The sequence below is a fragment of the Xyrauchen texanus genome, chromosome 12 (assembly GCF_025860055.1).
Source record: "Xyrauchen texanus isolate HMW12.3.18 chromosome 12, RBS_HiC_50CHRs, whole genome shotgun sequence".
Classification (NCBI taxonomy): domain Eukaryota; kingdom Metazoa; phylum Chordata; class Actinopteri; order Cypriniformes; family Catostomidae; genus Xyrauchen; species Xyrauchen texanus.
The window spans coordinates 16,172,929-16,245,017 of NC_068287.1; the positions used below are offsets into that span (position 1 = coordinate 16,172,929).

The 72,089-nt window shown below is 41.1% G+C and overlaps 1 protein-coding gene and 1 long non-coding RNA gene across 2 annotated transcripts; one reads left to right on the plus strand and one right to left on the minus strand.

Moving 5' to 3' along the window:
* Nucleotides 1-545: 545 nt before the first annotated feature.
* Nucleotides 546-41,782, plus strand: LOC127652517 (ubiquitin carboxyl-terminal hydrolase 31-like). The gene is made up of 16 exons (XM_052138684.1): nt 546-1,084; nt 12,940-13,077; nt 14,711-14,805; nt 14,888-14,980; nt 17,411-17,546; nt 18,145-18,292; nt 18,554-18,728; nt 19,349-19,460; nt 19,586-19,680; nt 22,096-22,173; nt 25,901-26,030; nt 26,612-26,731; nt 34,789-35,014; nt 35,128-35,286; nt 36,060-36,212; nt 36,525-41,782. Exons 1-16 carry the CDS (start codon nt 557-559, stop codon nt 38,012-38,014), a joined length of 3,876 nt encoding a protein of 1,291 aa, XP_051994644.1. The 5' UTR covers nt 546-556; the 3' UTR covers nt 38,015-41,782.
* Nucleotides 41,783-52,853: 11,071 nt separating this feature from the next.
* Nucleotides 52,854-54,494, minus strand: LOC127652540 (uncharacterized). Its single transcript, XR_007971739.1, has 3 exons — nt 54,133-54,494; nt 53,163-53,262; nt 52,854-53,049 (listed from the first exon to the last, which is right to left on the minus strand). It is a non-coding gene; the product is annotated as an uncharacterized LOC127652540 (long non-coding RNA).
* Nucleotides 54,495-72,089: the final 17,595 nt, after the last annotated feature.

Consider the following 72,089-nt stretch of genomic DNA (forward strand, 5'->3'; position numbering starts at 1 on the left):
TTCATTGACATGGCAAACGGTTAGCTTGGGCAGGCCTAGCTAGACAGAGCGTTCGCTAGTATGGAATCGCTTCACTGGATTAGACAGCATGCAAACCTGCAAGCATAAAAGCGGCTTGTTTTTAACATGTATAGTGAGTAATAACGGGGCCAGCATGCTTATAATAAAGAATGCTTTATATGCGGAGAGAGTGGTTGGCTGACATTAGTCGCAACTTAATAAAGGATTGTTTGGTTACTACCAACTTGACATAACATGTCTTTAATGTCTTTAAATGTGGCAGGCGCGCGCACGTTTCACAATGCACTTTTTCAAGGAAGAATCCGATTGTGTTACTGAAGTGAACACTTGGATGATAATAGAGGCTCTGACTCCGGCTAGCTTGCTCTATAACGGTTGTTTGACATTGAAAAGTACCATTGCCAGATCTTGAGCCGATTTTACGCTCCAAATAAGTAGCCAGCTATAACAAACAGTCCGCTTTTATCTTAGACGGTGTTGTAGCTACAGCCTCGATATCACCATTGATAGAGGGGATGCCCTGAACACTTCAACCATGTCGAGCAAAGCTTCGAGTAAAGAGAAGAAGTCTGGCTTCAGCAAGAAGCTCTTCCGCCGGGGCTCGGTGCGCTCTGTAGGGAGTTTTATGAGCAGAGTCCTGAAGACTCTTTCCACACTCTCTCATTTCGGCTCGGAGTTACACGCCGCGGAGGGCGACAAGGACGACGGAGGATTCACAGCCTTCAAGAACGAAGGCAAAGGATCCGTCGCCTCGGATGAAAGCTACTGTGGTGGGTTTCTCCCCAGGGACAAAGTTCCCGGAGTGGCTGGTTTGAAAAACCACGGCAACACATGTTTCATGAACGCTATTCTGCAGTGCTTAAGCAACACGGAACTCTTCGCGGAGTACTTGGCGCTGGAGCAGTATCGAGGAGACGAGACGGACGATGAGAAACCCAAGACCAACGGTGTCGTGCAGAGCAAGAGCGGCCAGGACAAGGGAGAAGTTACCGAGCAGCTGTCTGGATTGGTTCGAGCCCTGTGGACGTTTGAATATACGCCACAGCACAGCCGTGAGTTCAAGGTAAGTTCGCCCGGATATTTTTGGAACAGGTGAGGTTCTTCAACTGGAATATTTCGTATGAAAGCTTAATCGATGGTTAAGCATTGTGTGTGTGTGTAAAATATACCTACTACCTGAAAGATATCAATGAAATGGGTGTCCCGAGAAATTGCACTTGTCTCTGTGACATAACGAAAAAAACCTGTCAGCAGCAAACATTGATGGGGGTCTCTGCCTCATGCCGGTTTCACACATCCTCCGTGGGCGGGGTGTGATTATAGAAAATTGGAATGCCTGCCTTACTGGTAAAAGAGCCAATCACCTTTTAGATAAATCCTGTCAATCAACAAAAGAACACACAGATCCAGCCTGTAAAAATAGTTTTTTAGCATAACCTGAGGTAAAGCAGCACAATTTATGATACTATTGTCCAATTTTACTGCTGACTTTAAATATGTTCTTTGATCGTAATCATGACCAACTGTTTTGGAAATTTCAGTCTTTCCCCATTCAAGTAGATAGGAGCTGCACTTTTATGCCACTTGTTTACAAAGAAAAAGCTGCCCAGCCTGCCCGAGAACTTTCCAAAGATGACCGCGGAGTGCTGACTTGCCTTGAAAGGCACTTTGATATATTAACCAATCAAGACCAAGTATGCTCGTAAACAAGTGCAAGTGACTGCCTGCCATTACCGTAGGAAACTAGATAAGAGAGGCGGCCAATGTGAAAGCACAAAAGCAAGCGTTGTTCATGTCTAGCTCACGCCCCGCACATGGAGTATGTGTGATATCCGCCATCAGCTGTGATGTCAGTATGCAGGCAAACCCAGAAGTAATGGACCCTTTTTACACGTCGGTGTGCGTGAAGCTGAATTCGTCATAGTTAGTTAACACTCTGGGGTCGGCGTGCCGGCGCGTCCGGCTGGATATTTTTGTCATTACAGGGGAAACAACTTAAAATTCTCCCATCATTTTGGGGCATACAGATATGTGTAAGACATCATTAGAGACTATAAAGGGTCTACTTTTATTTGTGTACGACTCACAATAACAACAAAACCTTGTGCTTTTGTAAAATAAAGAAAATAAAAAGGGTGAACTGTCTCCGTGTTCACGAGCATATTTCAGAAACGCATCACTAAAATTAACTTAAACTCAGTGAATACTTATCACACAAACATGAAACATATGTCTAAAGAAAGCTTAAGATTTCTACTTTTAAATAAAACTATTCAAATTTAAAACAAATATTCTGCTTCAATGTAATCTGTATGAAACAAAGCACTGTACATTTTTGTTTTTACTGACTCAGCTCATTACAGCTAATGTGATCACACCCACCAGCAGAGTTCATACTCTCATACTATTCATACTCTAATGTAACGAGACCATCAATGCAAATGTTAAACGCCCCCGACAGTGAGGTTTGATGTAAACACAATTCATTCACTTTACTGCACGTTTGTAACGATACACAGGCAAGGAAACTCCTGGATATTAAGGAAGAGTTAACATTTTCCTCAGAAGAAGAGCGGGACTTTGATGAACGTTTGTATTTTGAAGAGAGACTTGATCCAGCCGAGGATACAATTTCGGACGAGTAATTCATTTAGTTTTCATTAGTTGACATGCTATCTTATATAAACATGTACATATTTTACTAGTGGGACTGTTTCCAGACTTGCCAGCCAGGATTCAGAGTATTGAAATATGCCCTAATAAGCAAAAAATGTGTTCAGGTTAAATAGTCCATGGGGCCAGGCCACAATTTTCACTAATTGGTACCACCCAAGGTGGCAAATTCTAGTTTGATTTTTTTTTTTTGTCCATATCTCTAGATGATATTTCAACATGATAACCTTTTGTAAGTGGTAGCTTTGTCACAGAAATTAGCCTTCAATGAGCAATGACACTAACCGTTGAGCCGAAGAATGAAAAAATCTTGTAACTTTATTTGAACAGAACATGTCATACAAAGAAAAACAAAATAATTATACCTTATAAATATACATATATAGGGGCGGCTGTGGATCAGGTGGTAGAGTGGGTCGGCTGCTAATCACAGGGTTGGTGGTTCAAATCCCAGCCCACATGACTCCACATGCTGAAGTGTCCTTGGGCAAGACACTGAACCCCAAGTTGCTCCCAATGGTAGGCTAGCGCCTTGCATGGCAGCTCTGCCGCCATTGGTGTATGAGTGTGTGTGTGAATGGGTGATTGGGACACAGTGTAAAGCGCTTGGGAACCTCTGAGGTTAGAAAAAAGCGCTATATAAGTGCAGACCATTTACCATTTATTCATGAACTTATTTGGCCATTGCAAAATGTTTCTGTTTATTCATCATCATCATCATCATCATCATCGTCATCATCATCATATTCAACCAGTTTCATGACATCAGTATTCTCCTCCTCCTCTTCCCTCTGATTGCTGCAGGTTTGTAGCTTGCACATTTCTGTGCACTTTAATTTATTGGTACAGGTGGTATGGAAGACTCCCATTCTAAGGATGATGTCCTTGAATACCTCCTGGTGTTTCCATGTAATTTCTGCAGCTTTGGCATATAATGCCTGGTCAAAAACAACAACAATGTTGTTGAGCTGCAGAGACTTCATGATGCTTATCGACTGGTTAAGTACCTCATGTACTGTTGATAACTGTGTAGCAGGAGCATTGATTGTGGGCAAATAGCCTATACTATCTTCTTGTACACTTGTATCATTGTGGGTGAGGATGTTGAACCCAGTCCAGCTGCAAACATCTTCGTTGGAAAGACAAGCCATTAGCCACACGTGGTTTCTGTCTGCTGCATCCTGTAGAAAGGAGGCATGATTAGTGTCAACTGTCTGTATAACAGGAGGATTGGCACGTTCTCCTGCATTGTAAATGGGAAGTACCATCTCTACTGCTTCAGTGCTTCTCTTCTTGGTTTTGGGGATGCAAGGCAAAGCTCTGGTATCAGCAGGATGATCAGCAATAGGCTTTGTTTGCACAGCAATTCCATTCACTCTATGTAATGTCCCTTCACCACTGATTGTCTCCTCTAGTCTGTCTATATTGTTCCATGCCAATGTTGTGAAGAGACCAGGCTTGATGTTTTGTGGTAGTGGGATGGCACCTCCACTTGCTGCTTGCTTCTGAAGGCAAAGGGCTGTGTCAATTTCTTCTACCTGAGAATATGAAACACCATGGCCGAGTCTATTCAGTATCTTTATCAGTTCCACATTTCCAGTGAGTGACTTGACAGCAAAGGGCAACACAATTTGTTTTGTAGGCTTGACTTTGCCGCAAGTAACAGCATAAACTAGGTCTTGGCTGAATGAAGCTGTGAGCCTTTTCACCCTCTGGGATGGGTTATTACCTACTTTGGATGAACCTGTTAGGAGTGTCTGGAGAAACTCCACTAGAGATGTAGGAGTGCTATTCATCATCTCAAGATCTGACGCATGTGGTGGCCATGCTTGAGTAATATCTTGGTTCCGAATATAGGTCTGTAAATGGTACCACTGTAGGATGTTCAATCAGTCCTTCCCTAATGTATGCAAAAACTTTGTAGAGCGCCATTCTCTCTGCTGCCTCATTATGACATTCTGCTTGGCCCAAGTTAATTTCACCTTTGTCTATGTCTGTATTTGGATCCTTTGTGTACACCCTGTAGCAGGATCTGTGATAATGACCTTCAGCTGCTACTAGTTCACGACTGACTATGGCTAGCATTCTGTTGTCACCTTTCCTGACAGCCGCTCTCCTGATTGTATCATCAGCTCTCAACTCTGCATTTTGTCAAGCTCTCTTTTGTCCTTTGACCTTTCAAATACTTGCTACATTTGTCACAAAATATACATTTGGCCTCATACACTCTTGATGCCTGTGAACCTTGTCTAGTGGATTTTCTTATGTCTTCTGCAGATATTTCTGCAGAACTTTCTTTTGCAAGGATGCTGTCAAGCAGTTTCTTCATAGTGAAGATTCTACGACATTTCCTGTGATACAATACTGATGGTATGCTATCTTTAGGTAGGTCTTTAGCAAGATCAAGTATGGGGCTGTAGCCTCTTATTTTAGCTGCTCTTAGTAGTGTGTTCCATGAATCTATATTAGTAGGTCCACAAGGTTCGAGTCATCATCCGAACAGTGTATTAAACACTCTGGCTGTGTACCACTTGCACTTTGTTCTGCCATACTTCTCTATTTTGTGATGTACCTTGCTCTGAAAATAACAGAAATACCGGTATATCAAGAACAATGAACATTTAAATTTGTGGTGCTAAAAATAGCATCAGGACTAGCCGTTTCCAATTATGCTATGTGCTAGTCTGTGCAACAAAGTATTGTGAAGTAATCTGGTTTTGAACTCACATGAAATTTCAGCCGTCTTAAACTACTTCACATCTCTGCATCTCCACACACTCATCAATCTTTTTTTAATTACTCACAAAGTTGTTATTGTATAAAATAGGTATCAAATGAAAATGTGGACCTTCTGCTTCACAGTGATGCTAGTAGATTGTATTGTAGAACAAAGATGGTCTGAGTAATCTTGATTTGAAAAATCTAATTAAAATAAAACAAAGTTGCAATCATCGGTCATTTCTTCACTCATTTTCACACAAAGAAGTGCCTGTAGCCTCCAAGGGTAACACATATCAAAATAAACAGCAGGACTCACCTTTTCAGATGAAAATAGTGGCTAATCTGTACAACGAGGTATGGAGTAATCTGAAACTTTTGAAACTAGCACTAGTCGTTGTTGTTGCATAATATTATTTCATATACAGTACATACATATTTTTTCAAATTGCTAGGTCATGGATTGTCCCACCATCATGGTTCTGATATCACCAGATTACAGACAGTCTTGTCTATCCATATCTGAAAAGATACCCCCCTTAACATCAATATCTTTTGAGATAGATTTACAAATATAACAATTTAGTAGATGCAAAAGATTGTTTTCTTTAATATGAAGGCTAATATAAAACGCATACCGCATATATCATGTCAAATTATTGCAGATCTGGATAGCCCTGACTGTCCTGAAAAAATTAATTTTGTATGGCATGTATGGCTACCTCTTATAATAGATTTCATACAAACCTGCGGGGCAGATACTGTAGGACGATAATGGCAATAATAATGATTGTCCCAAAATATTAGTAAAGCTACTCATTTGAAAAGGTTATCATGTTTCAAAGTACCTATATGGACTCTACATACAAACTGGTACCAAAGAGATTTTGCCACCTTAGGTGGTAACAAATTCTGGCTTGGCCCATGGACTAAAATGAGTAAAATGCACTTTAAATATGCCCATATTAGAAAATCATATTATAATGATTTCTGAAGGATCATGTGACACTGAAGACTGCAGTAATGATACTGAAAATTCAGCTTTGATCACAAATTGTATTTTACAATATATTCAAATAGAAAACTGTTCTTTTAAATTTTAAAAAGAGTTCACACAATGTTTTTACTGTATTTTGGATCAAAAAATGCAGTCTTGGTTAGCAGAAGAGACCTCTAAAACATTTATACTTAGTGTAGGTCTAAAATTATGTAAAGTCTTTAAGTAAAGAAAATGTATAGTCAGATTACTACTTTTAACTTAAAACTTGATTTTGATCATTTAGTCTCCTCACATTCATTCTGTTTCTGTAACATTCCTCAGTGATAGGCCCAGGGGTTGGTCTTTTGTCTCTCAGGTGTGAATTACCTCAATATTCATGATCATTCATGCCTCCTCGCATATGACCTTTCAACACCAAAATTGTCTTACAAAAGTTAAATTACTATATTGTTTTGTATGAATGAGTGATCAGGATGGTTTTCACATCATTTTGTAGCAAAAACTCTAGGCTACAAGATCCAGTTCTCAAAAGTCTTGTGGACAAATGTTTAGTATGTGTTATATGACCTTATTTCAGTGACTTCATTTTTTTTTAGTTTTTTTCAAAAACCATGCATAAATGTTATTTTCTCAAAAATACAAACCTGTAAAATATGATTGTAGCCCAGTCTGTGCTGAATACAGCGTTATCAGACTTTAGCCATTAATATGTTTTTAAGCAACTGAAAAAAGCACAAATGTCAAGGCATGTCAAAACTTCAGGGCCCAAAACACCCTCAGACCCCAGAGGGTTAAACCTGAATGGGAGAACACAGCAAATTACATTTTAGCTTTCCGGATTTGCTTCAACAACAAAAGAAAAAAATAATCTATTACGCTTTCAAAACTTAAAAAAAAAAGATAAAATTTAGCAGCAACCAACGATGATAGGCCCAAGCACAACTGGTCCATTTCCACCTGGTGGCTTTGGGAAAACAATGCAAGGTGGACACATTTGGCATTTGACATTATTCTAAACAATTTTGAAGCAATTTGGGTAAATTTAAGAGGACTATTTTAAAGTCTGTTGTAAGTGCCACACTTCCTGCTGCCAGGTGGTGGCACTATGACCATGACCCAAAATAGTCAAATCCACGTGATTAGCCCCCAAGACTAAACATAGATCTCAATTTTGGTCTAAATCACACATTGCACACAGAAGATCTGAGACACCTCTTGTTTCCCACTTTTCCCATATGTACCAATTTTGGTGACTGTACGTGAAAATGGGGGTGCTACAGAGGTCGTCTTACACACCCATTTTAAAGGGGGCACTACAGAGCACCCCCCCCCCCCCACATGCCCATGCGTGAACCTTTGCCCAGAACTAATGGCCAACGACTCTTGATGTGTGTGTAACATTTCATGAAATTTTATGTCTGCAAAGTGCCTCAAAAACACCCAAGTATAGGAAGAAAGGAATAATAACAAGCATTTAAGATATCAAGATTCCCTTTACAATTTTACATCAGCAGTGACTTGACATTATGCGAAAGAATTTTGAAGCAATTCATGTAAACACAGAGGGCTACGACGACTCACACATGTTAAGTACTCCAAAAGTACAGAAAACCTTGAAATAATAATAATAATACTTAGAAGAACAATAGGGTCTCTGCACTTTCAGCACTTAGGCCCTAAATAATCAAGAACTGGATAACAGCATTAAGGAGAGAAACCAGACACATCTTTTTGTCACTCTCTCAGCTCTGTATTAGAAGCCTTATTGCAGCTGTAGTAACTGATTTTTTTAAAAGTATTCCAGGGTAATATAATACAAAGTACAATGTTATAAATGTACACAAAAAACATGAAATATAAAAAGTCTGTTACATTTAATGGTTTAAAAGAAGAACATGTTGTAAAACAGTAAAAGGATGGGCAAGGAGGCGGCGAGAACTGGCTTGTCAACATAAATCATATTTAATTAAACTCAAAACTCAAAGCACAAACAAACACACATGACGGACATGCCCGTAATTCTCTCTCTCGAACAATCGTCACCGGCCGCCTTTGTCCCTTGCGTGCCTCATCAGGCCGATTGGGGACCGGGCGCGCGATATTCCGCCCCGGCCCCGCCCCCCTCCGCTCCACACATGTCCTGGGTAGGGTTGCACTAGCTGTGCGTAAGTTCTCACGTAAGTTAGGACGTAAAGTTCACACTAAGGGCTTCGTAACTTCTAGTTAGTTTGTAACAAAGTCGGTGCTTAATTTGGTTGCACCACCTGTTCTTAGGGCAAGACTTAACCAGTAGGTTGTAAGCTCTCCGTAAAGTGATGCATAGTCACATAATATGATGTGTACCTGTATTAATCTGATAAACAGCCTTGAAATTTGTACACAGAAGTCTTAAAAATCTGTGATCTTCAATTTGATCTTGTTACGGTTGATGTTCAAACCTTGTTTTCTCACTTAAATGTCAGCTATAATAAATTATATCCCCATCAAAATACGATACGTAATACAAGTAGATTTGATAAATAGTATATTTGCCCTATGTAAATAACTATATATAGGATCTCTATCTAAAATATATAAGGGGAGATAAATAAATACTAATACAATAGGCAGGAAAAATAGACATTTATTCTTTTTTATATTCTATATACATTTTGTGTGTGTTGAAACTTGACCCCAGACGATGCACCCTGAAAACTGCGCTGTTAGAACAGTTTCATGCTGAAGAGCTGCTTAAAAGTGAGTTGTTTTTTTTTTCTCTCTCGTAAATGTAAACGAGTGTAAATGTCAACATCATAATGTATGTCGAAAGGATTGGAGCCTGTCATGCAAAACATGAGCTCACTGATGTCATTAAGTGAGTCTGCTTTATTATTCCATCCGTTATTCTTGGTCAGAGTCTTCCGTAAATATTTAGATTGTACGTTCTACCTAAGTTTTATGGTGCAATGCTCAAATATTTAGTTGGGAGTAAATTGTGACTTGGTGCCCATTTATGCCACAAATAGGCAAAGTTTAAAATTATTGCTGGTGCAACCTGCCCCTGATGTGCAGCAAAAGGTTATTGAGCTTCACAAAATGGGAAATGGTTATAAGAAAATAGCAAAAGCAATGAAAATACCCATTTCCACCATCAGGGCAATAATTAAGAAGTACCAATCAACTGGTGATATTACGAATCGGCCTGAAAGAGGATGTGTGTCTATATTGTCTCCATGCATGGTGAGGAGGATGGTTCGAGTGGCCAAAAAATCTCCAAGGATCACAGCTGGAGAATTGCAGGAATTAGTTGGGTCTTGGGGTCAGAAAGGTTCCAAAACTACAATCAGACCTCATCTACATCACCACAAGGTGATGTAGATGAGGTCTGGGAGGGTTTCAAGCTGGACAATGATCCAAAACACACATCAAAATCAACACAAAAATGGTTCACTGACCACAAAATCAAGTTCCTGCCATGGCCATCACAGTACCCTGACCTGAACCCCATAGAAAACCTGTGGGGTGAACTGAAGAGGAGAGTCCACCAATGTGGACCTCTGAATTTGAGGGATCTGGAGAGATTCTGTATGGAGGAATGGTCTCAGATCCCTTGCCATGTGTTCTCCAAACTCACTAGACATTGTAGGAGAAAACTCATAGCTGTTATCTTGGCAAAGAGAGGTTGCACAAAGTATTGAATAAAAGGGTGCCATTTATTGTGTCACACATACAGTATATTTGACAAAAATATAGTTTTTGGAATTGTTTATCTATTTGAAGATAGACTTTTGTGAATATTTTGAATGAAAGACCAAAAGGATAAACAATAAGGATATATTTTTCCACTGCCGTCTTTTCTCATATTTACCAAGGTGTCAATATTTTTGGCCATAAATGGTAAAATAAATAATATTAATATTTTTATCAAATGGCTTGACTTTGAGTTTGCAGGTTGAATTAAACTTATGAAATAAAAACGTGAGACAAATAAAAGATTGAAATGTCACATACTGACCTTTTAACCCAATACAAAGTATACATTTATCCCAGCGCTTCAAGTCCACACAAGTTGTATGTTTTTATTGTTGCTGCTGAGGGAGTGGACCATATATTTTAACATTTGGAACATAATATTATTTGTGATTATAATTTAGTAAAAACCAAAGCCCTTGAGCATGACACCATATTTTGTCCATTGCTGTATCTGAAATAATATTGCATGCTCAAAGCCTATCACTGTAAAATATAATTTTAAGTAAAAATACATATTACAAGTAAACTGAACTCCTCTATGATTAAAGTACTATTGTTTTCTTTTTTCGTTTTTTTTTTCTTCAATTTTATATCAATTTAGTTAAACCACATCTTATCCAGTATAAGGGAAATTATGACTGGAAACTCGGTTAGCCATATGACCCATTGGAGAATAAAAATAGAAAATAAGAACAGGGAGCCCTGCAACAGATGGCATGCCCCCCACAGAGCCCCCCACTGAACATCAAGTCAGTCTGGGATTACATGAAGAGACAGAAGCAATTAAGACAGCCTGAATAGAAAGAACAACAGTGGCAAATTCTCCAAGAAGCTTGGAACATCCTATCTGCCAACAACCAAGAAAAACTGTGTCCAAGTGTACCTACAAGAATTGGTGCTGTTTTGAAGGCAAAAGTGTTCACACCAAATATTGAATTAGCAATTTTTGTATGTTTACTGTTCACTGTATGATGTTCATTGATAAATGAAAACTACACTCACTGAGCACTTTATTAGGTACACCTATACACCTACTTATTCATACAATTACCTAATCAGGCAATCATGTGGCAGCAGTGCAATGCATAAAATCATGCAGATAAGGGTCAGGAGCTTCAGTTAATGTTCTCATCAAGAATGGGGAAAAATGTGGGCTGGGGAAAGAATGGGGAAAAACCAGATGGGCTAGTTTGAGAATTTCTGTAACTTCTGATCTTCTGGGATTTTCACAAACAACAGTCTCTAGACTCTATGATTTCTGTGTGTAGTAGCAGGTCACCATATTCATATCCATCTCCTCCAATAACACTTTGAAAATCCTGTGGCTCTCCACATTGTGCTGCTTTGCCGTTGCCACAGTCGCTCCGCATATAAGACACACGCAGGTTTCGTAAAAAAGAACTCTTGACTCCCATTTGTTGTGAAGGTGATAAGTTCTTTCTTTTTTCTGCCATGTTTTTGGGGTAAGAAACTGTGTTCAGCACCAATCTTTGCTGCGCCCGCTAGCTTACTCTCCACGAGCACTGTATTGTCACACGCACAATACTGACCTTCGAACTGGAGTACGTCAGAGTTCACCTAAACTTATCTAAACTTCATGTATAAGAAACATATTTTTAAGATATTGTCATTTTTTAAATCTTTATAAATGCAGGTATGATTAAAAAAAAGAATAGCAATAGAATAAAATACAATTTTATACGCAGCTGAGTTGTGCTATTTTTAGAACAGGCCTCATGTGGTCTTTGGGGGCAACCTGCTCTAGGGTTTACTCAGAATGGTGCCAAAAACAAAAAACATCCAGTGAGCGACAGTTCTGCGGATGGAAATACCTTGTTGATGAGAGAGTTCAACAGAGAATAGCCAGACTGGTTCGAGCTGACAGAAAGGCTGTGGTAACTCTGATAACTGCTCTGTACATTTGTAGTGAGCAGAAAAGCATCTCAGAATGCACAACACGTTTAACCTTGAGGCGGATGGGCTACAATAGCAGAAGACAACATCTAGCACTTTATTAGGACCATAGTGTTTCTAATAAATTGCTCAGAGAAATGTATTTATGCCATTAGTTCTGAAGGCATCCTCACTATGCAAATGTTTTCACAAGTGCCTAAAACGTTTGCACAGTACTGTACATTTTTTAATAACAATTATTGTTTTTCTATACAAGTTCCATTGTTTTGACCAAACATGCATAATTTATTCAAGCGCAAGGGCATATGGTTATTCCACACAGCCGTAATGTGTACTTGACAATTTTGAGTTATGATTCTAAAATGTGACATTTCTGTTTAATTAAAACCGCTTAAATGTTTTCATTAATGCCATATTTAGGGTTTAGAGAGTAACGTTAAATAAAATAGTAAGAATAGATCAAATTAAGCTTAAGTTGTGTCAATTTTTATTTTATTTGAGATCGCTATTAGTATTTACAGTGTAGTTTGAATTTACTCTTATGAGCCAGAACTTTAAATTAGTCGCTGATAAGTTATTGGTTTGAATCTGATCATTAAAAGAGTTAGAGACACATTGCTACTCCTCTGCAGCACAAACACATTTGGTAGGAGACACTGATGTTAGTACGCTGAGGTTATTAGGAAGATTTTATTGAGTATAATATTAAAAACACATCAAAGTAAATTCCTAAAGGCTCAGTGGTCAGTTCTGCACAGAATATTTCTATAACTTTTTCCCAGATATTATGAACATTCATGTCTTAATATTGATCGCAACTTGCATTCATCATGTGGGTTGCTGGCAGGGAATGTTGACCATTATGTATATATGTATTATAGAATGCTGTGGCAAAGAGTGCCCTGCAGTACCGGGGAAATGCCCAGCACGATGCCCAGGAGTTCCTCCTCTGGCTTCTCGACCGTGTCCATGAAGACCTCAACCATATTGTACACCCTAACAGCAGATCCTCTGTAAAGGTATGATCAATTTAAAATAAATTACATAGTGGAGCTTAGATCTGGCAAATGTATCTAGCCAAAAGGGCCCAGATTTAACTAGTATGCTCTCTGCTAAATGATCCTGTTTGGATTGATTAATGACTGATAATGATTGGTAAAATGACTGGATGTTTTGCTGATGCATGTCTGCATGGTATAACCGAAATACCATACTTTTACTTCCTAAGGTCAGCTGTATTAGGAGGCTGTTAACCACTCTGGCTGTTTACAAAGGTTGCACAGAATGGGGTTTGTATTGGCAACTCCATAAAATCTGGAGATTTCAATCGCTTAAATAGCAGAACAGGAGAAGAGCCAAACGTGGGTTGATTTATAGAGCTATTCTGCCCTGGAATAGCAGCTAAGAGCCTTATATCAGACATCAGTCTGTCAAAGATCAAGGCAAAAGAGTTTAGGAGACCAAAATCCTGCCGTATTTCAAATACATGGGATATTAAGTCACATCCTATTGCCTGTTTGGAGGATGGCTCATTTGGTTTCTTTTTACAGCCTGTGGTGTCCTGGTGGGGTCAGGCACCTGCATACTCACATGTGGTCATTCAGCCTGTCTGATTGATTCAGATAAATGTTGCGGTTTCCTGGAGTTCATGACTAGAAGCATGAAGCTGACAGTTTCCTGGCTGACTTACTGCTCTGCTCTGGAGAGCCTGAAGCTTAGCTAAAATTTTAAACTTGCAGATGAACAGTCTCTTGATGATGATTATAATTACAAAATACCAAAATTTTGGCATTTGCGTACAAACGACACTTGATCTTTTCTAACAAAATTTTTTCTCAGCCACAAAAAAGCCCTAAGTGAGTGACCACAGGTGCATTTAATTATATTTTCTATGGACCTGTTCCTCTAATTTTGGTCCAAATATCGTTTGTCTTAAATTTAAACAGTATGGCTGTTATTTCAGACAATATTTTAAAATTCTTGTTTTTTTTTTCATTTGTGAAATGTTTTCATTTCACAAATTCTTTAAAATAAATGCCACTTGGTTTGATATTTTGTTGTCTAATGCAATTGCAATGGCTTTCTTACATTTTTAAGTGTAACTTGAGTGACCAAATACTTTTTTGTGGCCAAAAACGCATGCACTTTGACATTTCATTGGTGGACTTAACAGCACTGTACAGTTTTTAAGCAATCAGACTATTATGTAGATGTAGGCTATTTACCTAACAAATTAAAATTTGTCATCATTTTCATGCCATTCCAGATGTGTATGCCTTGCTTTCTTCTGCTGAACACAAACACAGATTTGTTGGAGAATATCTCAGCTCTGTAGGTCCATACAATGTTAATGAATGTGGGCAGAAATTTGAAGGTCTAAAAAGCATATAAAGGCATTCCACAGAAGCAATATGATGAGTGTGGGAGAGAAACAGATAAATATTTTTTACTATAAATTCTCCTCCCTGCCCAGTGGGTGGCAGTATCTCCAAAAACAAAAGAAGAAGAATGTGAAAGTGGAGATTGATTCATCTTTTTGAATTCTGATTCTGAAATTTTGGGTAAACTATCCTTTTAAGTTGTAGATAGGTTCACTGCACATTTTGATTGACTTTTTGTTGATGCATAATTCTCATGTTTGTGTCACCACAGCCACCCATTGAGGAAGATGATGGCGCGTTAGAGGGACCTTCACCACCTCTTTCAGCTGGCTCATTTGTTCAAGAGCTCTTTCAAGCTCAGTACAGGTATGAATGATCCCTGTTTGTTTGCTGTATTCAGATGTTTGTCTTTGTGGTAATGACTCACTATGGCTTCTGTTGCTTCCAGATCCTCACTCACCTGTCCACACTGTCAAAAACAGAGCAATACATTTGATCCTTTTCTGTGCATCTCCCTTCCAATTCCTTTACCTCACACACGGTGAGTACACACCAGCCTCTCAAATGTTTGTTGTTGATGTCACAGAGACCGCTATTTAATTTCCATGCTGTGTTGTTTGATGCCAGCATCATTCTTTATCTTGTGGACTAAGAATCAAGGCAGATTGATTTACTTTCATTGCTATATTAGTGTTATGACTGATCATTTGGGTAGGATGAATATGAAGAAATATGTTTGTACTTTTCTGTGGAACAGAGTTTAAATTAATTGGTCGATTTCAAGCTTTGTTTGATTTTATTACCATAACGATTATGCTAATTTTGTCCTCTTTAGATATTCCATTTAAATTTAGACTAAGCTAATGGCTTAATTTAACTGTCCATTACAATCCACAACATAGTGACACCAACCATGAAACCTGTTGTTGTTGACCTCATGTATCTGAGGTCAACAACATTTTCTCAAACCGAGAGACAGGTCTCAGTTATTTTCTCTTGTAATTGACAGCATTCTACAGTTGATGTTGATGGTTCTTGCTTTGAATTTAACCTAAAATATTCGTTTTATAGTGAGTTTAATATTAAATGTTTTGAAGTAGTTATTTTGTCCTTAATTAAGGTGCCAACTTGTTACATAAATTTACAAGTTAGAGTGATGCTATTTTTAAGGAGCCAGCACATTGGTTGATCAAAGAGAGCACTAGGTTAAATATAGTGCCAGATTTAAACTGCTGAATTTGTTACTTCACATTAATGATTTAAGAAGCCGTACTGTTAGGAAAAGGACAGTCGTGATTTACAGCACACCTGCCTCTCACAGTACATCAGAATTGACAAACAATTGAATAATGGTCCCTGGGAGAGTAAAAAATGCTGGGCTGGTCTCACTTCGGCATCATTGTATAAAACCCTGCTGGTGAGTTCTTATCATCCTTAATACAAGAAGTTCTAGATCATAAAGAAGAAACAGGGGGGTTGGTGACCCATCCACCCACTGTAGCTTTCTGCACTGTCGGCATCTCTCCTCTCAGAAAAACATTAGTGCAGTGAAAGTGTAGATTTGGGGCTTCTGCTCTAGCAGCATGAGAAATTACTGAAGCGAGGGAGAGGAAGTTTTGTCTGGAAATTCAGTGATGTGTAACTAAGTGATAGACTGTGGCTAATTCTTGTCACAGTCTGTGGAAGTGGATTCATCTGCATGCTCTATCCTTAATTCTGTTTATCCATGCTTAGCAAGTGCTGTTATCTCTGTGTATATTATTTCATAGGCCATTTAATCCTTACCCCTTCCGTGACATGCCTCTTCATGTGGGCAGATATTGATGAAGAGTTGTTGTTTTAGCTAGTTATTGGCTGCCTTCTGGGGCAACCGCACACTGGTTTTCCTCTTTAGAGACAAATCTGCTTCTAAATGTGTTTCAAGAGGGGATCAAGCATCATTAAAGCAAACTAAAATGCTTTTGGTCTAGGCTGCTGGACACAATAAATGGACTTTAAGCAGTATGATGTGGAGGATTTTAAATTAATGCTTCGGTTTTTGTTTTTCCAGCATCCCCAATTTCATATAATTTGTAACTAGAATGTGGGTGCGCATAGATATACTTGCAGTTAGAAGTGCAGTAGTGTTAGAGGCCTTTCTGACAGAATGTATACTTGTACTAAAACACCGGTGTCTTGAGACACTCTTTTAAAAGTTGACATTGTTTTGATCTAGGGCTGTTGATGCATTAATTCAGTGCAATATATTATATATTATTTTTAAAAAAGAATTAACACAAGTAATCATTTCCCTGGACCGTCATATGGAATATTCCTACCATTGGTGCAATTCAAGCTGAAAGTACCACCTGTATTCAGCTGGGGGCAGTAAGTGAAACTCCAGTTGTATAGGTAATGCGCAGCTGTACAGAAAACAAGCTAAACTCAGGCTTACTTAAAACTAGCTACAGCTCAAGATGAGGATGAATTCTTGCATTCAAACACAGCTGGATTGAGTTCAATTCTAAATGCAGGGATCTCGAGACGTGGTACTTTCTGGGAGAAGAGGGACTGTGGGAGGTGCTGCAAACCTGTGACTGATCAATGTGAATGGGGCTTTAGTTTTACCAATGGTTTGAGTTTTGGGTGGGAGTATCTGCTTGTACAACCAATTGAAGACAAGGGGCGTTTTCTGAAAGCTGTTTTAAAACAGTGATTATTTTTGCAATTTCTTGTGGTTTTGCTAGTGATGCAGACTACCTCATTGGCAAATAGTTTTGTTTTTATTATTATTATTATTTTTAAGCATAAACCTCTCTAAATTTTGTTATATTTTGTTTAAAAGATGTGTACAGGTAGATATTCCTATTGGAAAACAATACAAAAATATTGATTAAGAAAATTATTATTCTGCTGTGTGAAAATTGCTTTGAATTTGCCTTGTTTAATGACTACTTACTCACTTATTGTTCTTATTTGCTGCATCCTTCAGGCCCCTCTATGTGACAGTTGTATATCAAGGCAAGTACTCTCACTGCATGAGGATTGGTGTGGCCGTACCACTCAACAGCACTGTGTCCAGACTGAGAGAGGCTGTGTCTCGCGAGACCAAGATCCCACCAGATCAGGTGCAGTGCTCTCAGATATTTTGCACAGTACTGAGATATAAATATACAGTTAATTGAATTCATATCTTGGTGTTTGAGTGGTGTAGAATATCTACCATTATCTTCATATACAGGGAAGCTCTCTTTCCTGCTACTTCAATCAAATTTGAACATGCATTAGTATAAACCAGAATAGTAGTAGAATTGTAATCAAAATCATGCACTTATTAGCATGTTGTTTCATTTTGAATGATTTCACTATTTCTGCTTTAATTTTGAGAGAACAAGCTAGAAGACTGCACTTTTGCACCTGCGAAAACTCATTTAAAAATAATCTGATTGTTTGATGTAGCCATAAAGCTTAATGACATTGTAAAGAAACAAGCAATCATTGATCCCACTTAAAAAAAAAAAAAGAAAAGATATTTGCTGTTGCCCTGAACACGCTATTAATTTACCATAAATATTGACTCCGTATTGACATTGATGGAGAGTAAACTGCTGTTTGTGTTTGTCTTTTCTCATTATGTCCCCCAAAGCTATTCGCTGTTTGTTTGCATTGTTGTACTGAGATGTTGAATGTAAGTTCTGAACATCCGTCTCTCTTATGTCTGTGCAGTTTGTCCTGACTGAAATGTATTACGATGGTTTCCACCGCTCCTTTTGTGACGATGACGATGATCTTGATATCATTCAAGAAAGTGACTCAGTCTTTGCTTTTGAAACTCCTGAGACTTTTAGATTAGAAAACATTCGCTCTAAACGAGGTACTTTTTCTTGTGTTGCACTTTGGTTTTGAAATGTTTTCCTTGTTAGGATATGTAGTTTCATTCAGCCTTAGTGCATTTAATGAGAAAGGATTCTAAAGACATAAATTAAATCAATAAAAAAACTTGGAATGTGAGGAATCTCATAAGCAGATATTGGAAAATAAATTGGATTATATTTCTATCAGTTTTATTTTTCAAAAATAACTTATATTTTGTTTTAGTGATAAAAATTAACAGCATATTTTACCCTATGTTCAGGGAGCCTCCTTGCAAACCTCAATCAGAACAATTTGAAATATGGAGCGGAGAACAGCCGAACACCATCTTTCCTGCAGGGTGCGATGAACCCAGCATCTCCCAACAAAAATGCTGGATCTGAGAAAATTATTCTGCTGATCTGTAACCGAGCCTGCACTGGACATCAAGGACGGAGGTAAAAACCACAGCTTAAAGCAGATATCCAAATTATTATAATGCTGTCATAACACGGCAGTTAAAAATTCCATTATCTCAAATTGAGAAAATATTGTTATCTCATTACAGTAATATCATTGTGTAATGGAAAAATTGCTTACGGGTAAGTAGATGACAGTAGGATTCAAAAGTCTACAATGTAAATCTGGAATTCAAAAACTAATTTAAACCTGGAAATAAAGTTTTTGGATTTAGAAAAAATAATTAAATTAAACAAAGGTAAAACGTAAAAATGTGAAATAATAAAGGAATGTGAGATTCTGCATGTCTCCGATCAATAAGCTAAGTTGTGACATTGACCGTGTTAACTCCTTTGTACAAAAGGTCTGATTTCCTTTCTTCCATTGAAGCTCTTAAGATGCTCTTCGGAGAATTCTCAGATCATCCTGGGATAACCAATCCATGCCAGCTTCAGTGCATGCTGTTAAATTAAAGCAAATGGAGGATGTACCAAATATAGAGAAATGGAAGCATTTTCACAAGTGTACTCCAACTATAGCTTGTGGAAAAAACTCAACATTGTAATACAGTAATATAGCACAAAGTAAAAATCAATGCTGTTGTTTCTCTTTGTTCTAGGTTCGGTCTTCCCTTTGTAATATATTTGGAGCGCACTGTGACCTGGGATGTGCTGCAAAAAGAAATTCTGGAGAAAATGCGTCACTTACTAAGGCCAGGGGTTTACATACAGGTTAGTGATACTATTACTTTATTAAACACAGTACCATTTACTTGTATAGAATAATGTCAACCATTACTTTGAGAAACTTATTTTGTAACTAATATGTCTGGCCTTAAATCGACTGATTATATTAGGTGGGACCTTTTAGTCTGCGTGTGGTCGGTGTGGTTGGAATCACATATCTGTTGCCACAGGAAGAGCAACCACTTTGTCACCCCACTGTGGAAAGGTTTGTCAATTTATGACTGCTGTATTCAGAGCATATTGTGAGATTGTGTATGCACATTTAAAATCTCCTCTGCGTTATTGCTTTATATAAGTTTTGAATGAGATTGAAACATAATATATTACCAAATAACCTATTTGGGTTCAAATTGAGAGTTTTTGAATTGGAAGGAAATTATCAATACCCAGCCCTTCCCAGTGTGCAGGCTCATCTTTGAATTTAAAACAACTGAATAAAACTACTCAAAACAAGGTTTGACTGGTTCTTACATTTTTGAAAGTGTTTAAAAGAGAAAGGGCTTTCTCCAAGCCCTTTAATTGGAATTACCTGCATTTATGTATAAAGTTGTCTTAAAATCTGGTTTGGTCTTCATCTGTTACACTCTGTTTTAACTATAACACACAAATTATTGTATTTTTCTTGTACAGACTGAATACATCATTCAAACATTCACAGTGTAGGTTGGAAAAAGTATATGAACCCCTAGGCTAATGACATCAACAAAAGCTAATTGAAGTCAGGAGTTTGCAAACCAAATTAATGAAACGAGATTGTGGGTGGTTGGAGCTACTTTGACTTATAAAAAGCATTCAACATTTTTGAGTTTGCTATTCACAAGAAGCATCTGCTGATGTGGACCATGCCTTGGATAAAAAAGAGATATCAGAAGATCTATAATCAAGAACTGATGCTTTGCATAAAGCTTGAAAGGGTTACAAAGTTATCGCCAAGAGCTTAAATATATATCTGTCCACAGTTAGTCAAACTGTCTATAAATAGAGCCGATTTAGTTCTGTGGTTACTTTCCCTAGAAGTGGCCGTCCAGTAAAGATGACTCAAAGAGCGCAAATGAGGTATAAAAGAACCCTAGAGTGACAGATAAAGACTTGAAGATTGGAAATGGTTAACATCTCTGATCATGAGTCAGCTAAATGGAACACATTAAATATGGATTGTGTCCCTGGCAGGACACCACGAAGGAAGCTGCTGCTTTCCAACAAAAAACTTTGCTGCAGGCCTGAAGATGGCCAAAGACCACCTTGATACTCCACAATGCTACTGACATGAAAATATCATCCCAACAGTGAAGTACGGTGGCGGGAGCATCATGATTTAAGGCTGCTTCGTGGCCTGGACTGCTTGCCGTCACCAAGGGAAAAATTAACTCCCAAGTTTATCAAAATACAGAATAATGTAAGTGTGGCTGTGCGCAGCTGAAGCTCAGTAGAAGTTGGGTGATGCAGCAGGACAATGACCATAAACATCAAAGTAAATTCACTACAGAATGGTTAAAAAAAAGAAAATCCACCTTTTGAAGTAGCCCAGTCAGAGCCCAGACCTTAAGACAATAGAGATGCTGTGGAATGACCTCAAGAGAGCCGTTCACACTAGACATCTTAAGAATATGGCTGAGCTGAAGCAGTTCTGTAAGGAAGAATGATCCAAAATTCCTTCTGAACATTGTGCTGGTCTAATCTGCAGCTACTAGAAATGCTTTGTTGAGGTTATTGCTGCCAAAGGAGGATCGATCCAAGGGTTCACTTACTTTTTCCACAACACTTTGACTGTTTAGTGGTATATGTTCAATAAAGATGTGAAAGATTATTATTGTTTGTGTGTTGTTAGCTTAAGCACATTGTGTTTGTCTATACTTGTGACCTAGATGAAGATTAGGTCAAATTTTTTGACCAATTAATGCAGAAAACCAGCTAATTCCTTTTTCTTGCCACTGTATGTTTTGTTTAATCTTTCAGAACTGACTATTTTTTTCTTCAACGCGGCATTAAATTTTGGCCGGAAGAAGTTTTTTACAGCTTTTAAACTGAGCGGCACGTTCTTTTTTTCTTTTTTTTTTCTTTTTTACAAAGAGCAACTTTTGGACATTACAGCAGGTCAGTCTGCTTCTCCTGTACTCAATCACACAGTAAGATGAAAGCTGAGAAGCTGCTTGCTTTTCACACCAGTCCATGCCGCACAGAGATCTATTAAAGCTGCGATTGTAGCAGTATTGTAGTGCACTCTCTGACCTGGAGATATTTGTCTTGGACAGATACTTGTGGCAAAGCTTGTGCTCTTTGCTTCAGCAAAAGTGGTCTGCTCTTCAAGTACTTCATCGGAAACGCTACAGAAGCAGCTGTTTTGACCTTGTTGATGCATGCTTTGTTTCATACAGCGTTTGATCTAAGCTATTCTAAATTTGTGATTATGAAGTTGTCATGAAGAACAACAAATCTTTTGTGGGTTGTAATGTAATCTGTATTGCTATTTAATTTATAAATTCTTTAATCACAATTGGTTTGCGAGCGCATGCCTAGTTAGTGCTTATTTTCACTATTGTTTGTTCTTGTTGGCATCTAATCAAATATACGTGGTTGATTGACAAGATGGTTTCTTATGCTCTCAATCTTTCTTTTGTAGAGCATATAAATCATGTGGTCCAGGAGGACCTCCTCATGTCAAGATTGTTGTGGAGTGGGACAAAGAGACCAAGGAATAGTAAGTGAAACTGAACTGCTAGTTTGCATCTATTTTATATAGTGGACTCAAAATGTATTTCGTCAATTAAGTCCCACTTAATTGTATTAATATTATTGCATTAGATCACAAAATATCACTCCAAGTGGGGTTTGATTTAAAGAAAGATATCACAAGAACACTTCAAGCAAAACATTACACAATAAGATGTTTGTTAGGTTCACTGTTCAAACTGTTCATTAGATACGTATGCTGTTCAAAAGTATTTGGACTGTTTCTGGTTGTCAAACGGTAGTGGATCTTGTCCATAGTTAATGTGATGAACTACACCAGTGGTTACACTTCTAGGAGACCTCTTTAAACTTGAGTAGAACTGAATCATACATCCAATAAAATTTACCTTGGGTCCAGCTAGTTAAAAGTAATTGCAATAAAAGTTTTTCTCCATTAGTTCATAATTTATTTGTCCACTTGATTTAAAGGGGTCATGCAATTTAAAAAATATATAATTTAGCACTAAAACAGTAATAGTTTAGTAATAGATTATATTTTTTCACCCTGTTTTTTGCCCTCACTCTGAAAAGCTCTGTTTTCACCACAGCGTCTCCTTTAAACTTAAATGTAAACACCCACTGTTCTGATTGGCTAACATTGTACAGCCCCTCGAATACACAGTCATATATGAACTCTGTCAGAAGAGAATGAACCAGCTCCACACCTTTATAATGATACATTTCATGGTTTACACAACACACATCCAACAAATTGTATCCGAATATATTACACTGTTCAGTTCACCATAATCATTAAACAGTCATGACATATGAAATATTCATGAATGAAATAGTTTACTTGTGTTTTTGCCTCAAGTCCAAGTGTTTTTAACTGCAACATCCTTCAATAACAGTTCCTTTGCAAAGCTTGAATGGTATTATGACTGGCTCAAAAGGAGTTTGTGCACATACATAGTACATAGCACGATGAATAAACAAAGAAACACATAGGTGCACTGAGGAGCCTTAACAGTAAAAGACGTCCAGCTAGTCATACATACACCAACGATTAAACGTAGCGCAGATGGTTGAAAGAACAGAACAGTTGAGCAGTTTGTGTTCAGTACAGCAAGAGGCAGAGCAGCTAAATTAAGCTGAACGGAGTCTCTTTTCTGAGTTATAACTGACACTGCGTCTTTTAAAAGTGGCGCGATTTAAACATGACAACGGTAAAAGGCGGCTGTCTAATGCATGTTAAATAAAAAAAAAGAACAAAATAACTACATTTAAAAATTGTCCAAATAGGTCCCCTTTTGTGTTCAACTGGGCCTGGGTAGTGCAGCATGTAAAACACTGACTACTGCTACTGGACTTGCAAGTTCGAATCCAGGGCATGCCAAGTTAATCTAGTCAGGCTTCCTAAGCAACCAATTGGGTAGAGTCATGTTGGATTAACCTCTTTGTGGTCGCCATAATGTGGATCTCGCTCTCGGTGGGAAGCATGGTGTGTTGTGCGACGATGTCGCAGAGAATAGCGTGAAGCCTCCACAGGTGCTAGGTCTCCGTGGTAACGTGCTCAACAAGCCACGTGATAAGATGTGTGGATTTATGGTCTCAGATGCGGAGGCAACTGAGATTCATCCTCCGCCACCTGGATTTAGGCGAGTCACTACACCACTATGAGGATTTGGAGCGCTTTGGGAATTGGGCATTCCAAACTGGTGAGAAAAGGGGAGAAAAAAAAATAGTTGGTAACACTAGGTCTGTCTCTCTCCCACTCGGTTTACAATATGAACTGAACGCCAGTGGGTGGGGGCCAAGGGTGTGTAAATACAACTGAGCAATAACTTGTGACATCACAAATACACACTTTTCAAAACAAGACGTTTCAGCAGGGTGGGAAGTGAGGGCAGGGTGAGGAAGTTTTGAGGTCTGAAATTTACAGTATTTTTTTTATAGTAGTTAACTCTTATATTAAATTTTATAAAATCATGACTCCTTTAATATTTTCTCTATTCCAATGACATGAACACATTATTAAGTGTGGCTAAAGTGTTACAACACTTTCTGTGGCGATTGTAAACTACATTTTAATATTTAATATAATGTAAATTAGTTCTTAAAGAAGTTTACTTACACCTTAAACAAATTCATTTAAACTTTAAACTCAGTCAGTAAGGATCACTATATTAAGAATGTGAAATATCAGAATAATTGTAGAGTATGATTTATTACAGCTTTTATATCTTCCATCACATTCCCAGTGGGTCAGAAGTTTACATACACTTTGTTAGTATTTGGTAGTTTTACATTTAATTTGTTTAACTTGTGTCAAACATTTTGGGTAGCCTTCCACAAGCTTCTCACAATAAGTTGCTTGAATTTTGTCCCATTCCTCCAGATAGAACTGGTGTAACAGAGTCAGGATTGTAGGTCTCCTTGCTTTCACATGCTTTTTCAGTTCTGCCCACAAATTTTAAATCAGATTGAGAAAGCCATTTTGCCACAAATTTGGAGGTTTGCTTGGGGTCATTGTCCATTTGGAAGACCCATTTGTGACCAAGTTTTAACTTCCTGGCTGATGTCTTGAGATGTTGCTTCAATATATCCATATCATTTTCCTTCCTCTTGATGCCATCTATTTTGTGTAGTGCACCAGTCCCTCCTGCAGCAAAGCACCCCCACAACATGATGCTGCCACCTCCATGCTTCACGGTTGAGATGGTCTTTTTTGGCTGGCAAGCCTCACCCCTTTTCCTCCAAATATATCATATGGTCATTATGGCCAAACAGTTCCATTTTTGTTTCATTAGACCAGAGGACATTTCTCCAGAAAGTAAGATCTTTGTCCCCATGTGCACATGCAAACTCTAGTCTAGCTTTTTATGGTGGTTTTGGAGCAGTGGCTTCTTGCTTAGTAGCCTTTCAGGTTATGTTAATATAGGACTATATATTTACTGTGGATATAGATACGTGACCACCTGTTTCCTCCAGCATCTTCACAAGGTCCTTTGCTGTTGTTCTGGGATTGATTTGCACTTTTCTCTCCAAACTATGCTCATATCTAGGAGACAGAATGTGTTAACTTCCTGAGGGGTATAATGGCTGTGTAGTCCCATGTGTTTATACTTGCGTACTATTGTTTGTACAGTAGTACCTTCAGGCATTTGGAAATTGCTTGTGGAGGTCCACAATGGTTTTTTTCTGAGGTCTTGGCTGATTTATTTTGATTTTCCAATGATGTCAAGCAAGAGGCACTGAGTTTGAATTAGACCTTAAAATACATCCACAGGTACATCTCCAATTCAGTTCACCTCATATTAGAATCTAATTGTCTAAAGACTTTTGTTTCCAAGCTGCTTATAGGCACAATTAACTTAGTGTATTTAAACTTATGACCCACTAGAATTGTGTTAGTCAATTAAAAGTGAAATAATCTGTCTGTAAACAATTGTTGGAAAACTACTCATGTCATGCACAAAGTAGATGTCCTAAACGACTTGCCAAAATTATAGTTTGCTAATATGAAATCTCTGGAGTGGTTAAAAAATGTATGCTTTCAATACAAGTATAGGTAAACTTTTGACTTCAACTCTATGTGCCTGAATGAAACATTCTCTGGCAAACTATTAGAGGGGGAAAAAAACACAGAGACTAAATAAATGTGTTGAATAAGCCACGGTAGAGGGTAAGCAGATGTGCTTGACTGGTCTGGTTAGAGATTTGTGAGCAGTATGTTTTCTGATTCCCTGCAGTCTGTTTGGACACACTGAGGAAGAGTACATCCCTGATGCTGAGAGTGTGTATCTGCACAGAGAGCAGCACCATCAGCCACAGGCCTGCACCCTCGCTCAGTGCTTCCAGCTCTACACCAAAGAGGAGCAGGTAACAATCGGGGAGTCATGATGATTAGTTGTCTAACAACCGACTAGTCGATTAATGATGTCGACAAGTCCGCATAACAATTTGAGTAAAAGGTTGAAAAAAATATGCATTTCAGAATTTCTTCTGAATGTCCCTTTTTTGTTTTAATGACATGCTCTCGAGTTGGATTATGAAAGATTGTTTTTAAAATAAAGTTATGATGTAAAATAAAGAACCTACTTAATATTCTGTACTAAAGCATTTTCACTAGTGGTCTCAGGTGACTACGTGATTTTCAATAATGTTGTTTTGCATGTCTCTAGTAACAATCTGGCCTAATGCATTTACATTTTTTTCTATAGCTGCCTTAGTGGTCACAAATGTCAAGGTTACTCATTTTCTGTTCTCAGTGCTGTTTTAAAATTGCAAGGTTAACCCTGATATGGTTCCACACAGGGTATAAATATACTCTGTGGTTAGCCAGAGCTGGCCTCCTTCAGTTTGGAACTGGCTGGGCTTTAAGGAAAATGAAGATGCAGACAGATTTGTAAACATAAAACCCTTTTCTCTTGAGACAAATTTTCTTTATGGCTGCTCTCCAGTTGGCCCCAGACGATGCCTGGCGCTGTCCCCACTGCAGGCAGCTGCAACAGGGGCGGATCAAACTCAGCCTTTGGACCCTGCCTGATGTTCTTATATTACACCTTAAGAGGTTTAGACAGGTACTGTACCAATCAAATTACTTCCAGGGTTATGTGCCATTCAGAATTTAATTGAAAATAATTTTTATTTCCTAAATTCCTAAATTTATTGCAAAATTAATTCAAATTTAAATTAAAGGTGCATTATGTGACAATATTTATGTAATAATGGCTTATAACGCAACTTAAAAAATGAGCCCTTCCCGGACTTCCTAGGTTGCCGATTTTTATGCGAAGGGAGCGGGTCGCTTTGCTGGGAAAATCCAAAGGTTGTGACGTTTATGCGTGCTTCCGAGAGCCTTGCCTCAGTGCTTCCGCTATTTGTTGTCACTGTTGAACTGCAACACTAGGTAACGTTAACTTAGAGATAGAATCTAGCAAACGTCCGGCTCCCAGCACAACACTGACACCTACACAAGCCGAGTAAACCCCCCAAAAAATAATTGATCTACTAAATCCCATCTGGATAAGTCGGAACGTGTTTGTGGTCAAGCGAAAACTAGAGTGAACATCGGCAGGGCATTTGTTTCCTGGAGGGACCTTCGTTCGGTTTTGGAGAACAAAACCGACCCTGAATTGGCATTTTTCTTATTGGTAAGGTAAACTTGCATAACAGCAAAGCATGTGAAATATAGTGCCATAAGGATTGAGCTGTTTAGTTTTAGCCACACTTGATGCCTGCACAGTAACTGTCATAATCAATGTTAATCTGTAATTTTTCAGTGAGTTAAACTACAATAATACATTAAATGAATGCTAGACAGTGTTCAAGATAATGCAGAAAGCTCCATTCATTAGTGTATCATAACTTGGTTATACAGAAAATATAAACATTCTATTATTATAAAACAATAGCGCATCGATATATCAAAATGACAGTTGTGATGGAATCACATCAATACTGAATTGTGTCAACATATTTATAATGCATATTCTATTTTATAAACAGCTACTGTCCTCATCCTCCATATTTAGCTAACTTCTATTGATAAAGCTGACTTGCTGGCTAACGCCGACATAGGCTATCGTATAAATGCAGTCAATGTATCATGAAAAGAAAAGTGATTACTTCAAACGTATCGGTTACCTAACGTAACCTCGGTTCTCTCTAGATGAGGGAACGAGTATTGCGTAAGCTAGCTTACGCTACGGGAAAGATTCATCTTTCTGAGATATTGAAGCCAAAAAATTATCCTTAATTTTGTATCCATTGTCAACGCAGTGCGGCAGCTGCAGACCTTGAGCGGGTTAGCTAGCGAGCTCATTGGTTGCTCTGCGGCAACTGCTGCAGCCTATAGACGAGCTTGGGCGAACTCGCATCCAATGAGAGGCGTCCGCGCGCTCACTGCATCAAAGCCCGCCAAAAAGGGCGTGACTAGAGTGCATATAAGCGTAGTTTGTAGGCTGGAACCCTGGTTTTCATTGACTGAAGCGTAAAAGTCGCCGCGTGGCGCGAAGCACGGCCGGCTACGCAATACTCGTTCCTCATCTAGAGAGAACCGAGGTTACGTTAGGTAACCGATACGTTCTCTTACGAGAGGTTCTCTCAGTATTGCGTAAGCTAGCTTACGCTACGGAACCCATTGTCAACGCCGCGCGCCAAGCATCCACTGTATGAGCCCCAGGGAATTAAGGGGGACCCGGGTAGCCCTTATGAGTGGGGAAATAAGATTTGGCCGGCAAGAATGCGGGTCAGTGTTTGTGTGATATATAAGCACATAGTGGGAAGGGAATCGACAGAGCGGCGGTGCCGGTCTGTGTGGAATGTGTCCCATCAGTGCAGCTCACCAGGGGAGCTGTAGCGTATTAAACCGCTAGTAGTTTTGCCTGCAGAGCGGGCACTTCCATATTGTAAAATCTGACAAATGTGGAGGGGAAGTCCATCCCGCTGCCACACATATGTCGTGAATGGGAATCCCGCTGGACCATGCCCACGAGGATGCCATGCCTCTAGTGGAGTGAGCCCTAATGCCCAACGGGCATGGCAGGTCTTTTGACGCCGTATGCAGCAGCAATAGCGCCCACTATCCATCTAGATAGTGTCTGTTTCGAGGCGGCGAGACCTTTGGTGCGCCCTCGAACTAAACGAAAAGCTGCTCAGAGCGCCTGAAAGCGGCGAGCGCGCGGTATACAATCTCAGTGCTATGACTGGGCAAAGGAGATTGGCGTCGCGCTCGCTATCGGATGCTGGTAGCGCCGATAGGGAAATGACCTGTGCTCTGAAAGGAGTACCGATCACCTTGGGAACATAGCCGTGTCTAGGTTTTAAAATGACCTTGGAGTCACTTGGTGCAAACTCAAGACACGCAGCTGACAGACAGCGCGTGAAGGTCTCCCACACGCTTGACTGATGACAGGGCAGTCAGAAAACGGTTTTGAGTGAAAGGTATTTCAAATCCACGGATTGAAGTGGTTCGAAGGGGGGCTTTCATAGTTTCGAGAACTATAGAAAGATCCCAGATAGGAACCGATGGGGGCGCTGGGGTTCATCCTTCTAGCTCCCCTAAGGAAGCCGGATGACCTGCTTGTTTTTTCCCCATGACTGGCCGTGCAGGGTTCAGCTGAACGCCGCAACGGCTGCCACATACACTTTGAGCGTGGATGGGGATCTGCCCTTATCCAGCAGCTCTTGTAGAAATACGAGCAGCTGACTGACACCCCACATGTCCGCGGGTCCAGGTCTCTGTCGGTGCACCATTTTGAGAACACAGACCATTTTGACGCATAGAGTCTTCTTGTGGAAGGGGCTCTAGTGTGTATAATGGTATTTATTACTCCTTCTGGCAGAGCGACGGGTAGTTGTTGATCACCCACGCATGCAGCCTCAGCTCTGGGTGGGGATGCCAGATTGTGCCGCGAGCTTGAGAGAGGAGATCTGCTCTCACTGGGATGGGCCACGGTGCTGTCAGTGACAGCTGCGTAAGCTCTGGGAACCATGTCTGATTCTCCCAACGCGGGGCTATGAGGAGCACCGAGTGACTAGTTTCCCTGATCCTCTGCATTACCTGTGGCAATAGCGAGACGGGGAAGGCGTAAGCGGGCCTGGGCCAGTCCTAGGCCAGCTGCCCTCGGTTTCGAGAAAAATATCGGGCAGTGAGAGTTCTCTTCTGACGCAAAGAGGTCTATCTCTGCTCTGCCGAATAGGTGCCATAACGTCTGGACTGTTTGAGCGTGCAGGGACCATTCCCCTGGGGGAATATTGTCTCTGGACAGTCTGTCCGGGCCGCCGCTCAGGTGGCTTGGCACGCGCGTCGCCCTCAGCGAGCGCAGGTGGCACTGGGACCAACTCAGTATGCGTTCCGTCAGATGGAAAAGGTTCCTGGATCTGACACCACCCTGACGGATTAGGTAGGATACCACAGATCTGTTGTCCGAACGGACCAGGACGTGGTGACCCTGAATGACCGGGAGAAAGCGCACGGCGCTGCATCGACCGCTATCATTTCCAGACAATTTATGTGAAGGAGCTTTTCCTGAACTGACCATAGGCCGAAAACCGGAGAGCCCTCGTAGACCGCGCCCCAGCCCGTGTTGGACGCGTCTGTCGAGATGACTTTTCGGCAAGATACAGCTCCCATTGTCACTCCTCGCTGATACCACTCAGCCACTGTCCAAGGCTGCAGAGCTGAAATACAGGTCTGAGTCACCTTGATGGGCTGGCGGTCTGTGGCCCAAGCCCGGCGAGACGCTGGTGCTTAGCCAATGCTGAAGCGGGCGATGTGCAGTAAACCCAGCTGAAGTACTGCTGCGGCTGAGGCCATGTAACCTAGCACTCTCTGGAATTTCTTCAGAGGCGTGAGGCTGTTCATCTGAAAAGATGCGGCTAGTCGCTGAACACGGCGCACGCGCTGTGTAGATAAGCGAGCCATCTTTGCCACGGAGTCTAGTTCTATCCCAAGGAAGGAAATTGTCTGACTGGGCTGTAGTGAGCTCTTGGTCCAATTGACTGCAAGACCCAAACTGTTCAGATGTCTGAGGAGAACTGCTCTGTGAGACAGAAGCTCCATATGTGACTGAGCCATAATCAGCCAGTCGTCCAAATAGTTCAGAATTCGCAAACCCTGACTCCACAGGGGTGCGAGCGCCGCATCCATGCACTTCGTGAAAGTACGGGGTGCTAAGGACAGGCCGAACGGAAGGATGGTGTATTGATAAACCTGGCCGTCGAGGCTAATCTCAAGAATGGCCTGTGACGGGGATTTATCTGAATCTGAAAGTATGCATCTTTCAGATTGAGAGAAATAAACCAGTCCACCTGGCGCACATGCGCAAGGAGTTTCCTGATTGTAAGCATTTTGAACGGTCTTTTTGCAAGCACCTTGTTCAAAACCCTGAGATCTAATATGGGTCTGAGGCCGCCGTCTTTCTTGGGAACAAGAAAATAACGGCTGTAAAGCCCCGACTCGCTCAGAGAGGGTGGCACTTTCTCTATGGCCCTTTTGCACAGAAGGCTTGCTATTTCTGAACGAAGCATGTGCGCTGCTTCCGTGTTCACAGTGGTTTCGAGCCGCGCTCTGAAGCGAGGAGGGCGGCGATCGAACTGTAGCAAATAGCCCTGTTGTATTGTGCTTAACACCCACTTGGATATCCCTGGAATAGCTTCCCACGCTTTGAAGCGTAACGCTAGAGGGTGAATGGCCAATTCGCTCTGATTGCCGCACACAGAGCTGAATAAAATGTGTGAGCTGCTTAGTGTGTTTATGCATGATTGCTCGCAGACAGCATGAACAGGCTGTTTTGTGAGTGACTTCCGATTGGAATGAATGGGGAAAGAGTCACATCTGTTACGTGATGCGTAAGCATAGTCATGGGCACGGGACTTACACACAGAGGAATGTTTGCTGGCCGTGTAACAGAGCGGGCAGAGAATGGGCGCCAGCACGTATTCGTGGGCGCATTTATTGACTCTAGCGCCGAGCGGTTTGTAACCGCTTTATGTGAGCGTGCTCTGGTGGGGACACGAGACATGCAGTGCTTGTGTGCAGAAGTGAACACTGGATTGTGGGCACGTTTTCTACACATAGGGCTGGTCGTGTGACAGAGCAGCTAGAGAATGGGCGCCACGACGCATTTGTGGGCGCCTTCATTGACTCTGACGCCGAGCGGTTCAGTAATCGCTTTATGAGAGCGTGCTCTGATAGGGGCACGGGATGTGTTATGCTTGTGTGTAGGGGCTGAACACAGGGTTGTGGGCACATTTTCTACACATAAGACATGTTTGCTCTTTACAAGATTTATTTGGGTCGCCGTGAAAACGGCGTTTGAGTGCAGGCAAGCGGGCAGTGTCACCGGCTTGTTGGCTGCTAAATTCACCACTGCAGTAGCCTGAGAGAAGGGGACTGACAGGGGCGTAAGCTTTGACGGTGGTCCGGCCGCGGCGGGACTGAGCCGTCGTTTGTTCAACAAAGCTAGGAGGACTTCGGTTGTTCAGGTTTCAGCGCAATCTTAGGCCGAGGCCCGCGGGGGGGCGGTGGTCTACGGCGGCTGTCTGATCGCGATCTGGGGCGGCCGCCCTGTCGGCGCTGGGAAGTCTGGCTTTGTTGAGCTGGGCGCTGTGAAGATGCTCGTGCAGGAGGCTGGTTACGTGGGCGGCCTGCAGAGGTGCTAGTGCAGCGAGGCAGGAAGAGATTCATGGCTTGGGTGGCTTTGTGGACTTCCGAAAAACGGTCAACAATGCCACTTACCGCAGAACCGAAGAGACCGGACGGAGAGAGCGGCACGTTGAGGAACGTGGAGCGCTCAGTTTCTCCCATGTCGGCTAGCGTTAGCCACAGGTGTCTCTCGGTTACAGTCAGCGAGGCCATGCACTTCCCTATAGCTTGGGCTGCAGCTTTGGTGGCGCTGAAGGGCGAGGTCCGTCAGCGCTCCTTAGATCTGTAACAGCCTCTGGGTGCCTGCCTCTCTCATCCCACTCCTGAAGAAGGTCCGCTTGGAGGATCTGCAAGACGGCCATGGAATGCAGAGCAGATGCGCTTGGCCGGGCGGCGGAATAGGCGCGCCAACACAGGCGGAAGTAGTTCTGCAGGCCTTAGACGGGAGCACTGGTTTAGGCCGCCATCTCGTGGAGGGCGGGCAAAGGTGTGCTGCTACCGAATCCTCGACCGGGGGGATGGAAGAGTAGCCCTTCTCGGCGGCGCCGTCCACTGAAGCGAGAGCGGTGGAGACGTGGGATCGAGTCCTGGCCGAGAGAGGCATGTTCCACGATTTAGAGAGCTCGGCGTGGAGTTCCGGCAGGAAGGGAGCGGCCCGGGCCGTGGGCGCCGCGGTGACGGCTTTGAAGAAAACAGCCGCCGAGTCTGTTGGGAGCCTGCTCAGGGGCGGTGACCACTCGAGCCCGAGGCGGTCGACGGCCTGTGTGAGGAGGCGTATCAGTTCCCCTTCAACTCCGGCGCGGTCCTGCTGGATTCCTGGGCCGTTGAGGAGGCTTGTGACCACTCCTTGCTGTCCGAAGCCATGATGGAACAGCAGCCTTTGTCCTCCGCCTCGCTCTCCGAGGTGGCAGCAGTCGCGCCGCCGGCGGCAACTGCGCGTCCGGGGCGGGGAGGGTGAACACGATGCTCGAGGGAGGGGCTTCGGCGAGACAGTCGCTTCTAAAACCGGTTCTGGCAGCCTTTGGGAGCGGCGCTTCTTCGGCGGCGAAACAGAAGGCGCGGCAGCTCGGTTTTGCATACTCGAGTCGAGCCCGCAGGGTCGACATCGAAGCTCCTCGCAGAGGTCGCATCCGCCAGTCAGCAGGGCGAGCTCTGCATGCCCCAGTCCCAGGCAGAGAGCGCAGATGATGTGTCGGTCTCCGGCGCTGAGAGGAGCGCGGCATGAGCCGCAGGAAGTGCGAGGCATCTTTAAAAGACGCTCGATACTCTTTTGTGAAGTTCGCTGAGGAACTTAGCTTGCTCTAAAAGGGATACGTCGCCGGATGGCGTAGCTCGCAGGATGGCTGAAGGTGGCGAAGACGGCCAGCTTCTTCGGCGCTGTCCACGCTTGCTAGATGCCCCTCGAACGGCGACGCAGCTTCCAGTTCAGTGATGCGAAGAGCTCGCTGAAGAGATGAAAATCAGGGTTCCAGCCTACGAACTACGCTTATATGCACTCTAGTCACGCCCTTTTGGCGGGCTTTGATGCAGTGAGCGCACGGACGCCTCTCATTGGATCGCGAGTTCAGCCCAAGCTCGTCTATAGGCTGCAGCAGTTGCCGCAGAGCAACCAATGAGCTCGCTAGCTAGCCCGCTCAAGGTCTGCAGCTGCCGCACTGCGTTGACAATGGATACAAAATTAAGGATAATTTTTTGGCTTCAATATCTCAGAAAAGATGAATCTTTCCCGTAGCGTAAGCTAGCTTACACAATACGAGAGAACCTCTCATAAGAGAACTAGTCTTGCATAGTCAGATCTGTATCCACACTTTGTTTTAGCCCTGTTCCAGCACTGGAGAGTCAAATATAATATACAGTCTCAAAGTTTGTTGTAAAACAATCATAACTGCATAATTTTAATTATGCTACCTCATCTTTCAGCATGATGCCGGTGAATCACATTGTCTCTTTGTATGTTACGTCATTGTTTTGGATGCTCACTCAATCACATCCCTATGGAGTGTATGCACAAGCATGAGCAACATGTAGCTGGCTGCAGTTCACTTAACGGCCACAGGTGTAATTAATAACAAGGGATTCTGAATATTTCATACTGCTCCTTTAATGAAAAATGAAAATAGAATAAAATTCAAAGAAATGTACTATCAATTAATATTTATTTTAATACAAAGTGGTGGATATTGCTGTATGGCTGTATTAATTCAAATTCCTGTTCAACATCTCGTGAGATGTGACCAGTTCAGTTCAATTCAAACTGAAAGAATCAGATTCTTAAATTCTTAATTTTGCCCAACCCTGATCACTTCACAAAATGTTTATGTAGGGTGGTTAAAGATCTAGGCTGCAACTTAAAAACTGTATGTTTGAAACCCACCAGGGGGCGATCCATTAGCTAACACCATTGTGCCCATGAGCAAGGCACTGTAAAAAAATTGACTTTGTATAAAACCCTCCAATATACTAATGTGTGAGTTATGTGTCCTCTAGGAAGGGGACAGGAGAGTTAAGATGCAGAACATGGTGAGATTTCCTTTAATTGGCATGGATATGGCACCCCATGTAGTGAAGAGAAGCCAGAGCAGTTGGAGTCTACCGTCCCACTGGTCACCATGGAGACGACCATATGGACTTGGCCGTAATCCAGACGACTACCTTTACGACCTTTATGCTGTGTGTAATCATCATGGCAACATGCATGGAGGGCATTACACAGGTTAGAAGGATCAGTTGTTGCAGTGCTAGCATTTAGTTGAAACATTTAGTCTCATAGGCCTCTTGATTGGTGCATTTGATGAACATGGCAATTTGTGTAATTTACTCCAACAGCTTACTGTAAGAACTCCATTGATGGCCAGTGGTATTGCTTTGATGACAGTGAAGTTCAGCCTGTAGCTGATGAGGATGTCTGCCAGCAGACTGCATACATTCTGTTCTATCAAAGGAGGACAACTATTCCCTCCTGGTCAGCAAACAGCTCAGTTGCAGGTGACTTTTTGTTCCTTATTGTGTTTTGGGTTTACAGTTTACTTACTCATTTGTCTTATTAATCTAGATGGTTTCTGGATGTGCTGGTATATGAAGAAAGTGGCCCTCCTTTTCCAGCCAAAAGAAAGCCCTTAATATTAGCATGACACTTTCTTATGAACTTTTGATACAGCCAGATAAAATGTTTGGAGCTATGATGGTAGAATGAACATTTATAGCCCCTTTGATCATAAGCTGTATGTAGGTTTTGACAAGTAGAGCCATTTAAAAAGGACATATAATGAAAAACAGTTTATTCTTTTTTTCTTTTGATATAAGAGTCTGCTATGCTACTTTAACATTCACAATGTAAAATCCCTCCCCAGTCCTACCAGACTTGTCAAGTATTTATGTTATAACCAAGAGTACATTAACATATGATCATCCATGTTTACATATCAACAGCTATTCAGCATTGAAAGGCAGTGTAAACTACTTTTTTCACATGCAAATTTTAGCCAATTATAAAATGGGCAATTTCTTCACAGAAATCCTAAAATGCACAGACCACGCAGCCTGCTTAATTTTAAGGATCTTAGGAAGGGTGTAAAATTGTCATTTAAAGCTAAATTACATGTATTGTTTGGTGCGATAAACCTTGACAAACATTATTATTGGACTAAAGAGAAAAATAAATTAAATGCTATAGAAGTGTAGAATATGGCCCCTTTAAATTAATTTGTATCCTTTTTTTGAAGATATTTACATTCTGTTTCACCTTATAACTGTCTCAGGCTCAACCAGCTCTTCTTTATGTGAACACTGGGTTAACCGGCTCCCGGGCAGCAGGCCGCCTAGCCTGGCCTCTGGAGCCTCCTCCAGACGCACATCCCTGATCTCTTTGGCAGAGTCAGTGGAGTTTCCTGCTGATCGCAGTGAAGATGATGGTGAGCAACATTGTTATGCCTCTCAATCCTAATGTAGATGTTTATCTTTCCAGTTTCTGTAATATGTAAATCTTTAGAAGCCTATTAGTACCATATTTTGCATTCATCTTTTTTGTGTCCTCTTATTCTGTGTATTGTCCAGTGTTTTACTCTTGCCTTTCTTTATGTCTTCTCTCTCTTTTAGCTTTAGTGCTTACTAACACAGGATCTCCTGCCTTGCTCAGTTAAGACAAAACTGCATGCCAATGCTCTTTCATTCTGTCTGGTATCATCGCATTAGTTTTAATATCTCTGTACTTTTTGTTTTATAAGGAGGATTCTCAGCGCGACCCTTCGTTAGGAGTATTCAACGTCAGAGCTTGTCCTCCAGATCGTCAGTCACCAGTCCTCTGGCTTTCAGTGAAAATGGGATGAAACCATCCTGGTCCTTGTCGGCTAAACTGCAGATGACATCCAACTCACCCTCACGATTATCTTTGGACTCTCGCTCTTCCCCTCCTCTTGAGAGGATAGGAGAAGCTTGTGACGACAAGGTGTCCACATCTTGCTTTGGCAGCTACAGCAGACATGAGCGTCAACCCAGTAGTAAGGCCCCACTGGCAATGATGGAAGGGAACTGTAGCGATGAGATCAATGGGAAACGGATCCTAGATGAGGCCTATTGTAGAGCTCCTGTACAGGCTGACAGGAAAGGCTCTAAAGGTGAAATCGTTGACAACAACAACCAGATTAATGCTGTGGATCAGAACATGCTTGGAATGCTCTCCAAAGATCAGAAGCATAAGATCTCCGCATCGGTTCAGAAAGCAGAAGGGTACACTAACAAAAAGAGCTCCGCCAAGACCAAGGGCGACCAGGAGAAACCTTCTAAGAAGCGCCAGAGCACCTCATCTGTAACTAAGTCTCCATCCTCCCAAGTGTCTTCCAGCCCTCAAGCGAAGGGCACCAAAATGACCAATATAAAAGAGAAGAGTGATTCTCCCAAAGGTACCAAGGGTACACCTTCAGGAACTCCCTCAAGAAAGAAAGCGTCTTCGCAGGTGTCTCCAGTTTCTGTAGGCACAAAGGGGAAGCCGTCTCTGATGCCTACGCCTCAATCCTCTGCTTCTCCATCACCTACAGCAAAGAAAAGCTCTGTGGCTGAGAGGAACTCTGTCTCTTGCAAGAAGTTGTTAGTGGAGAGGGGCTCCAGCCAAGACTTGGCACACTCCACCAGTCCCCTGGTAGACAAGTCCAGAGCTAGTGCCACCCCTCGGATATCCCAGCCCAAAAGTGCCGAGGGAAGTCGGCCAGAGAGGAGGCCAATACGAAGCTCCAGCAGTAGTTCCTCAGTCACTAGCTTGCGCTCCCCAAGTGTCTCCTCAAGAGATGTCCGCCGCAGCAGCAAGTCTGAGGACAAGGGACTGTCATTTTTCAAGAGCGCGCTTCGGCAGAAAGAGACTCGCTGGTCGGCCGACCTAGGCAAGACCACGATTCTTGCTAAGAAGGTTGCTGAAAGGACAGCCAAGTCCAGCAGCCAGTATAAACTCAACAGTGCTGACGAGGTCATGGGCAACTCATCCCAGGAGGTCTCTCCAGAGCCATGCTCCAGGAAGGCCACCACGGAGGAGAAAGAGTCCTTGAAAATCTCATCCCCTGTCAAACGCTCTCTCTTGCCAGTAGGCAAGTCAAAGTCTTCCATTTCCGAGACTAGTCTTAAGTCTCCCATCAATGGAAAGAAGCCACTTGAAATGATGGCATCCTCTAGAAAGCTTTCTTCCAGCATGCAATCCTCTGCACGGCCAACATATATGCCTCAATGACATTTTAATAGTGGTGTCATTATTTTCTGTAATGCAGCTATTTTTTGATGTGCCTAAGAAGAATATAAGTCTAAAGTATATAGTATATACCTGTATTTTATTTTTTTCTTAAAGAAAATATGTAAATTATCAGAAGCGCCTTTCTATCCTGCCATGGAACCAAAACGTTGTCTCCGGCAAGGTATGGTATGTGAATCTACTACTGTTCACGATTCAGAATAGGAATGTTTTAAACTAGCACTTTGTACATATTCTTTCTCCCTCTAATTATGCTTAAATGCAACGGATGATATGTTATATACTTTTTAACTTGTTACTGTTCCTTTCTTAGGACAAGTCACTTATGATGAAATTAGAATCTTACAATATATTCTTTGGAGCACTGTACCAATTTGCTCCACTTCTATACTTGGTGCTATTTAAAGTCCAGTGTTCCTCTGGCACTGATATAGTATATGATTTAGAAGAGTTAAGTCCAAAGTATACTTCAGTTTTCTGCGTGCCGGTACGTCCTGCACACAGTGTGCATGAAGCAAATTTTATCATCGGCACTGTCCACGTGCAGCCTAGTTTTTCTAGACGCAGACAGACCGATTCTTTGCACGTTGCCGTCACATCAGTCGAACGCATCTGTATGGGCTCGTGGTAAAAACAGCACTCTACCATGCTCGAGATGGAACGGCACACGGTAAAAAAAGTATACCCTTGACTTTTACGTTATGAAAACTTAAAATTTGAAACTGTAGACTGTGGGGGGTAACCGCAGTGAACAATCTCATTGGTACTGCTCAAAAACTGCTCTCCAAACCCAACTATTTCCTTTTGTACTCGAAAGTAGTTACAAGTGTTCAAGTAGCATTCCTGCCCATAGAAATGTGTGCAACAATGCCAACTATAGACCGATAGCTTAATTGTTGCTGTATGAATGTGATCTTTCAAATGGTAAGTTAGTGGAGGACAATCTTCTAATCTCGTTCCGTTTATTCCAGCAAAATGCTGTGGTATCTCTTGATCTAGATATTAATGGAGATGGTGTAAGCCCTGCATGATGTGTTGTATATTATTTTGTCTTCACAAAGAAATTTTTAAAGCCACAATGTCATACTTGAACCATTTCATGCCCGCCAAATCCATAGCTGATATGCATTTTTTTTTTTTTTTGGCTTGTTTTGAATTGGGGTTGAATACTTTGGTGATGGTTTCTATCTCTATATTTATCTGCAACCAGTGCAATAGTTTTCAAAACTTTATTGGAGTAAAGATATATTGACTTCTCTATAATTTTATTTTATTTTTTAATGATTAATACTGCACATATGCAATAGTAATAAAAACATTTATTCAAGCTAAATAATAAACAAATGGGGGATCTATTTTTAATATAATTTTTTTTTTTTGTGCCAAGATTATGTCATTAGCAGCTGGATGTAATACTCGAATGAAATTGTTTTGCTAAAAGGTCTTTATGTTGCTTGTTTGTATAGCGCCATAGAAATCACTAAAATATATATTTTTCTCAAGTAAGCGAAGATAATTTCATTCTAACAATCATTCAGACTAATTAAAAATTTGATTTATGACAGTAGAAATGTAAGGATAAATAGGTCATTAGAATATTGTTACATCTGCTTAATGGTTTCATTACAATGGCCACTGTTCCATCTTGTTGGCCAGTTATTAAAACATTAATCCAAGCTGTGCTGATGCCACTATTGAACCATTCTCATTTTCATGCTGCTGAAACGCACCCTTATCTGTCCACTCACTTGATCCTAAGACAAATAGCAATTAACCTTTTTCATGTGTAGCATGCTTTTATTTGCGACAGGCCCATATTGTGTGTGTGCACTGAAAATGTATTTCTGGAAAAAAAAAAAACAGTATTGCATGATTACATTAATGCATGCACTTAACTATGCAAGTGACTGTTGCTAAAGAAATTGAGTCTGGTTATCAATGTCTGCATATTTCTTTTAAATAACAGCTGAGAGCTTGGATCATTTCCTTTTTTATTTCTTTTTTGCACACTTGTGAAATTTTAATTTTTTTCTTAAATATTGTAATGTCAGAGTACAAATTATTAGCTCAACAGCTTTAAACTTGATTCAAGTGTTCCAAAATGTGTAATTGGAATTTGAATTTTCATGCAATTTTAAATTTTTTATTTTTATTATATTATGATTTTTTTTTTTTTATTATATTATGATTTTTTTACATCGTAATCTGTCTATGGCTTCCCTGTATCCATGTGATGAATTTTGTTTTTTATTTTTATAGTTCCAATATATTTTGGTTTTTCACATTTTGCTTTCAAATTTCACATGATGTGGCCTGGTCAGGCTTTTGCATTTAATATGTAGGGAGATTTAAATCTCTCCAACAACATCAGCATTAATTCAGTGCACACAGTTCCCTGCATTGCCTGCAATGCTGACACACTAAGCATTATGTTCACTACGTCTTTCATGTCATGCCATGTCTTAAGTTTAGAAGTTGTTTTGGACCATTACACATACACTGATCAGCCACAATATTAAAACCACTTGCCTAATACCCCTCGTGCCACCAAAACAGTGCCAACCTTATCTCAGAATAGCATTCTGAGATGCTATTGTTTTCACCACAATTGTACAGAGTGGTTATCTGAGTCAGATAAGAGATCAGCAGTTACAGAAATACTCAAACAAGCCCATCTGACACCAACAATCATCCACTCATGTGGAACAGTGCAGTGCATAGAATAATGCAGATACGGGTAAGGAACTTCAGTTAATGTTCATATCAACCATCAGAATGAGGAAAAAATGTGACCTCAGAGATTTGGAGCATGGCATGATTGTTGGTGCTAGATGGACTGGTATGAGTGTTTCTGTAACTGCTGATCTCCTGGGATTTTCACACACAACAGTCTCTAGAATTTACTCAGAATGGTGCCAAAAACAAAAAATATCCAGTGAGCGGGAGTTCTGTGGACAGAAATTACTTGCTGATAAGAGAGGTCAACAGAGAATGGCCAGACTGGTTCGAACTGACAAAGTCTACAGTAACTCAGAAAACCACTCTTTGCAATTGTGGTGAAAAGAACAACACCTCAGAATGCTATTCTGAGATGCGGGTTGGTGCCGTTTTGGTGGCATGAGGGGGGACCTACACAATATTTGGCAGGTGGTTTTAATATTGTGGCTAATTGGTGTATGAGCCATATGGTAGATTTGTACTGAGAACTCTGAGAAGTGCTATTACCCTCTCTACTTAAATCTTATGGGATGTTTTAAATGGCTCAAGTTCTAATATGACAAGGTCTTATCGAGCGTTTGTATAGGACAAATTGTTTTATCATTATAATAAAACTGTATCAGTCTTATGGAATATGCATGCTCTTGGTTTACACACTGGACTTGAATGATTGATTTATTTCGGCCCATAGCAATTTACATGTAATGTTCACAATCTGGTACCCACTTGGCGGGCTGATATCTGGGTTGTTATTTAGAATCAACAGCCTAGGTTGACCAAAAAAGGAAAATAATATTTGGTAAAAAAACAAACAAACATGTAAATGTTCGTTTGCAGGTGACTGTGTCAAATGCTTTGTTAATTTATTTGTATGTTTTGTTATGTGTATGCACTTTTTCATGTTTTTTTTTTTTTTTTAATTATTATTTAAAGTATTTCTTTGAAGAATCATTTGTATTCATAACATTGTCTCCCCAATGTAAGTTGGAGGTTGAATAACAATTAAAAGATGGACCTGCATTAGAGGTTTAAACTCACAATTCGCCTTGAAATAATTTATTTCTTTGATTTCTATCAACCTGGGTTTGAACATTACCTTGCTCTTTTCAGTGATGCCAAGCTGTATTACTCAAGGTTGACCATTAGATGGGGCTTTTCTCCTTGCTTTTAAAATATGCTGTGAAATATTAAGTTTCCTAACAGGGCAAAACCAGCAATTCTAAATGCTATTCAGGTGCTTTAGCCCCCTTTGTCTTTTTCATTTCAGCTCCCCTAAACGAAGTATAACCCCTTAAAAATGTTTTTTTTTTTTTCCCCTACTGTTTCCTTTTATTTAACTTTGATTTTCAGTCCTGGAAATATCTTGGAAATGATTACAATCATGGAAAAGTCATGGTAATTTTTTTTTTTATCATATTTTTGTTACACTCTGCTCAAAAATATTTCATCAGCTAGAAATTGCTCCAGTGTCTGCAGTGACATTGTTAATCGCCACATTGTGTCAGTGCTCTTTTGCATAAAGTTGAATTTTGCTTCAATTTGTTTCATCACCATTGGTCGCTTTCACTCTTGTTAATGTTATATAAAGGTTAGAAACAAATGCTAATAAATATGTTAATAGAACGTTGACATTATTAGAATTTAATAAAAGTTCTCACTGTGTTAGGGAGTAACTGTCCTTTAAACAAGACCTTTAAATAAAAATGAGAAAGTTGACCATTTCCACATTTCCACAACCGCAATGTAATGTTTGGAAAACGTTTTTAAGAACATACATTTGTCAGCTGGGACAGGGTTGAGTCCCCCTGACACAGGCGTCCTAAGTAGGCGCAATGTGACAAAATGACAACATATTTAATGTGTGATATGCAGTTCAGTGGAATGTGAATTTGGACCAATAGGATTTCACATTCTCATTACCAATTACTAATGTTGGTTTTCTTTCTCGTTGAATTAGTGTATTCTAAATCTAGACATAAATAGACTATATAGAGTGTCAGATCTAATGTTTATGCTTTTTTGCAGGGCAGGTGCATGTTCAAATTTGAAATCTCATGCTCTCAAAAATTGATTGCTTGAATGGCGGCCAAAATGTTCTGCACTGCAGAGAAAGGGAGGCTGTTATGTTATTTCAGGCCTCAATATACACCTCAAACTGAACAAACACTGTTGAGGGCTTATCCCACTCTCAGCGTCCCAAACCTCAAGGGATGCCTAAAATATTTATTATTTGCTTTTTGCTTAACTTCACTCACTTTTCACATTGATCAGCAGAGGTGAAAGCTGTCTCTAAGCAAACTGCATCACCAAATGTTTCAGAAGCAGACCTAATACATTACCATTAGCTGCATTTCAAACGGACCTCTTTCTATATGCCCTTTTTTTTCTTTCTTTTATAAATACAGCCTCATCAGAATAATTTTTTTCTTCTCTACATTACAGATTCTGGCAGTTTGTATTAGTGAACAGCCTGGTTCTTCTGAACTGTAGCAGCTATAGAGGAAGTGTCCTGGCATGGGTGTTCAGTGCAAATGCATTGCTGAATATTTAACATCTGCTACATGGTGTAGTGAGACGCTCACGTAAAGTGCTCTTTACAAACTTAAACCCATAAATGAGTTACAGATTGGAGAAAACTCCTTGGTATATATATATTTTTTAAATGTGTTACCTTAAAGGTGCAATATGTAAAGATTTGTTTGCCAATGTGTGAATGGCTTGTAACGCAGCTTAAAACATTAGCACATTTGTGCATGGAACTATATTACATGACCGATCAGAATCTGCCGTTGCTGGTTCAAAACAAATGGTGCGTCCCAGAGCCATATAGAGAGACAGTTTTTTTTTTTTTAATATAGAGAGAGAGTTGCAACAACGGAAGTTCTAAACGCTTGATCGTCACGTGATTCACGTAGACTTCAGATAGTTCCAGGAAGTGCTTTGGCGGCATTTCAAACTGTTAGAGTGACAGAACTGCGATTTCTGGTAATTAGTAGTCAATAAATGCATTTATTTTATATATTTATGTAACACACCGACATATGTATGTAGCATGAGTATGTTGTTACAGCGATGTTGTTTTTTTAAAGATCAAATCAGCTAATATTTGAGGATTAGTGTTCGCTTACCGTTATTTGCCTCAACTTATTTCAGGCTAGGGTTTCTGTTGCCTTTTTATGTTACCTCATGTTCATTGTTTTCACTAATCTCATGGTAACTAATGTCGTATTTATGACTTTTCAGATAGTACAGAGACAGGCTGGTGACAGGTGATTTCCAGCTCGCAATGAACTATTAACTATTAGCAGCAGTTACGTAAATGTAACAGTGAAATGAAGCTTATTGTTTACAATTCTTACAATTCTATATATAGTAATATAATTATTTATGTATTATAAATATTATATATCTAATGTATAATTCTTACAATACTTATTCATATACACAATATATTCAGCTTTAAAACAACTTAAGCATACTCGTATATAAACTGCCGTTCAAAAGTAATGAGGCTGAAAATTGTGCAAATTGTGCCAGTGTGCAAATGTCATTCACTATAGAAACAGCGATGTCCTCCGCCATTTTTAACAGATGTGGAATCTCACAGAGCGCTATTCTATGTAAACAATGACTAACGGATTCACTTTACGTCACCAACTGGCTCATATTACACACAAAAATTATCTTTTGCCACCACCTGCTGACTAACATATGTAATTTCAAAAATAAAGATGGTAACTCCTAACACTATGTATTGTACAACTACAGGTATATTATTTATAAAAAAAAAAAAAAAAAAAAGGCTTAGTAAGGGGCAGAATCATTTTTGTAAAGTATATTCAGACTCAAGGACGATGTTTGAACCAAAGCAGGTATTTATTGACACACAAACAGAGACAGTAGGTAAGTGATGATGTGACAGTACTGGGTTGAAGTGGTGAAAGTTTACATGATGAAGACTGATAGAGATGGTGACTTTCCTTGAGGTGGAAGGTTTGCAACAATGAAGCTTGCGTTGAGGAAATGGGCACTGGAGTCGCTGAAGAGGACTGGTGATGGCATTAACACTAGATATAAAGCTAAGTGTGTCTGTACATGAAGTTGAGACCAGACACAGAATGGAAGGGGAGTAAGGTTTATAATAGAGGAGTTGATTGATGCAATGATTGGAGGCAGGTGTGGGTGATCAGTACTCAGGAGAGTGAGAGGGTTGAGTGAAATTGGTAGGTGGGTCAGAAGGATCCGTGACAATTATTTTATTTTACAAAGAGATTGGTAGGTCTATTACTAAAATCATTTGATTTTGGCACCCCATGTTGCATTAGATGCCAATGTTGTGAGTCCAAAAATAGAACATAACAAACACCCTTTTTGTGTTGTTTTTCATAAGCAGTAGTGCCTACAATTCTATAAGTATTAAATATATCTTAATATCCTTTAGATTCTGGTTCTGAACAAACTTTCCTTTTGTATTTTAGTTTGTAAGGCCCTATTTGGTTAAATCTTAGAAATATGGGGCTGTCAATGTGGCTCCACCTGATATGATTTATTTTGCCCATTTTTAATGGTCAAACCAAATGTGGGTCACATGATATGAATTAAAATGTTCATGTCCAACAAAACAAAGGTCTGAGGTACTGGTATTCATTATTATGGAAATCTTTCATCAGTAAAAACAAACAAATCTAAATTAAAATTTAGGCACGGACCTATAGTTCATTTGACATGGAATGATAAAATGTAATCTATATTTGGAACTGACTCGTTGCATCATACAGTTTGAAAATACCAACTCATAGAAATGAATCAGACTTCTCAAGTATATCAGCATTTCTGCTACTGAGGTCTAAGAGAGATGGTATTAAAATATATCAGTGTGTCCACTCACTGAGCATCCCATTTGGCCATTGATGATTGCAGACTGCAATCTTCTCTCTTCTCAACTTTTTATAACCCTGTCTCACCACACTGACTGCCTCTGGCATATATCTGCTTTATCTGTCGTCTGATCAATGTTATAAATCCTGAATTCAGGTCAGATGAAGACTATATTCCTGCCCATTGAGCCTGATTGTGTAGCTAATTCTGACAGTTAGTAGTGGGGACTCCATTAGAGCTCAGCCTGTGAGGTGACATCATCTGTCACTTCCCATCCACTTCCCTGTAGTGTCCCACTCCTGTCTGTGGTGTCAGTCTGCATCCCACAAGCCTTGTGATCAGTAAGCCTTAAATCTGCCTTGTAAGCCCCACATTTTGCTTTCTTTGTTTTGTGATCTTAGGATTTAAAATGGTGGTGAATTTGCACACTTAACATGATCATTATATATTCTGGAGCCAGATGTGAGAAAAAAGGACCAAAACTTTGAAAAAGCTCCTGAAAAGCTTCCACCTGTTTCACATCCAACTTCTGTGAAGGCAGTGAAAATAAACAAGGCCATCAAATTATGCTTATTTACCTTTGAAATGCAAATGTTTCATTTATGCCGTACCGCTAGTCAAGGGCAGACGGACGTAGAAACAATGACAAAATGTGTTGAATACCGATCAACGGAGGCTTCCTTTGTGTGCAAGTTGAACTCAGTAGGGGTTGCGCTAGGAAAGATAATGCATTGATCTCATTAGAAGGGCAGGAAAAGAGACTGTTTCAAGACTACCAAGAATAATAGCTTTATAATTATTAGAAAAAACCTTGGAACCTTGTTCACACTGCTTTTTTTTCATACAATGAATGCGCATTGTCGGGATACGCGACACGGGAAAAAGGGTTTAATGCAATGGATATGTGTTAAACACTACTTAAAATAGCAGGAAATAAAGTGCACATTAAGCTATGATTCTAAATAGGCTGGTCTCTCACATTAAAGTCAAATAAAAATGATAAAACTTTCACTGCCTGCAACATAGTATTCTTAACCAGAGGGGAAGTGGGTCCCCTAGCTAAGCCTGGTTTTCGTTCCTTGCCACAATCACCTTTGGCTTGCTCAGTGGAAGCCAAAGGACAACACATTTTAAGGCATGACTTTCAATAACTTTTTCTCAATGAAACTGCGCAATGAGGACTTTAAGACACTACAACATCATTTTCTGTAAAGCTGCTTTGCAATTATGTGTATTCTAAAAAGCGCTATACAAATAAAAATCTGTTGTCTTGCTGCCTTCATGTGCTATCAAAATGTTCCTACTTCCCACTTTTAAAGTGGTTATTACTTGTGTTGCATTCTAGGACTTTGTTGTTAAAAGAACTGGATACATAGATGACGCCAGGTTCACTCATACATAATTCTTGAGAAACTTATTTTGACACCATATCACATATGAATCATTTAGCCTGCTGACGATAATGGAATTTTGGTAAAATACAAGCTATTTTCAGTGTAAAAATGTACAACATGCATCAAATGGTTGCTTATATAAATAAATGATTATGACCAAAAAGCAGGCTCTAACTATTAGCTGTATTTACAAAAAATAGTAAAACCTTTCATTCACTACAGAAAGTGTACTCTCCTCCGCCATGTTGAAAGTGTATGTCTCTTCACATCTCGGAAACTCAGGTGTCAAAGCTATCTTAGAATTTCCCAGTCATTAATTACAACATGAAGGGTCATTTATTTGCAACTTCCGAGTGGGAGACTCATATTTACGTTCATTCTGATAGCACAGGAAGGATACTGTAACTAACGAAAACATGTAATTTAAGTGCCAAACCTGATATTTATTCTCCTCAGGGTCACATTTCCATGAGGTAGCGAACATTTTGTCATGTGCTATGCTTATGCGGTTTATAAGCTTGTTCCGGATGCTTTGATTTTTAAATGGTTTACTAAAGAAGTAGCGCAACGAATGAACCAGAATGCAGGTGTCTCAAGTCGTTTATAAATACAAGTTCTTTTAAACTGGACACGGTGTATAAAAATTACAGTATTCCAATGCGAGACGCTATGAACTTCGAACAACGAGATGTGCTGCAACAATCAAAGATGCCCGTCCTGTGTGTTTACATACAAAAGCATTTGCAAAAGCAGATGCAGGCGAAAAAAAAGTGTGAAAAGCCCCTAACTCACCCATTACCTGCGCTTGTGCTGTTTAGCGCTAAAAACAACCACTGTGAACAAGCTTCATGCACAACAAAATTCAGGTAGTTTCTCACCATCTCACCTTCGGGTTTGAAATATGATGCACAAGTCGCATTGACTACTTTTATGATACTTTTGTGTCCTTTTTGAAGCTTAAAAAATTAATCACTATCCACTGTCATTGTATTGAAAAGATGGATCATGGTATTGGTTAAAGTTCACTCTTTTGAGTTCCGCATAAGAAAACAGCCTGATCTTATGGAAATAATGTAACTATTGCAACATTTTTGCTAAATTATATTACGTCGTTCATTAAGTATCACTGCAGTTTTGAGATGAAATTTGCACTAAGAGGTGCTGAAAGCAAGTTACATGTTCTACCAAAATATATATATATATTTATATTTTCTCCCCTTTTCAGAATGCCGAATTCCCAATGCGCTCCAGGTCCTCGTGGTGGCGTAGTGACTCGCCTCAATCTGGGCAGCGGAGGACGAATCTCAGTTGCCTCCATGTCTAAGACCGTCAATCCATGCATTTTATCACGTGGCTTGTTGAGCGCGTTACCGTGGAGATATAGTACGTGTGGAGGCTTTACGCTATTCTCCGCGGCATCCACGCACAACACAACATGCGCCCCACCGAGAGCGAGAACCACATTATAGTGACCATGAGGAGGTTACCCTTTGTAACGCTACCCTCCTTAGCAACCGGGCCAATTTGTTTGCTTAGGATGAAATAAACAAAAATTATCTACCTCTGTAACCTATACCTTTAAACTAAACCCAACCAATAGTGTCATAAAAAGCAAATTTGAGATAAATGTTAATGACCCAGTAATTATTCTCTTAGTTGTTATATATTTTTATTTTGACCAATTTTGCATGTTCTTTGCCTGTTCTGTGTTGAGAAATTAGTGTAAGGACTTTTTTTTCCAAAAGGCATGCTACCTATTTCATCAGACAAGGATAAGGATGCTGTGAACACACTCTGCAATTGTTATTCAAAATATTTGCTACATAAGAAGATTTTCCATAAAGATGAATCATTGTTTAGTTTCTGGTTTCAGTGGAGAACAAGGTATGTTTTTAAGTTAAGTGTATCTACATATTTGTAACATTGGAATATTTGAGTGTGTTGAATATGCTGACTCATTTCACGTGGTTATCATTAGACTGTCTTTGTCGCCACCTTGTATTCAATGAACATTGCATTACTGTGAAATTGTTTTATTCTAAAATGTAAGTTGTTGTTGTTGTTTTTTTACACATTAATTTGTACACATTGTGTTTTATTTTATTATTTATTGTATGGAATTTGTGTCATACAGCTCTTACGGCGATACATGAAAAGTGATTTGAAAATGGTGATCTGTGAACAATAAATTATTTGTGCATCATCAGTAAAAGAGTTGACCATCAGTAAACCAGAGAGCTACAGTAAGAGCTTGATCCTCTCAAGTCTGTGAAGCTGCTTCTAGGGTTGGTACTTCAGTGAAGGGAACTTAAGGCCAAACTTCATCTCAAACTGATGACATTGACTTCTTCAAGGGCAGTGCAGCCATCTCCTTTGTGGATTAAGTTTAAAGGAAGATATCCATAAGATGGTCCTGTGAATATAAAGGCAGCAGCTGGATAGACTTGATGGACTGGTAAAAAAAATGGTATAATTACACACAGTTTTGAGTGAACACTGTGAGTCCTACAAACGTAGAAAAAATCTGCAAAGATTATTGTTTTTTGAAAGGACCATTTTTACATATTCAAAGGGGCCAGTGGTGGCTCAGCGGTTAAGGCTCTGGGTTACTGAACAAATGGCCGGGGCTCAAGCCCCAGCACCGCCAAGATAACACTGCTGGGCCCTTGAGCAAGGCCCTTGACCCTATCTGCTCTAGGGGTGCTGTTTCATGGCTAACCCTGTGCTCTGTCCCCAGCTTAGTTGGGCTATGCGAAAACAACTGCATTTCATTGGCCCTGTACTCTGCACAATGACAATAAAGTTGAATCTTATTATCTTATCTTAACATTGTTGTGTCTGTTTCAAGGTTTATACATATAACAGACATTGTAGCCAAGAACATCTTTTGATAATCGACTCAAGGGTGTAACTTTGGTTTGAGAAGTGGGGGGGACACAACGATGTTCTCGATCGAAAAATGTTTTCTATTTGAATCCCATTTCCTCCATTTACATATAGGCTACATTTAGGGACTATGGCGATACAAAATCCAGGAAATGGATATAAAGTTGTTTATAATGATAAATTTTGCCAAAAAGAATAATAGGCTACTAAACTATATATAAGAAAAATATGTCTTACCTTATTTATTGTTTAATAGCCAAGACTTGAGAGAATCATTTTATAAAGTCAAAAATTTTCAACAAAACAAACTTTTATTTCAAACTAACCGTTTAATCTGACATTAGTCAGAGACACATCCACCAAACCGCAGGTACACAAGATTATTTGTTACAAAAGATGCAAAATTGAAATACAATCTCACAAACATAAAAACAAACATTTAACTTTAATATAAAGAGATTTTTTTTGTGTCCTCCATCTATCAATTCAATCCCATCTCTCCATATACTAACTATAATTTCTGTGTGCTGCGCTCATTTGTTTTCATTTCTCCTCATGAGGCGGGATCCTAAACAGCACAACCTTGTTACCGTCGGACAGTCAGCGGCTGTTTGCTACGGAAGCGTATTGCATTCACTTGAGAAAAAGAAATCTACTCTGTTTTTCTGAATTAACGACTTAATTATCTCAGAATTATGAGATCATTTTTCATTAAAAAAAATATTTTGTTCTGTTTTTCTGAATTAATGAGATCCCTCAAAATCCTGCCAGGAGCTCTATGGGAGCTAATGTGAAAATGTATTAGTTCATCGACAACCACAGAACTTGCTATTATATTAATTACAGATACAAATTTGATTATTTATATTAAATTATTCTCTTTGTAAAATAAAAACAAATCAATACAATAGCTTATAAAAACATCACCAATGTGTATTTCAATGCATAGTAAAAACCTTAGACATGTATGAAACACATATAGGCCTAACCCAAAATAACCAAAGCGGTTAATAAAGAATATGAACATTCGCTAAACTGTGGGAAAACTGATTTAGAAAGCAATATTTGTTTTACAGTGAGCAAAAATATCATGCTGTAAAACTATAATGAAAATAATATGCTATAAAATCATTATGAACGAATTCTCCTAAAAGTGGGCTCACTTGAACAAAAAAGGGGCCCCCTTTTAGGAGAATAATTTAATATAAATAATCAAATTTGTATCTGTAATTAGCTACAATAGCAAGTTCTGTGGTTGTCGATGAACTAATACATTTTCACATTCATTAGAATTAAAATTTCGTGTCCTGGTGTTTATTATTAATATAACAGATTCATACATTCATGGATTTTGATTCCAGTGGCGGCTACATATGGATTGTTTCCAATTTCCAATAACTCCAGAGCGTTGTAAAGTCCAAAAGTCAACATGTTTTGAAAAAGGATAGATGTAATAATTTCCAAAATTCACAACATGTTTTTATCTAACGAAATATTCCGCCTCAATCCATGTTTGTTGGCGTTTAGACTTTCAAAACCATTTTCACTGTGGTGGAAAAAACTTGCTGTACACAAAGCGAGGCACGCACCTTCCGGGGCAGTCTAGCTAATATATAATATATATAGGCCTATGTATTTATATAGTCTAGCACTATTATATATTACAAAAAAAGATCGTATTATGTAGGACTATCTGCGTTCGCTTGGCGCTCCATTTAATCCATTCTATTTTATTCAATACATTTTTAGGGTGATGACGCCATAAAATATGACGACAGACATTAGAAGCTTCATTCTAAAACCTCAATAGAAGTTTCGAATGTAAATATGACATGACATTTGGTACAGTCTAGTATGAACGGTCAGAATGACCACTATGGCCATTCTAGTAGTTATAGAATTCCGGTAGTTCTCGTGTTAAATGCAAGTACAAGTCTATTGCTTGATTCGTGTCCTTTGGAAGATCAAAGCGTGTCTCAGCCATGACAGTATTACAAATGTCATAGACAGTAATGTCTTTGTATTGAAGGCCAAGTTTAAAATATATCTCTATAAATTCATGCGCATCCAAGTCTCAGACGACTCAAAGTAAAATAAAACCGGATTAAACCTGAAAGGCGGGACATGTTTACTTCCATGCAATCCACACTCTTAAAACAAATGTGTTGAAAACAACACAACATGTGTCGTTTTCAACACATGCTCTGAGTGTGCTCAGGGACAACACATATTGTGTTAAAATACAACACAGAATATGTGTTGTGAAAACACACAGACAAATGTGTTACTTTAGTTAACACATTAATGTGTCTTTTTTGTATACATCTAACACAACTGTGTGTTATAGATTTATTTTATTATAAAACATTATTGAAAAAGCTAGATCAGAATACAATATGTAGTTATCATGAAATCACACTGAAGCATTGAATACGGTTCACATACTGTTTATTTTGCATTTTTTCTGGTTTTAACATGGAATTCATACTGTAAAAAATACTGTTGATAAAAAAATAAGCATTTCAAAACATTAATCATATAAAACCGTACCATCCTGCTGATTGTCAGCTTTCTCCAATAAGTGTCTGATGTACATTTTTTTCTCAAAGGATGCTATTTCCTTGAGTTTTGGGATAATCGTCCCTCCCATTTCTTGATAAACATGTCTTCTTTCCCATCTGTCATCTTGGAAAATTCAATGTCCACCTGCAGTGCATAAAACAAAAAACAAAGAAATTATTAATATTAACAAATTATGAAACACAACCTTTGTGTAAAGTTCTCTGCAGCTTAGTTTAACATGTATTACCAAGGCTGGCATGTCCAGAAATCTGGGATATTCCTTGAAGATTTGACCAACAGTTGGCGATTTCGTGCGTTATCCATCTTCTACGGTAACTGAAGGTTTGGTCAATTGCAGTCTTTATTGATCGATGAGTTCTCTGGAGAGGGTCGCATCCTCTTTATCAAGGTCAACCACTCAGTGGGCACTGTTTCATCAGTAATCGGCAGAGAAGGTTGGTCTGTAGGAAGACGTCGTTTCAAATTGTAGATCCGCTGGCTCTGTTGAAGTTTCCGTCTGATGTTCCGTAGTCTCATTTCTATAAATCCACTGTGTGATGGCCCATCAAAAAAATGCTCCTAACATGAGAAATGGACAAATAAAAAGTTGGACTCAAGTATGCTTTTGCAGTTTGTATACACACTGCCAAGTAATTTCATACTCATAAATTAATAATGTAAAACATCCTTACATGTCCTTCATTTTCGCCAAATGGGACATTAATCCTTAATGAGGGGAACAGTGACACAATCTCCTTTGCCAGTGCCAGCTTTTCTGTACCAGATGGATAGCTAAAAAAGGGGCAATACAAGCATATACATGCAGAAACTCGTATTAACACAAACATTGACATGCACACAAAAAAGTTCCCACTTTGAATAATACATTGATACTCTAGACCAGTGATGGGCAAACTCGACCCTTCCAGTGAGGCCACTGTCCGGCAGAGTTTAGCTCAATCCTAATCAAACACACCTGAACTAGCTAATCAATCTCTTCATGATTACTAGAAGGCTAAAGCCAGGTTTTATCAGGGTTGTTAACAAGTTAAATTCTGCAGGACAGCTGCGTTTACATGGACCCTTATAATCGAATTGACTGCTCAATCGGACTAAAAAACCTTCATGTAAACATCTTAATCGATCTGATTGAGCTCGATCCGATTGGAATTTCGATTGGATTGAAAGGGGTAGATTATTCCTTTTGTAATCTGATCGAGAGAACATGTAAACACTTGATCGGATTGAAAACCGAAACTGAAAGGACTGTGCATGTGCAATGACATTGAAATAGCGTAATGACGTATGACGCACGGAACGCGCTGTTCTTCCTGTTGAATAAAGTGTCATCTAAATGAATCATTACGCTATTTCAACGTCATTACACTATTTCAACATCATTGCACATGTGCAGTCCTTTCAGTTTCGTTTTTTAATCCGATCAAGTGTTTACACTCAGATTACAAAAGGAATAAACTACCCCTTTCAATCCAATCGAAATTCCATCGAGCTCAATCAGATCGATTAAGGTGTTTACACGAAGGTTTTTTAGTCCGATTGAGCAGTCAATTCGATTATAAGGGTCCATGTAAACACAGCTAATGTTATTTGATGTTATTAATAACTTATGAGTGCAAATCTGTTAAACAGTTATATACTTACAATCCATGCTTTTCTACAAGGTCACTCACAGCCACTTTAACAAGTAACTTTCTCAAAGAAATTGACAATGTCTTTGTGTCTTCATGTTCTCTCAAGATTGTAGGGGCCTTTTCCTCGAGCAGTGTCAGCAGACCAGTTGTAGTGACTAGTGTTGCCACCTGTCCCGGTTTTACCGGGATTGTCCTTCTTTTTAATAACTTGTCCCGGGAAATTTATCCACTCTCCCGGGACACTAAATGTCCCGGTTTTCGAAAGGCTACGTGAATATGTATATTCAACTATCTATTTTCTCTCCACTTGAAATAGCCTATGCGTTGTGCACAGAGTGGTCCGTGTCTCTTGTGTGTAGAATCCGCTATCATTGGCTCTGGGACGTGTGACGTGACGTAGGCTACGTCATCTAGTGCGTCTGTCTTCTTGGCAGCTAGCCAGTTACTACAGGCGGCAATTTGAGAAGCAGTGTGAAGAAGATTGTACGTCAACGTCGTTCGTTAGCGTTAACATGGGTGGCGAGACGGAAGACGAAGATGACAGTGTGTTCACAAAGACGGACAGGCCAGTAAAAAAGAAAATGAAACGTTCGACATACTTTAATAATGACTGGTTGAAAAATGACAATTACTCCACATGGCTAAAGCCAACACCAGGCGACCCACTTTATGCTACCTGCTCCGTATGCTCAGTTAAAATTCTGGTTAAACATGAAGGCAAAACTGCTTTGGATGACCATGCTAAAACAAATAATTTTTTAGCAAGGCAACTGAATCCACTGAGCTGTTGAAAGTAGTTGCTTTTGTTTTTTCCATACCAGTCAGTTATGCCTATGCAGAAAGAGTGTTCAGTCATATGGAGGATGTTTGGTCCGATAAAAGAAACAGACTGTTAGTTGCAATGGTGAAGTCTGAGCTTCAGGTCAGATTGAATTTCAAATTGTCATGCACTGAATTCAAGACATTCATTGAAGAACAGAAACCACTGATAGCTGCAGCAAAGGGAAACGCCAAGTATAGATGGAAGACTAGGTAAGCTAAGGCCCATTTATGTATGATTTTGTTATTCCAATGTCTGATTGAGACATACTAAATAAAAGTGGCTATAGATGTGGCTAAGGTATGGTAAATGCAAATCTAATGTCATCCCTCTACTTATTTCTTTAGCAAAGCAAAAGCAAGCACAAGCACCAGTATCTAAGCAACCAGGTAAGCTATAAGTTAAGATAAGTGAGAATACTTGAGATGTTTAAAATATTCACGACTATGCACAATCTTACTGCACAACGACCAATTGTGTCTTCTGAGTCTATGGACATTTTCACTTGTGAGCAAAGCGGTGGCCGGGTCATTGATTTGTCCAGGTTTTTTATCAGACATAGGTGGCAACCCTAGTGGTGACAGTTGTGGTGACAGTCCGGCTTACTTCTGTTGAATGAAACTAAGGGAAAAAAAATTACAATTGAAATGTTTACTTTGAAAATTATAAATAGGAAGAGTGAAAACATGACTCACCAGTAATGACTCAACTCTTCCATCTAATGGATCCTGTGTGATACTAGCAGTATAATATATTTGGAATTTGTCAAGCTCCTTCACTTCTGAATTAACATCGATGTCAATAAATTCTTGAAAATCTGTGTCAAATCTCAGTATTCGATCAATAGATACTTGTTGAGAGAGCTCCGTTTTGGCTGAGTTAATCAGTTCTCCAACACTTCCAACTGTGAATAGTTTTCTCCATGTTTCCTTCCCGTCTATGAAGACAGTCGCGAGAACTCTGTGTAAAATTGTTAGAGTAAACGTGATTTGACTCTCGTCTTCCATTACCTAGATAAAAGATATAATAACACCATATTATAATGCTGTAATCATACAAGAGTCATAATTTAATAATGAGAAAATGTAAACGTTAAGTGTATCGCGTTATCAATACATGTAAATAGCCTAGTCAGTGACAAGCAAGGTAACTTAGCACAAAGTGGCGCGCTTTTTAAACCACACAACACTCATCGCCACAACTATGCAGTGGTTAAAAGGACATTTTTGGTAAAATGACTGTTAGAGACTAGTAAAATGAGTTCAAACTTAAGGTGCCATGTATATTAACCTTTAACGTTACGACTTTTTAAAAACAATTATTAGCAGTCATACCCAATAAATAAACAGCTTTGCAAAGCGTGAGAGCTCGCTTGCCTTGACGCTAGTTAACGCAAAACATATTCGGCTACGGAACATGAAAACGGTTAAAACAAACAAATTATGTTTCCTGGACAATTAACACAACTCTTTCTCATGCTATGTGGAGAAATATTTATTATTTTACACGTTTAATTATATTCACTCACCTGAGGCAGACAGACGCATTTCTGAATTCTGACGGCTGGCTAGGCGTCGGTTGGAAAGAACGCCACCGTAGTCCCAACAGTTGTTTCCCCCCAGCGAGTTAAAATGCTTTATTCACATTTTCAACATGATAAATAAATCCAATCATTAAAGTTGACATCGCCTGTTGAGTATTTGCAACAGAATATATGCCTTTTATATAAACATGTGTTTAACACAGTAATTGTGTAAACAGTTGAGCACAATATTTACACATCCATGTGTCTGTAGTAACACAAAATGTGTTACAAATCCTTTTACACATATTTTGTGTTCATTTTTAACACATCAATTTTAAGAGTGCAGCTAAAATAGAGCTCCTGGCAGGATTTTGAGGGATCTCATTAATTCAGAAAAACAGATCAAAATATTTTTTTTAATGAAAAATTATCTCGTAATTCTGAGATAATTAAGTCGTTAATTCAGAAAAACAGAGTAGATTTTTTTTCTCAAGTGAATGCAATACGCTTCCGTAGTTTGCTGGATTGAGTAATGTCGGCAGATATTTTTTTAAAATTAACTTACATTTTAAATGAACAAATATTGTAAGTGAACAACAATAGCTCAAGTTTAGAAAAACATTTATTATTAAGACTTTAAAAAATATTTCTGCATCTGAGTTGAGTTGAGAATAACAATAAACTAGCAGCCAGAGTCTGCTTGTCATACATTGCTGACAGAAAACGCTGCGGTTTAAAGTGGACTCGTTTTCATGGTACACAGAATGTTCTAGGGCTAGGCAACATTAAATGTTTAGCTAACAGTTTGAAGTTACCTAGCAACAATGTATGTTAACGTTAGCTCAGTCAATGTTAGTATCAACAGGTGTAGACAAAACAAAAATTACCCTGACCTGATCTAATTTACTGAATCAACCAACTCACATCTCCTTTCTTTTTTTTCATCCATGAAGATATTAAAACCTGTTGCTGGCGTTTCATGACTGACTACTGCGATACCGGCTGCTCAGTAGAACTTTCAGTGCGCTTACAGTTACACTATTAAGAGTGTGCACGAGACGTTCCTGCCTGTCTCTGTCAATGCACGCGTCCACGTACAGGCACGCAGACGCGCGCACTGACAGAGACAGGCAGGATGTCTGTATTCTGCTCGGTCCTGCTCCTCCGTGGCGATGACGGCACGCGGTTAAAAAAAATAATAACAAACGAATTTGAAAGTGGGGGGGGACACGAACGGGATTTTGAAAAGTGGGGGGGACATGTCCCCCCTGTCCCCATAGGAAATTACGCCCGTGAATCGACTTAATCTATCTGAACAACAAATCTCACCTTTATTGAACATTTCACATTTCAGTTTGTTTCAGTGAACCTTAAATATCTGTGTTGAACTTATTGTTTGTTTTTCAGTTGGTGAACTTCCCCTTTTTTGTATTGCTAAACGGTGAACATTGATATGCTGTGTCTTCACATGTTTAATTACATATATAAAGGAAAATGTCAAAGTGAAATACAAATGTAAGGGAGTTAGAGAGGCAGATAGAAAGTCTTCATGTAGAAACCTTGAAGCAGTGGATGATATTGATTCTTCAAAAATAAATTGTATAGAAAGTGAGTTGCAGTCTGAGCAGAAAATAACAAGCAGTCTTCAAGATAGGGAAAGTGAAGGTCTACATTGTTCTCGACGCCCATATGTTCCAACTGAATAGATGCAAATGTTTCAAAATGAAGAAACAGAAAAACAGAGAAAGATTGTCTTTTCTTATAATCAGTGGAAAGTTGAGGCATGTTAGCATCTTTAGACAGACATCTCAGACACCCAGTTGGCCATCCTAATTGATACTTTGGAGGCAGCAAAGAACAGTGTCTTGAGTGTCTATGATGATATTAGACATCATATCTTACCCACAACTGAAATTAGAAGGAGATTTTATGCACGTGAAGCAGTCACAACTGACATAATCAAAATTATCCATGAAAGGATAGCAGGTGTCGATGGCGAGTTTGATGCTGAAAGGGAGAAAGGCCACCTTCGTACCTTGCTTGATTGTCAATATACACACTCAATTTATGGACTCTGCCCATCTCGCACTGCCAATCCACGTAACCCAGTTCAGCTAGTTGTGGTGTTTTTGTTGGTGACCCCTAGAGTCACTACACTGACACAACGTCGAGTGAGTGACAGATAGGGAACGTCCTGGTTACTTCCGTAACCTCTGTTCCTTGATGGAGGGAATGAGATGTTGTGTCCCTCCTACCACAATGCTGAACTACCCGCTGAAATGGCCGGGATCTTATTCTCGGCTCCTCAGCACAAAACCTGAATGAGCGGTATGCACGTCCCCCTCCTTTATACCTGTATGTCAAGCGAAGTGGCATGCAAATAACACTCACCAATTCCCATTGGCCTTTTATCAAAGATCAGAGGTGTCTCGGGCTCTCAAGAGTGACCCCTAGTGTCACTACATCGACACAACGTCTCGTTCCCTCTATCAGGGAACGGAGTTTATGGAAGTAATCAGGATGGAGTGAGCGTAGTGGCATAGTGGTCTAAAGCAACGGTCCCCAACCCCCGGGCCGCGGACCGGTACCGGTCCGTGGGTCATTTGGTACCGGGCCACACAGAAAGAATAAATAACTCACATCATTTCCAAAAAAAAAAAATTCTTTTTAATTTATTTTATTTATTATCTGAGTCTGAACGATGTTTTATTTTGAAAAATAATAAATTTTAAAATAATAAAATCTCTCCGTTACATCCGTCTATGACTCACTCTTGGCGCATAGCAACGCTTGTCTCGGTCACGTGATACGGTACCGCTAAAAATAAACCCACAATCTAGCAAAATTAGTAAAAACCAAACGTCTCTGGAAAGTTTCTTTGCGAAGGGGAAACGGCCCAGTGAGGAGACTGAAGAAGAGCCTATGACTTCCAAGAAAAAGAAAGCTGCATTTAACAGACAGTACCAGGAGTCCTACTTGAAATATGGATTTATCGCAACAGGTGATTTACACGCACCAAGCCCGCTCTGCATAATATGTGGCAACCAGCTCTCTAATGAGGCAATGAAGCCTTCAAAACTGCTTCGCCACTTGGAGACCAAGCACCCCGCATTAAAAGACAAGCCTTTTGAGTATTTTGAAAGAAAAATGTTACTTGGTGGCTTACCGTATTGCTAAGGCTAAGAAACCATTCACTATTTTATTTTTCAATATTTTCGGCAGTGACAGCAACCAAAACAAAACTACGGAGTAGACTGGACATAAGCAACACACTTCGGGTGTCCTTGTCTCCCATTAGCCCTAGATGGGACCGTCTCGTTACAGAGAAACAGGCTCAGGGCTCCCACTGATTGAGCGTTATGGTGAGTTGTATTTTTCATGCCCTTTATATTTGTTTTTGTGGTGTATCTTATTTTGAAGGCATGTTTAAATGTTACCATAGCGACCAGAGTGCGTTAGGGGGCAGAGAGGATGTTATTCATGTTATGTTGTTGGCGCGATGTTACGAAGACGCTGCTAATAAAGTTGCGAGTACACATTGGATTCACGTTTATTATTATATTTAAATAATACCCCAGTTTTTATGCCGATCGTATCATTTTATTTTGTTGTATTTATCCACCACACCTTAAAGGCCGGTCCGTGAAAAAATTGTCTGATATTATAACCAAAAAAGGTTGGGGACCGCTGGTCTAAAGCACATAACTGTAAATCATAAGGTTGCTGGTTCAATCCCCACGGCCACCACCACTGTGTCCTTGAGCAAGGCAATTAACTCCAGGTTGCTCTGGGGGGATTGTCCCTGTAATAAATGCACTGTAAGTCGTTCTGATAAAAGCATCTGCCAAATGCATAAATGTAAATGTTTCCTCTTTTCATGCTCTTAACTGCTCAGGTCTGCGACTGAGAAACCATCCCTGAAAGAGATTAAGAGAAACAGAGTTAGAGTTTTTAATACTCAAGCAAACTGTGAGAATTAAAAGTCAGCAAAGTCAGTGATCAGAACTCCATGTATGTTCTGTCAGGATGGTAACCATCAACTTTATAACTGCCCCAATTCTTTTAGCAAGATATTGAAGGAACACCAAAAAATGTGTTCAACTGTCGCTATCGTCTCACCTACAATGCAAATGGAAGCACTCCACTGGACTTCATGCTTGGGGTGATATCAGCAAAGTAGAATCCAAGCTGTGAGAAAATTGTTGATGCTCTCTTGTATTCTCAGAGTGATACTACATTTGTTGATCAAGGATTGACTGATGCTTTTAAAGCAGAATCATGTCCAGTGAGACTGAAACTGACTACTATGCTTGGAAAATACACTGAATCTGACAGTTATATTGACCTTCCTCCTGCTTATACCTTAGACTACATGCCAGTAAATTGTAGCCACATCCCTACCTGTAAAATTGCCAAGATCTGGAGCCATCTTGTAGTCATTGCAGACAAGGTAACTCCATCACAGGTTTGTGATGTCAACCTGTTCAAGGATAATGGCTCCGAGATAAGTAATTGTTGGAGGAGATGATGAACCTTACATCATCCGGATTTAGGATGAAGTATATTAGGTCGTTCTTCACCACATTATGAGGTACCTAAAGTCAGCAGTCTGTGTCACCACCTTGCAGTCAAGGAGTCCTTCCGTCACTCCATCCAGGGTGTGCAAACTTAGTAATTGCGTTACTTTTCAGATGCTAGTACTTATGGGTATGATCAATGCTTATAGCTGAGACTTTGCAACAATGATGGAGATGTTCACTGTGCTTTAGTGATGGCAAAGTCAAGAGGCTCACCTCTTAAGGTCACAACAGTCCCCAGATTAAAGCTGACAGCTGCAGTCATTTCTGTCAAAGTGAGCAGCATGCTTAAAAGAGAACTCAATTATGCTGCAATTGAAGAAACATTCTGGACTGATTCCAAAGTAGTGATGGGACACATAAACAACAAGGCATGAAGGTTTCACGCCTTTGTCTCAAACCGAGTACAAATGATACATCTCGGCAAATTATACATCTGGTTCACCGGTCCCAAGTTTCTGTGGGAGAAAGAGTTCCCTGTCACAAACTGAGTACAAAGGATACATCTCAGCACAACTGCACAGCAATGGAAGTATATTCCAACAGAAGAAAATTCTGCTGACCATGTGTCTAGGTGTTTAACAGTTAGGGAGCTGCTAACGGTAGGGAGTGGTGGTGGTGTAGTGGCCTAAGCACATAACTGGTAATCTGGTAATCAGAAGTACACTGGTTTGAACCCTACAGCCACCACCATTGTGTCTTTGAGCAAGGCACTTAACTCCAGGTTGCTCCAGGGGGATTGTCCCTGTAATAAGGGCTCTGTAAGCCGCTTTGGATAAAAGTGTAATGTAAATGTGAAATGTAACGTCAACCTGGTTCACCGGTCCCAAGTTTCTGTGGGAGAAAGAGTTCTCAATGTCAACAGAGACAATTTCAGAGCTTTCAGTGGGAGATCCAGAGGTGAAGACTGTTTGTGCTCTAAACACAGAATGTACCAATGATCTGAGCTTGATAGATAATCTCTCAAAATGTTCTTCTTAGTCTTTTAAGGAGAGCTAACAAAGACAAATAAAATAATCTGACAGAGAAGCAGAACTTTACATAATTAAAGACTGCAAAATCAGACATTCAAAGTTGAACTGAAAGAAAGAAATGTCTCATCTCACAGTGTATTGGTTCTTCTTGATACCATCATGGATGTAGATGGTGTGCTCAAGGCGGGAGGTAGGCTTTATCACTCAACCTATCCAGACTCTGTAAAACACCATGCAATCGTTCCAAAGAATCACCAGATTACTAGAATTATCATTGCACATTTTCATGAAAAGGTTGCACACCAAGGAAAAGGATTCACCATAAATTAAATAAGGTCCAGTGGCTTCCACTTTTCCACTGGCACAACATCCTACATCAGGCAATGTGTTTTCTGTCGAAAGCACATTAGATCTCCTGAAGAACAGAAAATTGCTGATCTTCCCCCAGATAGAATGAATCATCAACACCATTTACATACACTAGTATAGATTGCTTTGGTCCATTTTGTCAAGCAAGGGCAAAGCACTCTCAAAAGGTACGGCCTTCTTTTCACTTGCTTTTGTTCTCGGTAATCCACATTTAGATGCTCACTGACTTGTTGTCACGTTCCTGTGTTTGTCTGCCCTATGTTCTCTGTTTCACTAATCACGTTTATGTCACGTTTCCTTGTTGTCCGCTCCGTGTTTTCCGTTTCACCCATCACCGCTCCCGTTCCATGTCACGTTTTCCCTGTTGTCCGTCCGTAGTCTCACTGTCCGTGTGTAAAACTGCACTTCCCACAATTCCCGGATCACGCTCCCTGCCCTGATCACTATGTTATTGTCCGCACCTGTCTGTTATTTTGTCATTACCTTGTCTGTTTATTTAAACCCAGCTTTCTCCCCTTCCCATTGTCTTTCGTTGATGTTCCATGTCTCCGCTTGTGAATTGTTTGACTCGCGCTTCGTGTTCCCTGCCTGTCTGTCAGCCCGTTCATGGTTACCCCGTTATCTGTCCGTCCAAGGTTACCCTGTCGTTCTCCGCCCTCCGTTTCCTCTTGTATTAGTTTGCCTTTTTCCCATCGTGGACTTTCTTTTGTTCCTGTGTTTTGTTTATTCTGTTCTTTGTCCTAAAAAAGCCCGTATTTGGATCCACACTCCCGTCTGCCTTCTCCTACTTCCACAAATCATAACACTTGTCTACAGACTCCTTCATAAATACCCTGCGCTGTTTTATTGATATACTAGGTACTGTACAACAGATCAAATCTGATCAATGAAGCAATTTAGTAGGAGAAAAAAATTAAATGAGAGAAGCACTCAAGGAAATTGACACAAGAAGAGTGACTACCTTCTTGTCAGAGAAGAATTGTGAATTCATCATGAATGCACCACATGCAAGTCATGCTGGTGGAGTGTGGGAATGTCAGATCAGAACAGTAAGGGCTGTCTTAAACTCCACTCTTTGGACTTTCCTAATGAAGCAATGGCAATATTAGCAGACCACTTATAGTTGGTTGACACATTAACTGATCCCAAGAGTTTAGAGCCACTTACCCCAAATAATTTTCTGATGCTGAAGTCCACTGTGGCTTTACTTCCACCACGGAACTTTGTCAACGAGGATGTACAGTATATGGAAGAAAATTATGGTGACATAGTGCAGTAACTGGCAGAGTTATTTTGGAGTTGCTGGCACAAGTGTATTCAATGGGCATTACATTGTATAACAGTGAAATTGTTTTGTACTAAATGGTAATAAAGTTGTTTTGGTTTTTTTACACATTAATTTATACACATTGTGTTTTATTTAATTCATTATTGCACACTGATCAGCCACAACATTAAAGCCACCTGCCTAATATTGTGTAGGTCCAACTTGTGCCACCAAACAGCTCTGACCCGTCGAGGCATGGACTCCACAAGACCTCTGAAGGTGTCTTGTGGTATCTGGCACCAAGTAAGCAGCAGATCCTTTATGTCCTGTAAGTTTTTAGGTTGGGCCTCCATGGATCAGACTTGTTGTTTCAGCACATTTCATATATGCTCAATCGATTGAGATCTGGGGAATTTGGAGGCCAAGTTAAAACCTTGAACACTTTGTCATGTTCCTCAAACCATTCCTGAAAAGTTTTTGCAATGTGGCATGGCGCATTATCCTGCTGAAGGAGGCCACTGCCATCAGGGAATACCATTGCCATGAAGGGGTGTACGTGGTCTGCAACAATCTTTAGGTAGGTGGTACTTGTCAATGCAACATCCACATGAATGCCAGCAACCAAAGTTTCCCAGCAGAACATTGCCCAGAGCATCACACTGCCTCTGCCAGTGCATCCTGCTGGCATCTCTTCCCCAGGTAAACAAAACGCACCTTGCGTCCACATGATCTAAAATAAATCAAGACCAGGCCACCTTCTTCCATTGCATTGTCCAGTTCTGATGCTCACATGCCCATTGTAGGCACTTTCGGCAGTGGACAGGAGTCAGCATGATCAATCTGACCGGTCTGTGCTACGCAGCCCCATACACAGCAAGTGTGTTCTGAAAGCTTTCTATCATGGCCAGCATTAAGACTTTCATTAATTTGTGCTACAGTAGCTCTTTTGTTGGATAGGACCAGACGGGCTAGCCTTCACCCCCCGCATGCATCAATAAGACTTAGGTGCCTTTGATCCTGTCTCCGGTTCACTAGTTGTGCTTCCTTGGGCCCCTTTTGGTAAGTACTAACCACTGCATTCTGGGAACACCCCACAAGACATGCTGTTTTGGAGATGCTCTGAACCAGGAGTCTAGCCATCACAATTTGGCACTGGTCGAAGTCGCTCAGATCCTTACACGTGCCCATTTTTCATAATTTTTCCGACACATGAAATTCAAGAACTGCCTGTTCACTTGCTACCTAATTGTTCTCACCCATTAATAGGTCCCATTGTAACAAGATAATTTATGTTATTCACTTCACCTGTCAGTGTTTTTAATGTTGTGGATCATCATTGTATTTGTTTGTTTTGTTTGTGTGTGTGTGTGTGTGTGTGTGTGTGTGTGTGTGTGTGTGTGTGTGTGTGTGTGTGTGTGTCTTACAGCTCTTACGGTGATATACATGAACAGTGATTTGAAAATGGTGATCTGTGCACAATAAAGGATTTGTGTATCATCAGTAAAATAATTGACCATCAGTAAACCAGAGAGCTACAATGAAAAATGCAATAAGTGAGGCAACCACATCATTTTGTGGCACATTCAGCAAACGCGTCGATTTGTGTGCTTAGCTAGACTAAACGTCCAACCACACAATTTAGTTACATTGGAATAAGCTTGTAAATTTGGTTGGTAATGCAATTCAAGAGTTAAAATGTATTGTCTTTCAAATCATGCATTAAAGTTAAAGTGTTTTGATGTCATAAGATAGCATTGTGTGAGTAACAGAGTGAAAAATACACATTTATGAATGTTAATCTGCCATTTTACCTGTAATTTATGTGGAACTTAATAAAACAAATGTTTGTTGTTGCGCCTCTAGTGTTTATTCCACCAGAAAACTGCTGTGAAACGTAGAATAAGGCACATCAAATTCCTTTACCAAAAATGTTGTCATAGATCAGGTAGGAAGAAAGTCAGATGAGTAAAAATAGCTGCGTGGATGTTCTGCTAAACCTCTCCTTTTGTGTTCCACAGAAAGTTATATAGGTTTGTAACTTCATGAGGGTGAGCAAATGGTGACAACATTTTTATTTTGAGTTAACTATTTCTATAGATACATTTATTTTTTAGTATGCTTCCTGTTCCCTTTGGTTTCCCATGCATACAAGATGTCAGACTTTGTTTGAACTCTTTCCATGCTACCACAAAGAGATGCAGACAGCAGCCGCATGGAAGAACCAGTAGTTCACCTACACTCCAATACGATGAGTGGTTTTAAGTGGCACAGATGACGCTATTGATGTGCGTTCACCTCGTTCATCTTGCTCTGTATCTCTTGTTTGCACTCAATAATTTCAGTCTCACACAGTAATGCAGGTTACTTTAGTAATTCACCAGTGGTTTTCATCCTTTTTGTCCCCTTTCTCTGACTCAGCCCTGGAGAGTGAACAGAACTTTGTAAGAAAATCAATAGTAATTGATTCCTCCAAGGCTAGACTTGGAGAGCCACTATTCAGAGCTCGGCATACGTAGGAGCATCAGAGTGAGAGACAGAGGACCTTGTGTTTAACATGTGTGCAAGAAACCCTGTTAAAGACAACCAGTTTGATGTTTTTTACAGCTATAGATTATCACAGAGAGCTAGATCACGTTTCACTAGTTTTCAGCATCTCTAGTCCTAAGCACTGTGTTTTTAGAATGCTGTGTCAAGTTAAATGTAGCAAATGTTCCCTATCTGGCACTCATTCGGCGTTGTGTTGATGTAGTGACACTAGGGGACGCTCTTGGGAGCCCCAAACACCTCTGATCTTTGAGAAAAGGCCAGTGGGAATTGGTGATTTGCATGCCACTCCCCCCGGATATACAGCTATAAAAGGAGCTAGCTCGCAACCACTGATTCAAATGTTTTCTTTGGAGCCGAGCGGTGTTCATTCAGTGAATTCATTCATTCCACTGCCATTCCATTCACCTTTGTGTATGCTATTGGATATATGGCACATTTCAGCAGTTTCCACCCCTCGTGCACGAAGAAGTGCAGAGAATACCCCAGGGCACTTCGAAAGCTAAAAGGGAGTATATAATAAAAGAGTATATTTTCTTTTAAAAGAGTGGCACTGATGGAGAGTGTCTTTTTAAAGATGACTTTCCGTCTGTGTATATTCCCAGGTTGCGGTCGTTACCTCTCCGCCTCTGATGGCCATGAACGCTGCAGACATGCTGAGACAGTGTATGGCTCATATTTTCACTGCGAGAGCGTGACCATAGCAACGTTGCTGGTGCGGCTTTCCTTCTTAAAGGGGAAAGCCACTCCAGCCGCTCCCTGCCCTGGTCCTTCTACCTACGGGTTCGAGGCCGGGTCGGTTAGCGCTGGGGAAAATTTGGGGATCCCAATGGGAGGGGTTCTGCCAGGTAATCCCATACGGTCCTCCCATTCCCCAGTACACTCGTTTGCCCTAGTCGAGTTTTGGGATGAGACAGGCGGCTCTCCCCAGGGCGAGGATGGATTTGCTCTTGATCGCAGCATCAGAGAGTGGGCTGATCCAGTCAGACACAGAGGACTTGGTTGGGCTCCCACCTTCGGGTGTGGTCGCCCAGTCTGAGGCCGACATGGAGCTGGAGGCCATGCTTTCCCAGGCTGCCGCGAGCGTTGGCTTGAGTTAAACCCTCCACCCTGCCCTGAGCCCTTGTGGCTTGATGATTGGTTCCTGGGCTCAGAGTGCCGCTCACTGCCACGCCCCAGTTCCATTCTTCCCAGAGGTGAAGACACCGACTCTGCCGCAGCCTGGGCCAACTGCCTGGCCCCAGCTCAGAAGCCCGCAGGAACCCCAGAGCTGGTATACAGACCACTCCGTCCCCCGGTGGAGGACTGGGAGGAGATTCTTTTGTTTCCTTTGAATTTTATTTTGCCGCACGCCAGAGGGGTTGCAGAACCCACATTTTCAAAGAAAGAGTGGTTTCCTCATTTTCTGGTTCACACAACCGGAATTTACGGCCGTCATTATCAGGACAGCCAGACATCGAACCTTCACGGCAGGCACAGCGCTACGGAAGTGGGTTCCCCACCTTTGCGCGCACAGCTGCGTCACAAACATACCCACACTCAGGCAGTTGTGACGAGTTTACCCTCCTCCCCTGTCGCTATCCGGTCCTATGGTGGGCATACAGAGCGAGATAAGTGCTTTAACCTTCTCTCAGCACTGCCACAAGCTCGGGACACGAGGCTCCTCGACCTGGCAACTCCTGCTCTGCCCCACCCGCAGGTACGTCTGATGCGATTGGCCCCTTGGTGCTCGGAGCTTGGAGCTTGGAGACATGGCTAGCACTCTCTAATCTGTAGCGCTGGCTGGCCAGGATGGTCCGACTCAGCTATGCAATTCAATTCGCCAGGCACCCGCTGGGGTTCAGCAGTGTCCACTGTTGCTCAGGCACCTCAGCCGGTTGGGGCTTGGGGTCAACTGGGCCTTGGGGTCAGAGCATCTCTTTTCTCAGGCTGGAGTTAGACTCCATCTCTATGATAGCGTGCCTTATGAACGAGCATGCGCAGTCTGCCTAAAGTCGTTCAGGTGGAGAACGGTGGTCCCACTGAGGCTCCTGGGGCATATGGCATCCTTAGTGGCAGCCACGCCGCTCGGGTTGATGCATATGAGACCGCTTCAGCACTGGCTTCAGACTGGAGTCCTGAGATGGGCATGGCACAGCAGAACGCTTAGGCTGGGGCGCCGTGTGCAACAGACACACAATCGCATCTGCTGGACAGGGCTGCGACTGTGTTGGCATATCAACTGCCTCGAGTTGCAGGTGGTTTTGCTGGCCGTGGGGAGGCTTTGGCTGTTGATCCTGGGCAAGCACTTGTTGGTCCAGATGGACAACATGGTGACAGTAGCATATATAAACTGCCAATGTGGCTTACGTTCGCATCAAATTCCGCAACTCGTCCTCTGTCTCCATTCAACTCAAGTCGTTGCGAGCCACTCACATCCTGGGTGACCTCAATGGTGCAGAGGACATGCTGTCGTGTTAGGTCACGATCAGGGGTGAGTGGATAGTCCACCCCAGGTGGTCCAGCTGATTTGGAGTCGATTTGGCCAAACGCAGATTGACCGGTTTGCTTCCCAGTATACGTTTCCCCAGTTAGCCTGCTTGCACATACCTTGTGCAAGGTCAGGAAAGACGAGGAGCAGGTTGTCCTGGTGGCACCCTACTTTCCAACCCAGACTTGATTCTCAGGGCTCACACTCCTTGCAACAGCCCCTCCCTGGCAAGTTCCACTGAGGGAGGACCTCCTCTCTCCGGGACGGGGCACGATTAGACACCTGCAACTAGACCTCTGGAATCTCCATGTATGGCCCTTAGACGGGAACACATAAGTGGCCTATACAATCACTCAAGCCAGGGCTCCCTCTACAAGGTGCCTGTATGCCTTCAAATGGCATACAAGTGGTGTTCCTACCACTTTCACACCCCCAGAGATGTGCAGTAGGGTTGGTGCTTTCCTTCCTGCAGGAGAGGCTGGAGGGGTGGCTGTCCCCCACAACCTCGAAGGTGTATGTGGCTTCTATAGTGGCGCACCACGACGCAGTAGACGGTAAGTCCCTCAGGAAGCTTGACCTGATCATCAGGTTCCTTAGAGGTGCGAGGAGGCTGAATCCTCCCAGGCCGAACCTCATTCCCACGTGGGATCTCTCCGTGGTCCTGCGAGGTCTGTGGAGAGCCCCATTTGAGTCCCTTGAGTCAGTTGAACTAAAGGCACTCTCATTGAAGACTGCCCTCCTGAATGTGCTCACGTCCATCATGGCGACCTGCATGCATTCTCTGTCAGCAACACCTGCCTGGAGTTCGGTCCGATGTACTCTCATGTGATCCTGAGATTCTGACTATGTGGCCTAGTTAAAACGACCCTGTTTAAGTTTCAGGTGATGAACCTGCAAGCAATGCCCCAGGAGGAGGTAGACCCAGCCTTATCATTGTTGTGTCCAGTGCATGCTTTGCAGATCTACTTGGATCACATGCAGAGCTTTAGACGCTCTGAGCAGCTCTTGTCTGCTTTGGAGGATAGTGGAAAGGGAGGGCTGTATCCAAACAGATATTTTAATCAAATGATCTGCTGAAGGTGTGAATTGAGTGGAATTAACAAATTTATTTATGTGAATGTTTCTGCCACCGTGTTTTAGACAAACAGTGATCGTATTGCTTCAGAAGACAAAAATTATACCACTGTATGGATTACTTTTATGCTGCATTTATGCCCTTTTTGGAGCTTGATAGTTTTGGACCCCATTGACTTATTTTGTATGAAAAAAAATTAATCATACATTCTTCACAATATCTTCATTTGTGATCCCCGGATAAAAGACACTCCCCGCCATGCTCGTATGCTCCAACCGAGCGCTGGGGTGTGGTTGCCTGTTCGCTTCATAGCGGACCCACGATCTCGTTTGGAGCGCCTGACGATGAGATCTCGATCGCGGCATCGGAGAGTGGGTTTGTCATGTCTGACGCTGAAGACTCGGCTGAACTCTCACCCTTGGGTGCGGCGGCTCCGTCACAGGCTGACGCGGAGCTGACAGCCATGCTTGCCCGGGCAGCCGCGAGTGTCAGGCTGGAGTGGAATCCTCCGCCTCCCCCGAACCCTCGTGGCTCGACGATTGGTTCCTGGGGCCAGAGTGCCGCTTACGGCCATGCTCCGCCCACGTTCCTTTCTTCCCGGAGGTGCATGAGGAGCTTACGTGCTCGTGGCAGGCACCTTTTACTGCCCGCACAGGAGCGGTAAGCTCCTCCGCTCTCACTACCCTCGACGGCGGGGGGGCAAGGGGCTACGTGGTGATTCCCCAGGTGGACCAAGCGATCGCGGTGCACTTATGCCTGCAAAACACCTCCACCTGGCGGAACCACCCGAGGATTCCGTCCAGGGCCTATAGGCTGACGTCGTCTCTGTCGGCTAAAGCCTACAGCGCCGCTGGACACGCCGCCTCTGCATTGCATGCCATGGCACTCCTGCAGGTGCACCAAGCCAAGACACTTGGAGAACTACACAAGGGTAGTCCTGACCCGGGTCTAATGCAGGAGCTGCGTTTGTAGTAGTTTCTGCCAATTTTGTGAAAAATCACTCAACATCTTTGGGATTTTGATTTCAGAAGAATAGACTTTATTATCATACCATAAAGCCGAGTTGCCTGCAGTAAAACCACAACAACAACTAAAGCATCTCTGAGATTTGGTTCACTTAAATACAGTCCTCTAACAAGGTGGGGCTATTCCTGTGCTTTAAGGAAGGTCGCAGAGGCAGCCCTTGCCCCACTGAGGGAAGCAGGAGACCGCATCCTCAACTATCTTGATGACTGATTAATCTTAGCTCACTCGCGAGACATGTTGTGTGCTCACAGGGACTTGGTGCTCAGGCACCTCAGCCGCTTGGGGCTTCGGGTCAACTGGGAAAAGAGCAAGCTCATCCTGGTTCAGAGCATCTCTTTTCTTGGTATGGAGTTGGACTCGGTCTCAATGTTGGCGCGTCTCACCAGCGAGCATGAACACGTTGGTCCCACTGAAATCCTTTCAGAGGCTCCTGGGGCATATGGCATCATCAGCCACGGTTACACCACTTGGGTTGATGCATATGAGACCACTCCAGCACTGGCTGCAGAACCGAGTTGAGAGACGAGCATGGCACCACGGCACACACTGCATCCTTGTCACGCAGACGTGTTGCCGCTCTCTCAGCCCCTGGTCAGACCTAGCGTTATTGTGGGCAGGAGTTCCCCTAGGCCAGGTCTCCAGGCATGTTGTGGTCATGACAATGCCTCCCAACGGGGCTGGGGTGCCGTGTGCAGCGGTACTCTGTCGCCGGCCCTTGGACATCCCAGGTTACCTCAACAGCACAGTGGACGCGCTGTCGCGGCAGGTTACATCCAGGGGAGAGTGGAGGCTCCACCCCCAGGTGGTTCAGCTGATCTGGAGTCGATTCGGCCAAGCGCAGGTAGACCTGTTCGCTTCGCCGGAATCCTCTCATTTACCACTTTGGTACTCTCTGACCGAGGCCCCCCTCGGTACAGATGCCCTGGCACACAGCTGGCCCCCGGGGCTTCGCAAGTATGCGTTTCCCCCAGTGAGCCTACTTGCACAGACGTTGTGCAAAGTCAGGGAGGTCGGGGAGCAGGTCCTCTTAGTGGCCCCTTATTGGCCCTCCCGGATTTGGTTCTCGGACCTCACGCTCCTCACGACAGCCCCCCCCGGTGAATTCCCCTGAGGAAGGACCTTCTTTCTCAGGGTCAGGGCACCATCTGGCACCCTCGACCAGACCTCTGGAATCTCCATGTCTGGCCCTTGGACGGGACGTGGTAGACTTAGGTGGCCTACCACCCGCGGCGGTAGACACGATCACTCAGGCGAGAGCCACCTCAACGAGGCGTCATTACGGCCTGAAGTGGCGTCTGTTTGCTCATTGGTGTTCTTCCC

What these genes read in the sequence shown, in the direction of transcription:
- LOC127652517 (XM_052138684.1), top strand. Translation starts at nt 557, where the DNA reads ATGTCGAGCAAAGCTTCGAGTAAAGAGAAGAAGTCTGGCTTCAGCAAG. An exon ending in ACAGCAGATCCTCTGTAAAG is followed by an intron (nt 13,078 to 14,710) that starts GTATGATCAATT and finishes GTGTCACCACAG; the next exon opens with CCACCCATTGAGGAAGATGA. An exon ending in ACCTTAAGAGGTTTAGACAG is followed by an intron (nt 26,732 to 34,788) that starts GTACTGTACCAA and finishes TGTGTCCTCTAG; the next exon opens with GAAGGGGACAGGAGAGTTAA.